The 72,089-nt window shown below is 42.2% G+C and overlaps 2 protein-coding genes across 9 annotated transcripts; one reads left to right on the forward strand and one right to left on the reverse strand.

Moving 5' to 3' along the window:
* Positions 1 to 8,061: 8,061 nt before the first annotated feature.
* Positions 8,062 to 33,586, reverse strand: LOC106599684 (SS18 subunit of BAF chromatin remodeling complex). Of its 8 annotated transcripts, XM_014190978.3 has the most exons (13): positions 32,291 to 32,504; positions 31,515 to 31,591; positions 31,280 to 31,364; positions 29,064 to 29,102; positions 27,540 to 27,699; positions 17,077 to 17,313; positions 16,735 to 16,905; positions 16,274 to 16,351; positions 14,577 to 14,624; positions 14,160 to 14,282; positions 12,733 to 12,869; positions 12,187 to 12,249; positions 8,062 to 11,390 (listed from the first exon to the last, which is right to left on the reverse strand). In XM_014190978.3, the coding sequence occupies exons 1-12, from the start codon at positions 32,357 to 32,359 to the stop codon at positions 12,232 to 12,234; spliced, it is 1,242 nt and encodes a 413-aa protein (XP_014046453.1). In that variant the 5' UTR covers positions 32,360 to 32,504; the 3' UTR covers positions 8,062 to 11,390; positions 12,187 to 12,231. The 8 variants fall into 8 exon arrangements, with proteins under 8 accessions (XP_014046453.1, XP_014046457.1, XP_014046452.1 ...); XM_014190982.3 differs by lacking the exons at positions 12,187 to 12,249; positions 32,291 to 32,504 and adding an exon at positions 33,485 to 33,586; XM_014190977.3 differs by lacking the exon at positions 12,187 to 12,249 and having other exon boundaries at positions 29,064 to 29,099; positions 32,291 to 32,505.
* LOC106599691 (proteasome subunit alpha type-7) lies at positions 33,046 to 46,671 on the forward strand. The gene is made up of 7 exons (XM_014190989.3): positions 33,046 to 33,269; positions 33,516 to 33,642; positions 35,522 to 35,646; positions 45,385 to 45,507; positions 45,743 to 45,862; positions 46,049 to 46,111; positions 46,221 to 46,671. The coding sequence occupies exons 1-7, from the start codon at positions 33,168 to 33,170 to the stop codon at positions 46,314 to 46,316; spliced, it is 756 nt and encodes a 251-aa protein (XP_014046464.1). The 5' UTR covers positions 33,046 to 33,167; the 3' UTR covers positions 46,317 to 46,671.
* Positions 46,672 to 72,089: the final 25,418 nt, after the last annotated feature.

The following is a 72,089-nucleotide window of genomic DNA, read 5'->3' on the forward strand; positions in this document are numbered from 1 at the left end:
GACACATTGGGGATGCAACTGTGTGTGTCCTTATCCAATTCAGAGGCGCAAGATATTGGAAGAACTGTCCACATTTACTTTTGTCAGCCAACATGTAGGCCTAACGAACAGCAAAAGCACTAGCCTATGTCAATCTACTATCCCCCATAGTACAAAGTTGACCAAATGTATTCTGTGTGATAAAGAAATACTCCAAACATAGTCTAGGACAGTTGTGGGATGCGATAAATCGCAAATTAATACAACCACTAGCATAAAAAAAACAGTTTTAAGCAATGAGCCTGACGCAACAGATGAGAACGTTTAGCTTAAAATGTTGATAAACTATTAGGATATTTCTTCACATTATAAGCTCAGCAATGTACACACGGCAGTAGGCTATAGGCATGTATGTTCTATTAGCAGGAAAACACCATTCTCAAAAGTTGCCATAAATGCGATTATGCACATAATGCTTTCATTATAAAGCTGCATTTTTATTGTGAAAATTATCTTCCCCAAAACTTGAAAGTCACGCGCTTCATATGTATGCCAGTTAGGCTCTACACACGATGTAAAGCGGATTAAAGTGCTTAATTTTAAGAAGTTATTTGGCCACTTTAGTTGTGAAACATAAAGGCCTATGGGCTACATGAGGTGTGCAACTATGATTTGAAAAGGTCACACAAAGAAAAGGCATGCACTGTTTGGCTTAAACTGGGCATCATTCACAAGTGCTAGGCTAATATTCACCCATCACACTATTCTTCATTTAATCTTGTCTTTACAAATACTAAATAATGTATGTGTGAAATGTGTTTTGATTTAGAATAGACCATCATCATGCACCTGTCTCGAAACAGGGGCAACGGAAAAAAATATGTCATCTATGCACTTAAATGGAGGACGCTTTTCAGTGTTTAATTTTCAGGCCAGCCAGGTAAGCTGTTGTAAAGAGAAGCAATGTGCTTAATATTAGGAAAGTTGAGAAATAAATATAGTAGGCCTAGCCTATAGAAAGCTGATGGGATCCTCCTCTTTTTAATAGAGGTCATCACTCTGTTTTCTAAAGCAAGTGCATAGCCTATAGAAATGTTGCACAACAATAGCTCATGGGCACCCATGAAGTGTTTGATATATTTGCATTGATGTCAGAGTGATTAGAGGGACAATAGAGTGCTGGCTACCAGGCATTTAGCAAGTTTGGTAGACTACTAATGACCATCAGCAGCATCCCGCCAATATCCAGAAACTTTGCACAGACATTAAAGAGGAGTGGGACAACATTCCAGAGAACACAATCAACAGTCTGATCAACTCTATGCGAAGGAGATGTGTCTAGCTGCATCAGGCAAATGGTGGTCACACCAGATACTGACTGGTTTTCTGATCCATGCCCCTACTTTTGTTTTAAGGTATATGTGACAAACAGATGCATATCTGCATTCCCTGTCATGTGCAATCCATAGAGTAGGGCCTAATGAAAGTATTTCAGTTGATTTATTTCCTTAATTGAACTGTAACTCAGTAAAATTCTTTGAAATTGTTGCATGTTGCATTTATATTTTTGGTCAGTAGTATCTGTCCTCATTTATACCTCTTGCCTTATAGTCCATGGATGAAAAGGTACTGAATTAACATTTATGATTAATCAAATGATATCTTTACTTCATGCCAACAACAAGCGTGCTACTGCTAATTAGTGCTAAATGTAAGGGGCACTCTTGCCATACATCATTTACATATATGGATTACCAACTGGACTCTTAGAATAAAGGGTTCCAAAATGTTTCGTTGGCTGTCCCCAACGGAGAACCCTTTTAGGTTCCAGTTAGAACTATTTTGGGTTCCATGTAGGACCCTCTTGGGAAATGGATCTACATGGAACCCAATCGGGTTCTACCTGGAACCAAAAGGGTTCTATCTGGAACAAAAAAGGGTTTCTCAAACTGTTAGCCTATGGTGACAGCTGAAGAACCCCTTTAGGTGCTAGATAATATCTTATTTTTTAAGTGTGGGGTCATTTTGACCCCAAGAAGAAACTGTTAGAAAAATCAACAATCATAGCATAACAGAAACGTAATGCTAATGAAAACATCATTAGGCATGGAAATAATGTCATCTGACATTTTTTTTTAAAGAAGCAAAACAGACTGTTATTTTTAGCAACATTTCAAATAATTTGCATATTCTGTCAAAAGAAAATATATGCTACATTTTTCCCTTATACACTGCTCAAAAAAATAAAGGGAACACTTAAACAACACAATGTAACTCCAAGTCAATCACACTTCAGTGAAATCAAACTGTCCACTTAGGAAGCAACACTGATTGAGAATACATTTCACATGCTGTTGTGCAAATGGAATAGACAACAGGTGGAAATTATAAGCAATTAGCAAGACACCCCCAATAAAGGAGTGGTTCTGCAGGTGGGGACCACAGACCACTTCTCAGTTCCTATGGTTCCTGGCTGATGTTTAGGTCACTTTTGAATGCTGGTGGTGCTTTCACTCTAGTGGTAGCATGAGACGGAGTCTACAACCCACACAAGTGGCTCAGGTAGTGCAGCTCATCCAGGATGGCACATCAATGCAAGCTGTGGCAAGAAGGTTTGCTGTGTCTGTCAGCATAGTGTCCAGAGCATGGAGGCGCTACCAGGAGACAGGCCAGTACATCAGGAGACGTGAAGGAGGCCGTAGGAGGGCAACAACCCAGCAGCAGGACCGCTACCTCCACCTTTGTGAAAGAAGGAGCAGGAGAAGCACTGCCAGAGCCCTGCAAAATGACCTCCAGCAGGCCACAAATGTGCATGTGTCTGCTCAAACGGTCAGAAACAGACTCCATGAGGGTGGTATGAGGGCCCGACGTCCACAGGTGGGGGTTGTGCTTACAGCCCATCACCGTGCAGGACGTTTGGCATTTGCCAGAGAACACCAAGATTGGCAAAATCGCCACTGGCGCCCTGTGCTCTTCACAGATGAAAGCAGGTTGACACTGAGCACTTGACAGACGTGACAGAGTCTGGAGACGCCGTGGAGAACGTTCTGCTGCCTGCAACATCCTTCAGCATGACCGGTTTGGCGGTGGGTCAGTCATGGTGTGGGGTGGCATTTCTTTGGGGGGCCGCACAGCCCTCCATGTGCTCGCCAGAGGTAGCCTGACTGCCATTAGGTACCGAGATGAGATCCTCAGACCCCTTGTGAGACCATATGCTGGTGCGGTTGGCCCTGGGTTCCTCCTAATGCAAGACAAAGCTAGACCTCATGTGGCTGGAGTGTGTCAGCAGTTCCTGCAAGAGGAAGGCATTGATGCTATGGACTGGCCCGCCCGTTCCCCAGACCGGAATCCAATTGAGCACATCTGGGACATCATGTCTCGCTCCACCCACCAACGCCACGTTGCACCACAGACTGTCCAGGAGTTGACGGATGCTTTAGTCCAGGTCTGGGAGGAGATCCCTCAGGAGACCATCCGCCACCTCATCAGGAGCATGCCCAGGCGTTGTAGGGAGGTCATACAGGCACGTGGAGGCCACACACACTGCTGAGCCTCATTTTGACTTGTTTTAAGGACATTACATCAAAGTTGGATCAGCCTGTAGTGTGGTTTTCCACTTTAATTTTTTGTGTGACTCCAAATCCAGACCTCCATGGGTTGATAAATTGGATTTCCATTGATTATTTTTGTGTGATTTTGTTGTCAGCACATTCAACTATGTAAAGAAAAAAGTATTTAATAAGATGATTTCTTTCATTTAGATCTAGGATGTGTTGTTTAAGTGTTCCCTTTATTGTTTTGAGCAGTATATAATGTGCAGCTTTTTTCCAAAGGACAATCCCCATTAGTAACAAAAAGCAGATTTACTACAATTTGATTGTAGTATCATTTAGTATTTTTTTCTTCATATTTATGCAGTAAAAGCGACTACCATTTAAAGAGCCAGTTCACCAAAATTTTAAATACACAGTTGAAGTCGGAAGTTTACATACACTTAGGTTGGAGTCATTAAAACTCGTTTTTCAACCACTCCACAAATGTATTGTTAACAAACTATAATTTTGGCAAGTCGGTTAGGACATCTACTTTGTGCATGACACAAGTAATTTTTCCAACAATTGTTAACAGACAGATTATTTCACTTATAATTCACTGTATCACAATTCCAGTGGGTCAGAAGTTTACATACACTAAGTTGACTGTGCCTTTAAACAGCTTGGAAAATTCCAGAAAATTATGTCATGGCTTTAGAAGCTTCTGATAGGCCAATTGACATCATTTGAGTCAATTGGAGGTGTACCTGTGGATGTATTTCAAGGCCTACCTTCAAACTCAGTGCCTCGTTGCTTGACATCATGGGAAAATCAGAAGAAATCCGCCAAGACCTCAGAAAAAAAATTGTGGGACTCCACAAGTCTGGTTCATCCTTGGGAGCAATTTCCAAACGCCTTAAGGTACCACGTTCATCTGTACAAACAATAGAATGCAAGTATAAACACCATGGGAACATGCAGCCGTCATACCGCTCAGGAAGGAGATGCATTTTGTCTCCTAGAGATGAACGTACTTTGGCGCGAAAAGTGCAAATCAATCCCAGAACAACAGCAAAGGAACTTGTGAAGATGCTGGAGGAAACAGGTACCAAAGTATTTATATCCACAGTAAAACTAGTCCTATATCGGCATAACCTGAAAGGCCGCTCAACAAGGAAGAAGCCACTGCTCCAAAACCGCCATAAAAAAGCCAGACTACAGTTTGCAACTGCACATGGGGAAAAAGATCATACTTTTTGGAGAAATGTCCTCTGGTCTGATGAAAAAATAATAATACTGTTTGGCCATAATGACCATTGTTATGTTTGGAGGAAAAAGGGGGAGGCTTGCAAGCCGAAGAACGCCATCCCAACCGTGAAGCACGGGGGTGGCAGCATCATGTTGTGGGGGTGCTTTGCTGCAGGAGGGACTGGTGCACTTCACAAAATAGATGGCATCATGAGGTAGGAAAAATTATGTGGATATATTGAAGCAACATCTCAAGACAGTCAGGAAGCTAATGGGTCTTCCAAATGGACAATGACCTCAAGCATACTTCCAAAGATGTGGCAAAATGGCTTAAGGACAACAAAGTCAAGGTATTGGAGTGGCCATCACAAAGCCCTGACCTCAATCCTATAGAACATTTGTGGGCAGAACTGAAAAAGCATGTGTGAGCAAGGAGGCCTACAATCCTGACCAGCTCTGTCAGGAGGAATGGGCCAAAATTCACCCAACTTATTGTGGGAATCTTGTGGAAGGCTACCCGAAACGTTTGACCCAAGTTAAACAATTTTAGGGCAATGCTACCAAATACTAATTGAGTGTATGTAAACTTCTGACCCACTGGGAATGTGATGAAAGAAATAAAAGCTGAAAGAAATCATTCTCTCTATTATTCTGTCATTTCACATTCTTAAAATAAAGTGATTATCCTAACTGACCTAAGACAGGGAATGTTTAATAGGATTAAATGTCAGGAATTGTGAAAAACTGAGTTTAAATGTATTTGGCTGAGGTGTATGTAAGCTTCCGACTTCAACTGTACTTAATTGTATTGCCAAAAAGTGATTAATCCATGAATCCTGAGAGACATTGACCAAAAATCCACTCTCAGGATATGTTTAACTAAATATTTTGTCTCCAGAGCAACCTTGACTCAAATAAATACTTTTCTAGATTTGCTCTAGAATAACAAATACATCTCTCTGTGTATTTAGATCATATTTGAGTTTTGTATCGCAGTTCTGTCAAGTATGTCTACCATTGTCAATTTTTTTATATACACAAACAATGTATTTTTTGTTTTGTGCAGTCCTACGATACGGGGTATAGAAAAGTACAATCACTGGGAGCTATGTCTCTGCATATGATCTGTCTATCTGTTCCAAACTGCTGATACAGATCTCCATACACCCTCTGGTGGTATGGATAAATAGGTTATACACCAAGTGTCTGAACATTAGGACTAAATTCCTAATATTAAGTTGCACCCCCTTTTGCCCTCAAAACTGCCTCAATTTGTCTGGAAATGGACTCTACAAGGTGTCGAAAGCGTTCCACAGGGATGCTGGCCCATGTTGACTACAATGCTTCACAGTTGTGTCAAGTTGGCTGGATACCCTTTGGGTGGTGGACCATTTTTGATACACACGGGAAACTGTTGGTGGTGAAAAACCCAACAGCATTGCAGTTCTTGACACACTCAAATCGGTGCGCCTGGCACCTACTACCATACCCAATTCAAAGGCACTTAAATATTTTGTCTTGCCCATTCACCCTCTGAATGGCACACATACACAATCCATGTCTCAATTGTCTCAAAGCTTAAAAATCCTCCCCTCCTCCCCTCCATCTACACTAATTGAAGTGGATTTAACAGGTGACATCAATAAGGGATCATAGCTTTCACCTGGATTCAGCTGGTCAGTCTATATCATGGAAAGAGCAGGTGTTCTTAATGTTTTGTACACTTAGTGTATGTCTCCAAAGAAACCAAGATTCAAATAAAGTCCCTATCAAATTACTGTAGTCGGAATTAGGCGTTTCTGGCTGGGGTCAAAATGACCATATTGATACAAAAACACTCAATAATGATTTAGTTGTATTAAGAACAAGTTGAGTGACAAAGTCATGAGAAATTGGAAGAATTGCTTGAACCACCTCTGGACTATGATCAAAAATATGCCCCTGGGGTCAAAATGACCCATCGGTAGTTTGAGTCGTTGTTTCTTTCAAATTTGGACTAGAACCACTATCACCACTCGCTCCTGTCTGCCCTGCACGTGGCAGCCTTCTCATGGTTGTGAAATCTGCAGAATGATTTCAAACACAGGGACTTTTATAGACAGCTCCATTGATATCGCCCTCAATTCCAATTCCCTACACCTGGTGCTGAAAAAGAGGCCGCATTCAAAACAACCAACAATCCCACCCTGTTACATAAAGATTCACGGGGTCATACTCATCAAAAACACTATGTAAATCAAATGTGGACTAGTAAGGGGTTGCTTTCTCCCACTATCCTATTACGCTCAACAATTAGCACAGTGACGTCTCCATCTTGCTGAATTGATGAGTGCCCAAAAGAGATCCCACAGTACAGGAGTATAAGGGAAGAGTCTTCCTCCAACCACATAATCCTCCTCCTCCCATCCCTTCACCCCCTCATCCCTGTGCACCCCGTGGCACCAGACACAGTCACAGGAGGAGTGACTTTGTCCGACCCCATTCCCGTCTGCGAGGGTGGCAGCTGCCAGGGAGGGCTGGTGGGGGAGCGCCCAAAACGTTGTGTCTGCCAAGCCAAGGGGCCAGGGGGAGCCCCAGTGGCAGCTGGGAAGGGTGGGGCAGCCAGCTGTGGAGCAGCAGGATGGGGCTGGGGTGACTGGGAGATGCCACCAGACCCTGAGCACTGCACATACATAAAGACACATAGGCTACATGCAGATCATTATAAAGGAGTGCAAACTAACACAAACAGGATTTCTCTATTTCTCTTAGTTTTTGAAACATCCATAAACATATTTACATTTTAGTAGACACTCATCCAAAACGACTTACAGGAGCACATAGGGTTAAGTGCATTGCTCAAGGGCACATAGGTGGATTTTTCACCTAGTCAGCTTGGTGATTCGAACCAGAGACCTTTCAGTTACTGGCCCAACGCTCTTAACCGCTAGCTTATCTAACACACAAACACATTATCATCAGCAACAGCAGGGCAAGGAAGGGCCACCATCTCCACACTCTGGTCACGTGTTCTGGCCACACATCTGGTGCACCATCTGTATCTCTCCCCCCTATGTGAGCTGAGAGGGAGAAAAAGGGGGAGAGAGGGGAGGTCATTTTGGGTGTAAATGTGCCCTGGACTTTTCCAGATACATCTGGACCAGACAGACTGAGTATGCAGGGTGTGGTGGGAGCATATATACTGCCAATACAGTAAATACACCGATATTCAGAACAAGGAACTCACAAAGCAATCTTACAATATTATCTGGCTATATCCATACATTTGGATTAGAGACATTTGAAAGAAAGACACTGTATAAAAATTCTAGCAATTTATTGTTGCAGTTTTTCCAGAGTGACATACTGTACCATTTAACATCACAATGACACTTACAGTAACGACCCCATCATATTGGCTACAGGGTGCTGAATGAAAAACAAAACATTACAAGATATGTACTACAGTATACCAAGGTTAGTATTTTTGAGGCTGACTGGAAATCAATGATATACTTCTCTTCTCTGTAACATGTGCATGGTGTGTCCATGTAGTAATAGTCTATCAAGCCCAAGGTTTAATAGAATAACACAACTAAAGTCTGTACAAGCATAAGATGTTGCATGACATTAATGGAAATGTATCTCAAACCTCACAAGACACTCCCTCTGAGTGTTTTATGTAATATTGTACCTAACTCACATTCGGTTGGTGGTAACATACATGACACTTTGAATTACAAGTTTATTCTGGGGGGAAAATGGCTTACGTCATTGTAAAGAAGACTCCAGACTGAAAGAAGCTTATGTGGGACTGATTATACTGAATGTACAACTGAGTCTGATTGGACAGTCTGTGGTCAAAGCACTCCCTCAGACCCATAATGGGAATATTCAGTATGGACATAATGTTCATAAAGTTGCAAATAAAAAATGTTATGTATCGAGCAGACACTATTCTCCATCACATGGAACAGAGATCTGTGTCGGATGTACATTAAGACATATGTTTGGAATATCCCCCAACTAAATAAAGCTCTTAACCAGCTGTCCAAAAACAGAGCACACTGAAGCGCCAAGGCCATATTCTGACAACAGATACTGTAGATGCTACTAACTTAAACCTTTAGGAGAAGCAGGGGGCATTGGAAGCATTCAGGTGCCCTATTCATAAAGCGTCTCAGAGTAGGAGTGCTGATCTAGGGTCCATGTAGTCCTTCACATTGTGATTGCCAAAGAAAAACTGATCCCAATTCAGCTCTCCTAAATCAGACACTTTTGGAGTATGGGCTCAGCGCGGTTTTATACACATACAGTGCACTCGGAAAGTATTTACACACCTTCACTTTTTCCATAATTTGTAACGTTACAGCCTTATTCTAAAATTGATTAAATAAAAAAAATCCTCAATCTACACACAATACCCCATATTTAAAAAGTGAAAACAGGTTTTTAGAAATGTTTTCAAATTGATATTTTTTTTTTACAGAAATACCTTATTTACATAACTACTCAGACCCTTTGCTATGAGACTCGCAATTGAGCTCAGGTGCATCCTGTTTCCATTGATCATCCTTGAGATGTTTCTGCAACTTGATTGGAGTCCAGCTGTGGTAAATTCAATTGATTGGACATGATTTGGAAAGGCACACACCTGTCTATATAAGGTCCCACAGTTGACAATGCATGTCAGAGCACAAACCAAGCCATAAGATAGAAGGAATTGTCCATAGAGCTCTGAGACAGGATTGTGTCAAAGCACAGATCTGAGGAAGGGTACCAAAACATTTCTGTAGCATTGAAGGTCCCCAAGAACACAGTGGCCTCCATTCTTAAATGGAAGTTTGGAACCACCAAGACTCTTCCTAGAGCTGAGCAATCGGGAGAGAAGGGCCTTGGTCAGGGAGGTGACCAAGAACCCAATGGTCATTCTGACAGAGCTCCAGAGTTCCTCTGTGGAGATGGGAGAATGTTCCAGGAGGACAGCCATCTCTGCAGCTCTCCACCGAGCAGGCCTTTAAGGTAGTGGTCAGAAGGAAGCCACTCCTCAGTAAAAGGCGCGACAGCCCACTTGGAGATGCCAAAAGGCACCTATAGGATTCAAGATTCTCTGGTCTGATGAAACCAAGATTGAACTCATTGGCCTGAATGCCAAGCTGGAGGAAACCTGGCAGCATCATGTAGGGATGTTTTTCACCAGCAGGGACTGGTAGACTAATCAGGATTGAGGGAAAGATGAAGGGGGGAAAGATGAATGGAGCAAAGTACAGAGAGATCCTTGATGAAAACCTGCTCCAGAGCGATCAGGACCTCAATACTGGAGCAAAGGTTCACCTTCCAACAGGACAACAACCCTAAGCACAAGGACAAGACAACACAGGAGTGGATTCTGGACAAGTCTCTGAAAGCCTGGAGTTGAACCCGATCGAACATCTCTGGAGACCTGAAAATAGCTATGCAGCGACGCTCCCCATCCAACCTGACAGAGCTTGAGGATATGCAGAGAAGAATCGGATAAACTCCCCAAATACATACCCAAGAAGACTCAAGGCCGTAATCACTGCCAAAGATGCTTCAACAAAGTACTGAGTAAAGGTTCTGAATACTTATGTTAATGTGATATTTCCATTGTGTAGATTGAGGGGGAAAAAACAATTTTATACGTTTTAGAATAAGGCTGTAAAGTAACAAGATGTGGAAAAAGTCAGGGGTCTGAAAACTTTCCTGAATGCACTGTATCTCTCAAGTCAGAATTCAGCCCCACTCACAGGTCATGTTCTGGTTCTGCTGTCCAAAGAAATAATGTTTCAGCACTGATGCTTCAGATGGGTGTTTGTTTGAGGGCTTTCTATGTACAATCCATTCATAAAACCAAGGCATCCAATTTGTTCACCCCAAGCACATATTCTTTGTACAAGTCACTGAAGAAGCAAAGAGAATTCAGGGGGAACAAATAACAAAAGAACAAACAAAATGGGGGATGAATACAATGTCATCACGACAACAAAAAAAGACATCAATAGACAGTTTAAAAAAAAATATTTAACGATACTAGTCTCCAAATTCTTATACAAAGTTAGCTTAATCTAAAAAGCATAAAATAGATTTTTACATCATCACACACGTTGACATGTACCATGGCCTAACAGAATTTTGTTTCAGATGCAAGATCTCCTCACGCCACCTCTGTCCCACCCCTCCCATTGGCATTATTGCTTTTTATGAACGGGGGGGCTATTGGATGGAGAAACATTGCACTACATGAGTGTGAAGTTCAGTTCTGTACAATTCTGTCCTGTTATATCCCAAAAATGAATGTAACTTGTTATTTTTGCCCATTTCACAATCTGCAGGGCTCTGTATAAGGCAGCTCTGTTTCGTTTTAAGGCATCACTGCTTTGAGACTAACACAGACCAGAAGCGAAGTGATGGAAGTGGACAAAATCATCTCATTATCGACATTAACAAAAATTACACTTTTCACATAAGGACCACAAAGTGTGTGTGTGTGTGTGTGTGTGTGTGTGTGTGTGTGAGAGAAAGAGAGGGTGTCTCAGTGAGCTGCAGCCGAGTTTAGAGGTTAGAGGTCAGAGCAGGGCTCTTGTTGACTGCCATGACCATCTCTCATTGCTGGTAATTTCCATATTGACCCTGTGGAGGAAGGAAGAAAGTACTGTAAATGGACACATCTGAATGACTTCTCATTCTGAACAAACAGACATTTACTTGAGAAAAGCTCATATTTATATATCTAAATAGGATGCAAACAAGCACATCTGTGGTAGCTTTCAACCTTATGTTACAGATGCAGACTATTCCTGTTTGGCTGCATTGGCTGGATTTAACCAGCAGGTGGCAGCATGGCCTCAGAAAAGCTAATGAAAGGAGGGACGCAACTTCTTATTAGTATACTGTAGCATTAGGCAAAATGCTGCTCTGTGACTTGTGCATTTAATATGATAGGAGGGATATGTTTTTGTTGGTATTTTAAAGGTTCATTTCTAAACAGGGGTCGAAAGTGGCTGCTCTTTAGGAATACAATTGTCATTAGTTACATATTTCAGATTTTCAGTTTCAATTTGACTATTACTTTGATCAAATACTATTTCTACACAGTGCATAATTATTAATAAATGACACAAAACATTTAAATGCAGGTAATTGCATGAAAAAAATATGGATATTAGCCAAAGTACAGTGAGCTGTATTTTTGATTGATTTTGTCAATTCCAAACCATCTACATTTTCTCAAGTTCCCCTACAGATTGTGCTTGATATATTTGAAGACCTCAAGCATAAAGTTCGACCCCTGGTTACAAAAAGACGTAAAGAAATCAGATGTTTAAACAGAAGACAGGAGGAGAAACATAAATGCAGATCAAGGCTAGGCGAACAGGTCAAACGTCCAGATTTGACGTTGAGGTGACGTCTTCACAGCAACCATTACCTTTGCTTCTTACAGAGCTAGTCAGGGGTTCAAATCCCCGGGTCTTTATTTCCTCATGTGTCCCTGAATATTCAAAGATAAAGAATCAAAGTGTAGCTGTGGCCTCCGCAAAGGACCACAGAAAATACAGGGCAACACGTAGCTCTCCCCTCCCTGTCAACACTCCCAAAGGTCTATGTTATATTTAGGGAGGAGAGATTCTACATTACCCTGCTCTGCTCTGACTTGCTGTATTATTCAAGGCAATATATTATAAACTCTTTTCCACTCACAACTCAACTGTGAAGGCAGGTTTCTCCTAACAGAGGAGAACCATACTAAGCTGTAAGCTGGCTAAACACATCAAACCGTTTAAGGAATTATATATTAAACTCCCCATACAACGTCAGCATGCACAAGACACCCACTCCTCCCTGGTCTCTTGCTTATGGACACTCCCTGAACCCTGGATAAACTAAATGTTATATCTCATCTTTAACTTCTATCCATCTTTAGCCAACATACAAGGACACAGTAAGACCTGCCTACTCATGGGCTCATGCTCACCTGGTCGTAGCCTGGGTATGGGCGTTGTTGCTGGGCCTGAGGGGGGCCGGGCTGGGGGCCCCGGTAGGCCCCGTACTGCTGCCCCTGGCCCTGGGGGTAACCCTGGGGGTACTGGCCTGGAGCTCCCTGGGACGGACCTGGTGGACACACAGAGATCAAAGGTTATGGACGTCTGACTGAAATATTACATGAAGATACTGTTCTTCACACCAAATAGGTACACAACAACATTATTATAGACATTGTCTGTTCAATAACGTACAGTGTCTGGGAGCGTAACAGCATGCTAGATTCCCAGATTTTGCTGATCGATGTCAATCATTATGACACGTCGTATTCTTGCACAATTGAGCGCTTCAGGGGAACTCACTTAGAGTCAATCCACCTCTATCTACCCATGAACACAGATCCACTGACAGGCAGACCGACAGAGGCATGGCAGAGAGAGAGACTAGTGGGTAGTATAAGTTGGGCCCTGGGCCATTCGTTGAAGTTTGGCTCCACACTAACACTGGCCTACTCTTCTCTGTAATGAGAGAGTCAGAGAGTCTGACTAACTGCAGCCGGAGCTGTAGCCAGCACCAGGGACGGGGCTGGGTGTTAAGTCGTCTAATGCAAGGAGACATCAAGGAGATTCCGTGGGCCTTCATTAGAGAAGCGGAGCCTCATTAAAAACCACTTCATCGGACAGCCTCTGAATACTACCGTTGCACTGGTGTTACCGTACCGCCGCATAGCGCCGTGCTATCAGGCATTCCAACGGCTGATCAGTGATAGGATGCCTGACTGACTGGGGCCAAGTCAAAAGAGAGCCACGCAACATCGTTAGGGCGCTCGTAATGCCAACGCCGCAAAGCTTAACTTAGAGGGGGCCCGCCTGCGAGAGTGAACGAGCGTGTGGCAGATGAAGCCTACCTCACAGCCTCTGCCTCTCCACCAGCTCATTACTGACATGAGAGAAATGCCTCTGGCTGAGAGAGCGAGAGCTGACAGGATTTTAAAAACGAAGGGGCGAAGGCCCACTCGCACACACTGCCAAGGGCGATTACCCATAAGCCTGACCTTTCCTTTCTCTTTCACTCATTCTCTCGCACTCCATCTCTTACTTTCTATAACACAGTGACTAGGCCTGTACAGTGACCCACCGTAGTACTAGAGGGTCACCTAACACAGCACATTATCTGCCAGCTCCCTCTTCTGATCAACGTGCCAGTGTCTGTAGCCTTGACTGTGCTGCTGCGACATTGAAAGTGCACAATGTCAATTAGGAAAACAGTGGCGTGGTACAGCAAACATACGGGAGGCTCTGGGTTGGTGCCATTTGGAATCAAGGACTGATGTTTCAAGACAACTAAATCGAAAGCAAATGGTGCCTCCTACTGACAGAGAAAGAGAAAGTCAAAGGGAGACTGAGTATTTCCACCCACCATAACCCTGTTGCTGTCCAGGATAGCCCTGCTGTCCGGGGTACTGCTGCTGTGGGGGGTAGCCCTGCTGTTGAGGAGGACCTTGCTGGTAGGCCTCCTGCTGCTGGCCATACTGGGCGTTTCCTACGGGGGGGGGGGGGGGCAACAGAGACATTACAGTACCTGTGACATTACAGTATCTGAACCAGGCTCGACGACATAACAGCAGACAGCACAGCAGTGCTTAGTGTGGCCAGAATCAGGGTTGGGGTCCATTCCATTTCGATTCAGTCAACTCCGGAGGTAAACAGAAATTCCAAATCAAAACGTTATGATTGGAATTTCAGTTTACTTCCTGAATTGACTAAACTGAACAGGAAATTGACCCCAACCCTGATCCGAATGTTTTGAAAACACTGATTTAGGCTGTTAACAAACCATGATCTTTTTCATAGGGGGACTGTTGGTTGGCTGCTGGGTCTCGCTCTGGCAGACAAGACAAGAACCACAGGAGAAAAAGAACCAACACTGTGAGCACGCCCATTGAAACATGAAGGAGTTTTGTTTTTAATATACAGAATTGTTATAGTGACACCTTTTCAGCATCCTTACCTGACACCTGCTATGAGCAGTAAAATAAAAGAAAAAAGCTTGATGAGAAATGAAAAATTTGTGAGTGAGAAATCAAGAATGATTAAAAAAAAGTTTAGGGAGGCAGAAAACAGAGCACAGACTCGGCAAGCTTCAGCCGCTCAACTCAACTCAACCTCCCTTAACCTGAACTGAGCTGGCCAGGGAAGGCTAATTGGGAGAAATAATACTGGTGTAGAAAGTGTATTTTAGGCATGTTAATTGTAAAAAGAAAGCATTCAGGCTACTGCAGTTATTGAACAACATAGCCTTAGCAACAAAAAAGTTGCATAAGTTATATGGCTTTAGTGTAGTTTTCCCTACGTACATTTCTGTGAAACTACATTGATACCTCCGTGGTATTATTGTTCTGAGAAATCAAAGCCTTGATCAGGAAACGGTGGCTAAAGCAAACCGTACTCACCATCACCTATAGCATTACTTCACAGGGAGATAGGAAGACATGTTATTTCATGTCCATTTTAGAGGAGATAGAAGTCAATGGGGGGAAAATTCAGGGGATTAAAATATTGTTATATACCCAAAAACATTTATTGTGCTTCACACAGTGTCTGTGTGTGTAGAAATGTTCAGAAATATAGTTTTGCAAAAGGTTAAACTAATCACGGGAGGAAATAAACGACTTTCTTTTGAGAATATACATATTTTTCCAAAACAATATTTAAAATCCTGTAATTCCCATCAAGAGTACAACCTAGCTATTGGAGACTGGAGAGTGCTGTGTCAACGTTTCAAAGGGAGTAGAAAGTAGCAAAGGTAAAAAGTGATTGACACATGCAAGAGAAAATTATTCATTTGAGAATACTTGTTTATGTTGATGCTATGACACGAAATCACTATGAAGGGGTGGGAAATCACTGGGGAAATCATCCCAGTCCAACTAATCTCATTTTCCGCCAGGAGTCTTTAACACAACATCTGTCAAGTCTGCTAACTCGTGTGTGGGGCTTCTGCTAAAGTAGGACCTCTGCTTCCGCTAAAAGCACGACCGGGGATCAACTTCCAGGCTTGAATCGCTGTACGCATTTGGAGTCCCACCTTGACAAGATCAGGGTTCGACAAAATAACTAGCCAACTAGCTATTTGTTTATCGACGACGCACAGCCCTAATGGGACGGTGGGCGGGCAAACCGAACATCAGAGCTTCCTTCAGGCCAGACTTACAGAGCACAGTGACTAATGTCCAACTGAATAGATAGATGACTTCCATTCTCTACTTCCACAAATGTTCTAGATAACCGCGTAGGAACCGGAATAAACCGTCGTTGCTCTGTATAAGGCTTGGGAGTGAAGTGGTGCTGAACGATCCACTCCCTTAGCTGATGGACAGGGTCACCGTCTGTCACACAATGTTGTTTTGCTTTGTTACGCACTCCATCCTCTGTCCTTCTCCATGCCTCAACACAGCTCCTCTAAGTGAACCTTAGACAGGCAGAGGTTTGGTTGGTTCTACGAGCGAGCAAGCGGTTGGTTGGATCTCCTACCTTCTGAAGCTCCCTGTCCTGCGTGACTGTACTGGTCCCCATAGTAGTCTTCCTGCCCTGGGTACTGCTGAGGGGGTCCTACACACACATACACACACGGCAAACAACACACACACAGGTAGATTCAAGGTGTTGTTGGGGGGTAATTTCGGCGAGGAAGTGAAGTTGTAATTTTGGCCGCATATTTGCTAGAGAGCTCCTGTGTGAGTCTCGTTGGTCACCAAACTACAGTTTAGTAGTGCTGGGACTGACAACCTTCAGGGCGCCTGGGTGAGTGTTCCTTCTATGGTTATGGGGCTACCTGCGTCTGTGAGCAACGACAGTGGAAGTGAAAGATAGCTCCACTTAAAGACGAAGAGGAGAAGGGGTTAGGTACAGGAGAGGAGGTTGCAGCCCTGTGTAAAGTCAAACCAAGCGCCTTGCTCTTGGCCCAGTGGTCCACTCTGTGGAGCGGAGCATACCTTGCTGTGGGGGTCTGTAAGGGGGCATGGGCCTCTGCCCCATGACATGGTTGCCTGGGTTGACCTGACCCATCATGCCCATTGGATTCTGCTGGCCCTGGTAGTGCTGCCCGCCACCCCCAGGGGGCATGTTGTACTGCTGGGAGGGAGGCTGCTGGTGCATCATGGGGCCTGGGGTGGGAACAACACAAATACACACAATATTTCATTACAGAACCCACTTAGAAAAATAATATAATGCTCTATGGGTGGATGTCATCCTCAATAGATGGACAACTGAAGGTCCAGTGTGAGAGGTGATAAGGTCTATTAATTATACTTTTTCCCCCCTCTTTCCTGTACCTTGGTTAGGCTGCATGTTCATGTTGGGCCGGGGTCCGTAGTTGCCCATGGGTCCCTGTCCCTGCGTCATGTTCATCTGGCCCTGGGCAGGTATGCCCTGAGACGAGGGCACAGCGTGGTTGTAGCCGCCCATGGAGCCGTGGCTGCTAGGGGGCATGTTCATGGCACCACTGCCAGGCATGTTGGGAGGCTGGTTGGGGCCAGGCCCGGGGCCCTGCATGGGCATGTGATTGGGCCCTGGGGAAAAAAAGGACAGACCATTTAACCTTCAGGATGATACAGTGCCTTGCAAAAGTATTCACCCCCTTGGCGTTTTTACTATTTTGTTGCATTACAACCTGTAATTTAAATGGATTTTTATTTGGATTTCATGTAATGGACATACAGAAAATAGTCCAAATTGGTGAAGTGAAATGATTTTTTTTTACTTGTTTCAAAACATTCTAAAAAATAAAAAACACAGAAAAGTGATGTGTGCATATGTATTCACCCCCTTTGCTATGAAGCCCCTAAATAAGATCTGGTGCAACCAATTACCTTCAGAAGTCACACAATTAGTTAAAAAAAGTCCACTTGTGTGCAATCTAAGTGTCACATGATCTCTATATATACACACAGTGGGGAGAACAAGTATTTGATACACTGCCGATTTTGCAGGTTTTCCTACTTACAAAGCATGTAGAGGTCTGTAATGTTTATCATAGCTACACTTCAACTGTGAGAGACGGAATCTATAACAAAAATCCAGAAAATCACATTGTATGATTTTTAAGTAATTCATTTGCATTTTATTGCATGACATAAGTATTTGATCACCTACCAACCAGTAAGAATTCCGGCTCTCACAGACCTGTTAGTTTTTCTTTAAGAAGCCCTCCTGTTCTCCACTCATTACCTGTATTAACTGCACCTGTTTGAACTCGTTACCTGTATAAAAGACACCTGTCCACACACTCAATCAAACAGACTCCAACCTCTCCACAATGGCCAAGACCAGAGAGCTGTGTAAGGACATCAGGGATAAAATTGTAGCCCTGCACAAGGCTGGGATGGGCTACAGGACAATAGGCAAGCAGCTTGGTGAGAAGGCAACAACTGTTGGCGCAATTATTAGAAAATGGAAGAAGTTCAAGATGACGGTCAATCACCCTCGGTCTGGGGCTCCATGCAAGATCTCACCTCGTGGGGCATCAATGATCATGAGGAAGGTGAGGGATCAGCCCAGAACTACACGACAGGACCTGGTCAATGACCTGAGGAGAGCTGGGACCAGTCTGAAAGAAAACCATTAGTAACACACTACGCCGTCATGGATTAAAATCCTGCAGCGCACGCAAGGTCCCCCTGCTCAAGCCAGCGCATGTCCAGGCCCGTCTGAAGTTTGCCAATGACCATCTGGATGATCCAGAGGAGGAATGGGAGAAGGTCATGTGGTCTGATGAGACAAAAATAGAGCTTTTTGGTCTAAACTCCACTCGCCGTGTTTGGAGGAAGAAGAAGGATGAGTACAGATTCCCACGGGGGGCCAGCACAGAAAAAAAAATGTATGAAATGTATGCATTCACTACTGTAAGTCGCTCTGGATAAGAACGTCTGCTAAATGACTAAAATGTAAAAATGTAAAATGTACAACCCCAAGAACACCATCCCAACTGTGAAGCATGGAGGTGGAAACATCATTCTTTGGGGATGCTTTTCTGCAAAGGGAACAGGACGACTGCACCGTATTGAGGGGAGGATGGATGGGGCCATGTATCGCGAGATCTTGGCCAACAACCTCCTTCCCTCAGTAAGAGCATTGAAGATGGGTCGTGGCTGGTTCTTCCAGCATGACAACGACCCGAAACACACAGCCAGGGCAACTAAGAAGTGGCTCCTTAAGAAGCATCTCAAGGTCCTGGAGTGGCCTAGCCAGTCTCCAGACCTGAACCCAATAGAAAATCTTTGGAGGGAGCTGAAAGTCCGTATTGCCCAGCGACAGCCCCGAAACCTGAAGGTCTGTATGGAGGAGTGGGCCAAAATCCCTGCTGCAGTGTGTGCAAACCTGGTCAAGAACTACAGGAAACGTATGATCTCTAATTGCAAACAAAGGTTTCTGTACCAAATATTAAGTTCTGCTTTTCTGATGTATCAAATACTTATGTCATGCAATAAAATGCAAATTAATTACTTCGAAATCATACAATGTGATTTTCTGGATTTTTGTCGTCTCTCACAGTTGAAGTGTAGCTATGATAAAAATTACAGACCTCTACATGCTTTGTAAGTAGGAAAACCTGCAAAATCGGCAGTGTATCAAATACTTGTTCTCCCCACTGTGTGTGTATATATATATATAGAGATCATGTGACACTAGGATTGCACACAAGTGGACTTGTGTATGTATGTATGTATGTATGTATGTATACACACACACACGCTCTGAAAGGCCCCAGAGTCTGTAACACCACTAAGCAAGCGGCACCATGAAGACCAAGGAACTCTCCAAACAGGTCAGGGACAAAGTTGTGGAGAAGTACAGATCGGGGCGGCAGGTAGCCTAGTGGTTAGAGCGTTGGACTAGTAACCGAAAGGTTGCAAGATCGAATCCCCAAGCTGACAAGGTAAAAATCTGTTGTTCTGCCCCTGAACCCACTGTTCCTAGGCCGTCATTGAAAATAAGAATTTGTTCTTAACTGACTTGCCTAGTTAAAAGTTTAAATAAAATCAGGGTTGGGTTATAAAAAAAATCTGAAACTTTGAACATCCCACAGAGCACCAAAGAGACCAAAGATAACCGTGAAGGAGCTGCAAAGCTCCACAGTGGAGATTGGAGTATCTGTCCATAGGACCACCTTAAGCCGTACACTACACAGAGCTGGGCTTTACAGAAGAGTGGCCAGAAAAGACATTGCTTAAAGAAAAAAAATAAGCAAACATGTTTGGTGTTCACCAAAAGCATGTGGGAGACTCCCCAAATATATGGAAGAAGGGGGTCTTACACACACATTCAGATGAGACAAAAATGTTGCTTTTTGGCCATCAAGAAAAATGCTATGTCTGGCACAAACCCAACACCTCATCACCCTGAGAAAAACATCCCCACAGTGAAGCAGGGTGGTGGCAGCATAATGCTGTGGGGATGTTTTTCCATCGGCAGAGACTGGGAATCTGGTCAGAATTGAAGGAATGATGGATACAGGGAAATTCTTGAGGGAAACCTGTTAAAGTCTTCCAAAGATTTGAGACTGGGATGGAGGTTCACCTTCCAGCAGGACAATGACCCTAAGCATACTGCTAAAGCAACACTCGAGTGGTTTAAGGGGAAACATTTAAAATGTCTTGGAATGGCCTAGTCAAAGCCAGACCTCAATCCAATTGAGAATCTGTAGTATGACTTAAAGATTGCTGTACACCAGCAGAACCCACCCAACTTGAAAAAGCCGGAGCAGTTTTGCCTTGAAGAATGTGAAAAAACCCCAGTGGCTAGATGTGCCAAGCTTTGAGACTTGCAGCTGTAATTGCTGGAAAAGGTACCTCTACAAAGTACTGACTTTGGGGGGGGGTGAATAGTCTTGAACTGCACTGTTGGTTAATGGCTTGTGAGTAAGCATTTCACGGTAAAGTCTACAGTTGTTGTATTCGGCGCATGTGACAAAGTTTGGTTTGATTTAGTTATGCACAGTCAAGTTCTGTTTTTTTTTGTCTTATTTCTTGTTTCATAATAAAAAATATTTTGTATCTTCAAAGTGGTAGGCATGTTGTGTATATCAAATGATACAAACCCCCAAAATCCGTTTTAATTCCAGGTTGTAAGGCAAGAAAATAAGAAAAATGCCAAGGGGGTGAACATTTTCGCAAGCCACTGTATATTACCATACAGTACAGAGATTAAGATGGAACTGTTAAATTAAAATATTCTATTAAATGTACATTATACAACGGGTGAGTCTAATCCTGAATGCTGATTGGTTAAAACCGCATTCCAGCCGGTGTCTATTCCACAAGTTACCACCGGCTAAATCTATGACGGTGAAATGCCTACTTACTTTGTTCCATCTGACTGCGCAATCCACTGTCTCACCAGCCCAGCCAGGCAATTATAAACTTGATCTCCACTATAAAAAGCATCTCGACATTATCTCCCATTTCTTTTAGACTAGCATTTGATTTGTATAAACCTTGCTGTCTCTCCGACCTTTTCAATTTTGTTTCAATATGGAATTGCGATCTCCATCGTCCCATATAAAGTGAACGTGTCCGAATGAGCAAGACAGCAAATTGAGTTAGTTGTCATAGCAACATCCAGTTGACTGGCTAAATCGATACTTTGTTGCCAAAACTAAAATGGATGAGTGGAACATTTCTTTTGATTTTTTTCGGCGGCATGACTATGGATGAATGGGAAAAACAGATGGCAATAATACCCAGGCATGCAGATTTGGAGGATACGGCATTGAATGACCTAGAGAAAAGCAGCGACGAAACAAAACAGTTAAGAATACAAACTGGGCTGTGCGTTGCTTTGTGGGCTGGCTAGCAGAGAAGAAGAAAGTTTTGACTTCAAAATTGTCACTAAGAGTTTAACATCCTTCACCGATAGTTTTATGGAGATGTACAAAATGGGAAGGGGGAGCAGTACAGCATTAGTAGATACCTGGCACTCCGGGGTGGGCTCAACCGGTTCCTAAAGGACCCACTCATCGGTCGCATCTGGTGCCTTATGAAGGACACCGAATTTACCACCTCGAATCATGTATTTCTGGGAAACATTAAACATCTAAAGCAGCAAGGAAAATATATCACAGACACCCTCCCATCACCGATAAGGACATGGCCCAGCTCCAAAACTCCCAGGCTCTGAATCCCGGTACACCAAGGGTTCTGGTCCAGAAAGTGTGGTTCAACCTCCAGTTACATCTGGGTCGAAGAGGAAAAGAGAGGGACAGACAACTAAAGCCCAACTTATTCCTCGTAAAAACAGACGAGAACGGTCTAAGGTATGTTGTGCATAGCCTGTTTGTGTTATTTAAGTTGCACTCGTAATTAGGCTATTGGAAAACAATATTATAACAACGCATTCCCTCTCAGATATGCCACTCTCGCATATAACGAGGCAACAAAGAATCCTCTGGACCCAAGGGAGAGGGGCAGGGAGTCCAAGAGGGGATTCATATTCGAGCAGCCAGGGAACCCACTATGCCCGGTGGCATCACTGGAAAAATATCTATCAAAATGCCCAGAGAAAGCCCTTTAATTTTATCTCCACCTAAGGAGAGGAGTGTGTATCGGGGACTCGATCTGGTACCCATCAGAGCCGATGGGCATGAACTATCTGGCAGCACTTCTACCTAAGATCTGCAGGGCAGCGGGAACAACTACATACACAAATCACAGCATCAGGACCGCGACAGTCCAGAAACTGGCCAATGCCGGTTTAGAAGCGAGGGAGATTATGTCAGTGAGTGGGCATCAGTGCAAATATATCTACAACACAGAATCCATATCTACGTGTGTGTATAGTTCGTATGTTATGTGTGATGTGCCTGTGTTGCTTCCCAGTCCCCACTGTTCCATAAGGTGTATTTTTATCTATATATTTTTAAAAAAATCTGATTCTAATGCTTGCATCAGTTACCTGATGTGGAATAGAGGTCCATGTAGTCATGGCTCTATGTAGCACTGTGCGCCTCCCATAGTCTGTTCTGGACTTGGGGACTGTGAAGAGACCTCTGGTGGCATGTCTTGTGGGGTATGCATGGGTGTCTAAGCTGTGTGCTAGTCGTTTAAACAGACAGCTCAGTGCTTAGTTTCAACATGTCAATACCTCTTACAAATACAAGTAGTGATGAAGTCAATCTCTCCTCCACTTTGAGCCAGGAGAGATTGACATGCATAGTATTAATGTTTGCTCTCTGTGTACATCCAAGGGCCAGCCGTGCTGCCCTGTTCTGAGCCAATTGCAATTTTCCCTCTGTGTGGCAACTGTTAAGGTTGAGCAGTGCTTTATTATGGACAGACTTCTCCCCATCTTAGCTACTGTTGTATCAATATGTTTTGACCATGACAGTTTACAATCCAGGGTTACTCCAAGTGGTTTAGTCACCTCAACTTGCTCAATTTCCACATTATTAATTACAAGGTTTAGTGAATGATTTGTCCCAAATACAATGCTTTCCCCCTACTGAAATACTTAGGATCAATTTATTCCATGCCACCTATTCTAAAACTAACTGCATTTCAGTTGCTTGGTAGCTGACGTGTATAGTCATCCACATACATAGACACACTGGCTTTACTCAAAGCCAGTGGCATGTCGTTAGGAAAGACTGAAAAAAGTAAGGGGAATATCCTTCCCTATAAGCGTGCCAAAAAGTCTGTTGTCAATTTATTTAAATGTAAAATAGCATTGTATATAGGTGGGCTATTTGAGTCAGTAAAGGGGGCTTTACTATTCTTAGGTAGCAGAATGACTTTTGTTTCCCTTCAGGCCTGAGGGCACACACCTTCTAGTAGGCTTAAATTGAAGATGTGGCAAATAGGAGTGGCAATATCGTCCACTATTATCCTCAGTAATTTTCCATCCAAGTTGTCAGACCCCAGTGGCTTGTCATAGTTAATAGACAATCATTTTTCACCTCTTCCAGACTTACTTTACAATTCTTGCCTTTCATAATTTGGTCAGATATACTTGGATGTGGTGTCAGTGTTTCTTGCTGGCATCTCATGCCTAAGTTTGCTAATCTTGCCAATGAAAAAGTAATTAAAGTTGTTGCCAATTTCAGTTGTTTTGGAATGAATGATGGAGCTGAGTTTGCCTTTTTCCCCAACATTTAATTGAAGGTGCTCCAAAGCTTTTTACTATCATTATTCATTACCCTTCAATCTAGAAGGGTGAGTGACTAACTGTGTATTGTTTTGGCAGAGTGAAAGTACAAGTGCTTCCCACGTTCGAACACACACCCCCACATCAAAGCACGCCTCCAAGACCCAAATTTCGTTCTGTTGAATTTCCTAATAAGGAGAATTAAAACCGAGGCTAAATCAAGTCCAGCCCCGCTTTAATGATGCTATTATTTTCTCCTTCATGGCATGCAGAGTGCGAAAGATCATAAACTAGAGAGAGCTTCTACGATAAGATTGAATTGGCTTCTTTCTCTCGTTGATACGTTTCACACCTTTCCAATCCAGAACCAAGCACACATGAGTTAAACACACATGAGGAATTCATTTTCATAATGGTGGATGTGATGGGTATATAGTCTTCTCTATTCGCTACAGAAAATTGTAAAGAAATAATGTTAGGAAACGAGAAATCTAAACCTACAGCTGTCAAATGATTTGGCATAAACAGAAGCAATCAGCAACAGCTTGATAAAAAGTGTAAAACATGCGACTGATAATTACACAATGTAAATGGGACAATGTTTTCATGTTGTAAACCAACTAATAATTGCACTTTTAGTTGTCTCATTAAATGTTCAAAATATCTGTTTATGAATTTCTACAATTTATATTTGGTTTGAGGTTAAGTAGTTGAAATTTGGAGCTATTAACATTTTAAAAGATTGTCCTATGTACATTGTGTAATTTACTGATGGTCCGTAACTATTCCTGTAGGGATATGGAATGTCAAACCAAATTGACCATGGGCATTACGATCGGGTGGCGTGCAGCTGCGCTCCGAAATTGCTGCCAGCTGTGGGCATGATTGAATTAAACCCAAGGAAAACTGTTACAGTATCTTTCATCCCGTGACATACTATTTTTTCCTAATTAACTCACAAATCTCAGATTTGGACGAGACTGACTTTATGACCAAAAGTATCATATTTACACTTTGTAGTCAATTTTAACACTAGAATAAATATTTGACTAACATCAATGCCACATAGGATGTTTTCTACCAGTTGCTCTTTAAACTTTGATTGAATTAAACTATAGCAGTGCATTTGAATCATGACAGTTATATGATGGAAAGGCGGAAAACAATTCCGATTCACGTTTATTGACCTAAGAGGGAATCTTAGCACAGCTCACAAAACATATAGAAACAAACAAGAAAAAGTCAGACAAATACCTTACCAACCTTTCTATTCCACACCTGCCCATATGGGGAGTTGTTCAGAATAGTAAGGCCCTACAAAATATGCGTTGTGGAGAACGCAGACAGAATCACTGAATCCAGACATTAAAACAGAATTCAACAACATTCCCCCAAAAATGTGTACTTAGTAGGGAATTAACTTAGAAAATAATTTAAACAAATGCCCATGTGTGTGCCGTGCGTTTACACTTTGTGTAGCCATTAGCAATGATGCTAAACGATAACGGTCTTCTGGTAGAGATGGAAACGATTTCCCAAAAACCTTCTCAATTCACCCTTAATCGTTTTAAAATGATCACACCATGATCATTTAGCTATTAGATGTATTGACTCAGGGGTGTTGTCAATAAATTGGCAAAAAAAATCTAAAAACATGTTTTCACTTTGAAGGCCAACTCATTCGGACGCTACAGACGTTTGTGAGAAGACCGATTTTCGGGATGTCTCATGGTCTGACAAACAACTTGTAACTTGGACACCTTCCACCGCAGATGCAGTGGTAGATGCGGTGGATTCAGACGCAGCACATGCAAACATATCTCTAGCTTAAGACAGATTGATTTTTTTTATGTCGACTGTAAGGGGTTAAACATTAACTACAAAGTTAGCCTATGCCTACCTGGCAGAATGATATCATGATTATTTGCATCAATCCAGTGGCCATTTGTTTTGCAAACTCATCAGATGACCTGGCCTCCAAAATCACCAGACCTCAACCCAATTGAGAGGGTTTGGGATGAGTGGGACCGTAGAGTGAAGGAAAAACAGCCAACAAGTGCTCAGCATATGTGGGAACTACTTCAAGAGTGTTGGAAAAGCATTCCTCATGAAGCTGGTTGAGAGTGTGCAAAGCTGTCATCAAGGCAAAGGGTGGCTACTTTGAAGAATCTCAAATATAAAATATATTTATATTCGTTTTTTGATTACTACATGATTCCATGTGTTATTTCATAGTTTTGATGTCTTCACTATTATTCTACAATGTAGAAAATAGTAAAAATAAAGAAAAACCCTGGAATGAGTAGGTGTCCAAACTTTTGACTGGTATTGTATATATATTTTTTTACACATATTTAACCCTTTTTAGGGTAGGCACAAAACTACATTCGTACTTTCATAATAAAAAAATGAAAACGGTACAGGTTAACTTCAGACGAGTTCCGTGACACTTGTGGGGCCCCATTAGTTTGCAGCCCAAATGGTTCAGAAGCTACAAACAGAAGTTTGTACATCGACGGTACATACTTCAGACGAGTTCTCTGACACTTGTGGGGGGGTTGTAAAGCAAATTAGAGACCATCATCCTGTTCATGAGTCTCCCCTTTCCATAGAGTGTTCATAATAGTTTTGGGATGTCTCATGGTCTGACAAACACCGCTCTAGCTCTGCTACCTTTCGCCACAGATGAGGGAGTGCGACATCGGCGCATGCGATGGATTGAGACGCATCCGATGCAAAAAAAAAAACATCTCTAGCTTAAACTGACGGATTTTGATGGGGATTTTATTATGTTACGCACCGGTGCGTCAATCGACTGTAGGGGGTGATTTGCCTGATTTCTTCAACCTGATGGGAGACCAAAGCAGTGGAGTGGTCTGGGCTGTAGATCAGGTGGCAGGTTATGCTCTGGATAGCGCGCTAGTTCAGAAGGGAGAGTTTTAGAGAGGGGGATCCAATCACTATAGTAGGCCTATAGGCTATTCCAACACTTTATTTTTATACAAACCTTCAGAACACACAGTGCGAAACTTGTCGTTCTCACAGTCAAGCAAAATTATCCAATGTATCACTTGTACACCAGTGAGAGCTGAAGAGTAAATAACGATACAATGTAGCCGAACAACCTCGCTGGCAAACAGCAGAGATGTGAGATTTATTTCACTCTAGAAGTACTGAACAAAATATTTAGGGGCATATGACGGTCTGCTCTGCCCTTCCTCTCAGTTACACCAGGGCTGCAAAGCATATAGGGTTGCTATATGATTGAACCGGGAAAATAATGTAACAGTGAAAAAAAAATACATGAAATAGCTCCCCAATACTGTCTGATGTTAATATTTGATGTATTACATGAATGATGACCACAGGCCTTCCAAAAATACATTTAAATCGTGTTTTAATAAGATACTTTTTCACCCTGCTCCATTGTTTTCATAATTGAGTTTCAAATTTGGCTCCCAGTGTGGCTAGTTCCGGAGGAATCATGACACATCTGACTGCTCCTTCTCTTAGAAGACCACCAGAGCTCACAGACCGACGAGTGACATCATCGTTTAGCAGAGCACCATCCCCTCCCATCCCAGATCTGTGGTGTTGCTAGGCAACCCTCGTGAGTGAGAAAGGGACAGAGGGAGGTGGTGACGGAGAGGTCACTTACCAGGCATCTGTCCGTTCATCTGGTTCTGCATGTGTGGGGCAGTGGGGCCGCCGCTGACCATGCCCTCCGAGGGCATGTTGTGTCCGTGGGGGGGCTGGGGGCCAGGTGCTCCACTCTGGTTCATCCCACCAGGGCCCATGGGCATGTTCTGAGTGGGTGGCTAGACAGACAAAACAGAGACACAGGGAGAGAAACACCATCTGTGTTAAGGTACATATCTGAGCCATGTATGAGAAAGAAAGCAAATGATGAAGGTACAGAATTAAAAGACTCAGGCTTCATCTAACGGTGGACATATAATCATCTCTGGCTATAGAGAGCATTCGTAAAGTGTTCAGACCCCTTCACCTTCTCAACATTTTGTTACGTTACAGCCTTATTTTAAAATCAATTACGTTATTTTTTTTCCACTCATCAATCTACACACAATACCCCATAATGACAAAGCAAGATCCAGTTTAATTTTTTTTTTTTTTTTTATGTTTGCAAATGTATTAAAAACAAAAAACAGAAATACCATATTTACATAAGTATTCAAACACCTTGCTATGAGACTCGAAATTGAGCTCCGGTGCATCCTATTTCCATTGACCATCCTTGAGATGTTTCTACAACTTGGAGTCCACCTGTGGTAAATTCAATTGACTGGACATGATTTGGAAAGGCACACACTTGTCTATATAAGGTCCCACAGTTGACAGTGCATGTCAGAGCAAAAACCAAGCCATGAGGTCAAAGGAATTGACCATAGAGCTCCGAGACAGGATTGTGTCGAGGCACAAATCGGGGAAAGGGTATCAAAAAATGTTTGCAGCATTGAAAATCCAAGAACACAGTGGCCTCCATCATCCTTAAATGGAAGACGTTTGGAACCACCAAGACTCTTCCTAGGAGAATGGGCGAAACTCCCCAAATACAGGCGTGCAAAGCTTGCAGCGTAATACCCAAGAAGACTCAAGGATGTAATCACTGCGAAAGGTGCTTCAACAAAGTATTAAGTAAAGGGTCCGAATACTTATATAAATGTTATATTTCAGTTTATTTTTTATAAATGCGCAAACATTTCTAAAAATCTGTTTTTGCTTTGTCATTGTGGAGTATTGTGTGTAGAATCATGATGAAAAATTACAATTTAATCAAATTCAGAATAAGGCTGTAACGTAACAAAATTTGGAATATTGAAGGGGTCTGAATACTTTCCGAATGCACTGTATAATCTCTGGATATATGTTATTCTATCCTCTATTTCACAGTACCAGATTGAAGCAACAAGCAAGTTTATATAATAAAGGATGGCCTATCAACAGAGTATACCATTAGATTACACTATCTCATACTATTGTAAAGGCCATCAATTGGCCTATCACCAGCAGTGTGTCTCAGAGGTGTGACGTGTCACAATAAAATACCCTGTTTGAATATCTATGGGAAATAGCCTGCAATACACAGAATGAATATTGTGTGAACCAAGACACCTTAGACACCCTATCATAATTCAAACACCACTTCTCCATCCATACTCACTTCAAGCTTTACCTCTGGAGGAGTAGGGGAGTCACACTTCTGAAATCAAGTACAGAGCATCTAGGTGAACATTATACACCTCCCCTTTGTCCAACAACAGGGGAGACCGGGCAAGCTTGCATTTGGGTGGCATATGAGGCATATCAAATGATTGCTTTCAATCTCACATGCACCACAAAATCTATTGTCAGAGCTTGACAGCGGTAGATATACAAGCAAAAGGGAAGGGGTAACACGTATTATGGCCTCATTTCCTGTACTTGACGAATATAGTGGAATTTCTGACTAGTAGTGTAATGTACAGTACCAGTCAAACGTTTGGACACACCTACTCATTCAAGGGTTTTTCTTCCTTTTTACTATTTTCTACATTGTAGAATAATAGTGATAATAACACATATGGAATCATGTAGTAACCAAAAAAGGGTGTTTAACAAGACAAAATATTTTTCCAACAGTCTTGATGGAGTCCCCAACTTGGTTGCTTTTCCTTCACTCTGCAGTCCAAATCATCCCAAGCCATCTCAATTGGGTTGAGGTCAGGTGATTGTGGAGGCCAGGTCATCTGATGCAGCACTACATCACTCTCCTTCTTGGTCAAATAGCCCTTACACAGCCTGTAGGTATGTTGGGTCATTGTCCTGTTGAAAAACAAATGATAGTCCCACTAAGCGCAAACCAGATGGGATGGCGTATCGCTGCAGAATGCTGTGGTAGCCATGGTGTTGAAGTGTGCCTTGAATTCTAAATAAATCACCAACAGTGTCACCATCACACCTCCTCCTCCATGCTTCACGGTGGGAAACACACATGCAGAGATCATGCGTTCACCTACTCTGTGTCTCAAAGACACAGCGGTTAAACCAAAAAAAAAAGTAAAATAAAAACAAATTGGGACTCATCAGACCAAAGGACAGATTACCACCAGTCTAAGGTCCATTGCTCATGTTTCTTGGCCCAAGCATTCTTCTTATTGGTGTCCTTGGGTAGTGGTTTCTTTGCAGCAATCCGACCATGAAGGCCTGATTCACGCAGTCTCCTCTGAACAGTTGATGTTGAGATGTGTGTTACTTGAACTCTGTGAAGCATTTTTTGGCTGCAATTTCTGAGGCTGGTATATCTAATGAACTTATTCCCTGCAGCAGAGGTAACTCTGGGTCTTCCTTTCCTGTGGTGGTCCTCATGAGACAGTTTCATCACAGAGCTTGATGGATTTTGTGACTGCACTTGAAGTCCTTGAAATTTCCCAGATTGACTGACCTTCATGTCTTAAAGTAATGATGGACTGTCGTTTCTCTTTGCTTATTTGAGCTGTTCTTGCCATAATATGAACTTGGCCTTTTACCAAATAGGGCCATCTTCTGTATACCACCCCTACCTTGTCACAACACAACTGATTGACTCAAACCCATTAAGGGAAGAAATTCCACAAATTAACTTTTAAGAAGGCACACCAGTTAATTTAAATACATTATAGGTGACTACCTCATGAAGCTGGTTGAGAGAATGCCAAGAGTGTACAAAGCTGTCACTGCTACTTTGAATTCTCAAATATAAAATATATTTTGATTTGCTTAACACTTGTTGTCTTACTACATGATTCCATATGTGTTATTTCATAGTTTTAATGTCTTCACTATTATTCTACAACGTAGAAAATAGTAAAAAATAAAGAAAATTCCATACTTTTGACTGGTACTGTATATGTAGAGGGTATTCTTTAGTTGCATAATAGCTCTGTGGTTGCTTGTCTATGCCCTTATATTTGGGGCGGCAGGTAGCCTAGTGGTTAGAGCATTTGGCCAGTAACCGAAAGGTTGCTAGATCGAATCCCCGAGCCGACAAGGTAAAAATCTGTCTTCTACCCCTGAACAAGGCAGTTAACCCACTGTTCCTAGGCCTTCATTGTAAATAAGAATTTGTTCTTAACTGACTTGCCTAGTTAAATAAAATAAAAAGTCAAGTTGTGATCTAGGCCTATATATTATATCAGTTGGTGAAGGGAACATTATGGAGAGGGTATTTTTTTTATTCCCATGTTTGGGGCAATAAAATAAATACTAGGCTACTAGCCAAGAACAACACGTTATTTGAAATTGTACAATATCTGTAAAACTTCATGAATTCTAGTACGCTTCATGTTTTCTCTCTGGCAGAAATGTGTCAGAGTGAATCAGCACCTACGTCACTGCCCTTCGCCCTGGACCAATACTCACAGCAGGGAGCAGAGACTGCATGTTCTGATTGGAGTCTGCTATCGTGGCCAGGTAAACCAAATTTCTGTGGAGCATTTGTTGGTACCTTTTGACAGAACATAAAACACATTTTAACATTTAAAAAGACAGGGAGACGGGCCATCAATACACTGCAAAAACTTAGATGCATGACAGTGTGCAACCTGAAAGCACATCAGGTATGGAGCTTTTGTATAGTACATAAATGATAACTTACTGTGAACATTCTGCGGTCTTTCCTTTGCTCTGGAAATCCATTATACATTGAATCAGCTGATTGTTCTCATCCAGTAACTGAAACATGGCAGAGCAAAACGGTAAGAAAACTGAATTTTTTTTGGATAGGCCTATAGAAGACAACTAACTGCTTCTTCCTATCCAGTAATGTTTGCATTCTGACCTGTTACATATGAGAGAATACAGTAGCCTAAATACAACTTTAAGGGGATTGGAAACATTCATGAAAACAATGTGGCTTGTATTGACTGGTTGAACTTCAGCTAGACAAACGGCTGTCCCATTCCAATGCAGACTACTCATGAAATCATATGGTCTTTGAGAGTACAGTAGTACATGACGTTGATGGCAACATAGTAGTTAGCCGGTCAACCGGCCTTTTGCCTTTTTCTCCAACGTTAGCTAGCTATAATCAATGTCATAATACTAGTAGTCCTGTTCTGTGCGTGCCTGGCTAACAAAAGACGCTAACAATCCAACTAGCTAAGAAAACCTTAGCCTATCCTTCCATTTATATCAGAAACAAATTCAATGTTAGTCCATCGAATCGACTAAACATGTTAGTTATTTTTAGATTATTTGCCCACTACCGCGAAGTTCATATTGACCGCGCTTTACCCTAGCAACATTGTTACCATCTATTTCCCTCTTTACATTTCGACCTGGCCGCTGGCTAGGCTAGTTAGCTAGCAACAGCAGCTGGTGCTGTATCCGCCTCCATTCTGTTGCGGTGCGTGATAAAAATGAATTAGCTACCTTTTGAATTCCAGCGGGTGTTATATCACCCTTTCCACGTTGTCTGTGAGGTGCAAACGCCACCGACATGGTGTTTTCATATAAAGCTAAATAAACTTAAACATACAACTAAACAGCTAACAAATCTGTAGAACTCAAAGCAGGCAGTTTAGAATAGCAACATCTGATGTTATTCTGTGATGTAGTCCATGGCCGTGTTCGAGAGGATCAAATCCGCAATGTATCATGGGTAAATTGTGACTGACTGACTGATCTACAAATAACAATGTGTCATTCTTTATGATCCACCGTGATTTGTAGATCAGTAAGTCGGCAGTGGCATGCAGTCGTTTTGATGCTCTCGAACACGGCCAACTAAAGGGCTGAACGATAATGCCCTTGAGATGTAATATATCTTTGTGAGAGATATATATATATCGAAATTATAAAAACATGTCAATGCATTGTATTGTTGTTTTGTGGGGTACAATTAAGACTTTTATAAAAACAAAACAATGTTTTCAACCCCTGTCCAAAGGTGGAATAATCCAAACTCAACCCAAAGACCACAGGGGAATGGAAAATAGTATCCCCCGGAAACTGTCCAAACAGCGCTAAACCGTCTGTATTAAACTCTTATTATAGTCCTGGAACCAACTATGATAACAATGAAATGCTGTTGAGTTAATAAAGAGTAAAATAAAATGTTGCAGAGGCATCTGTGAATTTGTGAACATTTTCCCTGTGAAATGCTCAAAATTGAACGAGTTATTGAAATAGTTCAAGCGCATGCGCCCTGTGATTACACTCTCACTAAACACTAGCTAGCAAACATTCGCTAGCGGAGTAGCTAGCTACACTTTTTAAACATTTCAGTACATCTGTTTCGAGAAACATAATGGCAGCAAGATATGACAGGGCAATCACTGTGTTTTCTCCCGACGGTCATCTTTTTCAGGTGGAATATGCACAAGAGGCTGTGAAGAAAGGCTCCACTGCTGTAAGTTTATGAAGCTAAGCTAACGTAAGCTGTGTCATTTAGCTACTATGTAGCTAATGTATGATAAGATAGCTAGCGTAACATTGCGATGCTGTTGGAGAAAATTGCTAGTTAACTCAATTTACTAACGTTAGTTAGCTATCATGTTCTGTTGTTGAATGCAATATGTACTTGAATTTCTGTGTTATTATTTAGCTAGTGTCGAACTACTTAACTGTTTCATTTCCCCATTCATTCCTAATTTAGGTTGGCATCAGGGGCAAAGACATTGTTGTCCTTGGAGTTGAGAAGAAGTCTGTCGCCAAACTACAGGAGGAAAGAACAGTCCGCAAGATCTGCGCCCTAGACGACCATGTTTGCATGGCATTCGCAGGTATTTAACTAGCTAACTACATATTCAATAATTTGCATGTTATCTTGATCATCAGACCACATACCAAAGTATGTACAGTTGAAGTTGGAAGTTTACATACACCTTAGTCAAATACATTTAAACTCAGTTTCACAATTCCTGACATTTAATCCTAGTAAAAATGCACTGTTTTAGGTCAGTTATGATCACTACTTTATTTTAAGAATCTGAAATGTCAGAATAGAGTGATTTCAGCTTTTATTTCTTTCATCACATTCCCAGTGGGTCCGAAGTTTACATACACTCAATTAGTATTTGGTAGCATTGCCCTTGAATTGTTTAACTTGGGTCAAACTTTTCAGGTAGCCTTCCACAAGCTTCCCACAATAAGTTGGGTGAATTTTGTCCCATTTCTCCTGACAGAGCTGGTGTAACTGAGTCAGGTCTGTAGGCCTCCTTGCTCACACATGCTTTTCAGTTCTGCCCACAAATTTTCTATAGGATTGAGGTCAGGGCTTTGTGATGGCCACTCCAATACCTTGACTTTGTTGTCCTTAAGCCATTTTGCCACAACTTTGGAAGTATGCTTGGGGTCATTGTCCATTTGGAAGACCCATTTGCGACGACCAAGCTTTAACTTCCTGACTGATGTCTTGAGATGTTGCTTCAATATATCCACATAATTTTCTATCCTCATGATGCCATCTATTTTGTGCTGTGCACTAGTCCCTCCTGCAGCAAAGCACCCCCACAACATGATGCTGCCACCCCCGTGCTTCACGGTTGGGGTGGTCTTTGGCTTGCAAGCCTCCCCCTTTTCCTCCAAACATAACGATGGTCATTATGGCCAAACAGTTCTATTTTTGTTTCATCAGACCAGAGGACATTTCTCCAAAAAGTACGATCTTTGTCCCCATGTGCACTTGCAAACCGTAGTCTGGCTTTTTTATGGCGTTTTTGGAGCAGTGGCTTCCTTGCTGAGCGGCCTTTCAGGTTATCTCGATATAGGACTCGTTTTACTGTGGATAGATACTTTTGTACCTGTTTCCTCCAGCATCTTCACAAGGTCCTTTGCTTTTGTTCTGGGATTGATTTGCACTTTCCACACCAAAGTACATTCATCTCTAGGAGACAGAACGTGTCTCCTTCCTGAGCGATATGACGGCTGCGTACTCCCATGGTGTTTATACTTGCGCACTATTGTTTGTACAGATGAACGTGCTACCTTCAGGCATTTGGAAATTGCTCCCAAGGATGAACCAGACTTGTGGAGGTCTACAATTTTTCTTCTGAGTTCTTGGCTGATTTCTTTTAATTTTCTCATGATGTCAAGCAAAGAGGCATTGAGTTTGAAGGTAGGCCTTGAAATACATCCACAGGCACACTGCCAATTGACTCAAAGGATGTCAATTAGCCTATCAGAAGCTTCTAAAGCCATGAGATCATTTTCTGGAATTTTTCAAGCTGTTTAAAGGCACAGTCAACTTAGTGTATGTGAACTTCTGACCCACTGGAATTATGATACAGTGAATAATAAGTGAAATAATGTCTGTAAACAATTGTTGGAAAAATTACTTGTCATGCACAAAGTAGATGTCCTAACTGACTTGCCAAAACTATAGTTTGTTAACAAGAAATTTGTGGAGTGGTTGAAAAACAAACACGTTTTAATGACTCCAACCTAAGTGTATGTGAACTTCCGACTTCAACTGTAGCTAACATTGCCTAGCGAGAACAATTTGCGTAATGGCTGTTTCCAGAGGTAAAGCTTTGTCTAGGGAGTTTCTTTCTGCCATTTGTCTGGTTGCAATATTGTTTGGTTTGCTGTGGCTCATAGCCCAACCAGCTGAACGTTTCGCTCTTAGTGTCTCTTATTTAACCAGTTGTCTGCCTCTGTCAGGTCTGACAGCAGATGCCCGCATTGTGATCAACAGAGCTCGGGTGGAGTGCCAGAGTCACAGGCTCACTGTGGAGGACCCAGTCACCGTTGAGTACATCACACGACACATCGCCACCCTGAAACAGGTACAATACACACCACCTCTAACTAACAACAGCCCCTAACGACTTGCTATTGCCATCCGTGACAGACGCCACTCAACAATTACAGACTTCACTAACACAGGAAGTCACAGCCCTTCAATAGTCTCTCTCATATGTGCACAAGCAAGAGATGGCTTGTGTAAGACTTATTTTAATGTGATAATGTGAAGGGAAGAAATTTGTCAGGCACCTGCAGCAGACCCACGTTTAAAAAGTCTGTTTAATAAGACTTACCTGTGGATATTTTGTCAACGTCATAAAGACCAACCACCTGGACAACTGGCAGAGTAAGTTCAAGTTTATTCAACATTAGTGACACAGAGGGAACTTTCTGTGTTGGGTCAACGTGACGATGTTGTCCAAGAGTGACAGCATCGTCGCATGCAACCAGGGATGGGTAGGTTACATTCTGAATGTAATCCTTTACAGTTACTATTGTTACCTTCTAATTCTCAGAGTAAAAAAAACTCTACGGACACTATGAAAGCTCAACCAAGTTTAATTCTTCCCAGAGGATCAATACAGATCAATACAGGATCAATATAGTTTAGATGCACTCCTCCTTCTCTCCAACCCTTACATCTGTTATGGTTCGACAGGAAGGCGAAGTGATGGGGTAATAAACCGTTCCTTCTCCCTTAAGGTGACCTGACCTCAACCCCCTTGATGCCTAATCCAAAGCTCTCCACCTGTATCACCTATAGCAATCATGTGACTGCCTCCCCTCTACCCAGCACATTCCAAAGCCATCTGGCTCCTACAGATAACCATTAACCTCTGATGTAAAAACCAGTCTCTATCACTCCTCAGATACTATAGTATTACTTCTGATGTATCATGTCTCTAGTATAATACTGTTCCAAGTTTAACCCAGAATCTAACAGTCCCCTGTTTTGAACATTTAACTCCGTACTGTTCAACATTACATACACTTGGAAATTACTTATAAATGGACAAACAATCATTAGTAAAACATGAACAAAAAATAAACAGAATTAACATTCACAGTGAGGTTTACAAACTCAGAGACTTATGGCCTCTGTGTATGGTGTGATCATAGAACAATCTTATTTCCATTCCTCATAGAACACTGATTATAACGTGTCCCCTGGGTCTGTTGACTTCTCCCAGTTCAACATTCTCCTTCTGGTTCCTAAGAGAGTGATGGCACAAAACTTGCAAAGCAACGAGAAACACTAAACATAACAGTATTAGCAATGTGGTAAACTATGCATCATTTTATATGCATGAAAACCAAAGTCTGAGACCATGACAATTCCCACTCTCTCTTCACCTGACTCTATGCCTCCAGGATACTTTTCTGCTGGATTCCACAAAAATGAAAGCCCTAAAAGCCTCCTCATGCTTTCGCCCAGTCTTCCCCTTACCAGCCCCAGGTTCTGAGAGGTGTTCCCAAGCCATGTCATTTTCACTTTGTTCCCAATCTCCTCCATTGCCACCTGATAGGCAAGTGCGTATCCCTAATCAACGCTACATCTTCTTGAGGTAACTCGGCACTGTATAGACTCTCACATCAATGCCTCCAAAATGTTGTTTAGAGTACAATTACCCCAACATCTATCCTTTTATGATGCATTAACCAATAAAGCAGCTAACCCAACTATGTTTAAAGTAGCTCCCAGACCCAACCAATCTGCTTGTCTACGGTGGAATCTAGTCTCTCTCTCTTTCTTTAGCTCCGCTTCCTCTGTCGTGGCGTCTTCAAGCTCACCCATTATGCAGCTGGACCTTCACTTCCCGTGAGAACTATGCACCCACCGAGGAGAGACATGACGATCTTTACCGCTGCAGGTGCTGTAAGGAGTACTGTGTGTAGACCAGACCAACACTGTCCCAACACCCCGCCTGGTGTATCTTGATGTACACTCAATCTCCAGAATTCAGCCCATGCCTCGGTTATCTCCTGCTCCTCATGTGCTGCTTTCACCTGAGGATATACACACTGCAACGCATGACAACATAGACTCCCCCTTATGGCAAGATCACTAATTTGTGGCATTTGAATAACAGGCCCCGGTACTCCCATCAGTCTCCCAGTTACCCAGCTATTTGGCATGAGTCCTCATAAACTGATAACCCAACAATGCTACTAAAGTAACCCCTGTTACTCCTAACATGGCCCATGACTATAGCCTCCTTCAATTACTGTCCCTACAAATCAAATCAGACTTTATTTGCGACATGCACCGAATACAACAAGTGTAGACTTTACCGTGAAATGCTTACTTACAAGCCCTTAACCAACAGTGCAGTTTAAGAAGAAGAAAGTATTTACCAAGTAGGCTAAAATAAAAAGTAATAATAAAAAGTAACACAATAAGAAAAGCAATAACAAGGCTATATACAGGGCACTGGTACCGAGTCAGTGTGCAGGGATACAGGCGACTGCCGTGAGAATAACTACTGCATGTAATCTGTCAAGTGTTTTCCGGCTGTTAGAAATTGGGAACGAGATTAATAAATTGGAAGAATATCCAACCTAACACCATGATCTGGGTTTGTGTAATGTTCAATTTAACTTCATAATAGTCCCTATATTGTGCACAGTTAGCGGTCCTCCCTCTCCTACGAGCTGTCTCCTGTAACAATATACATAGTCTCTGGGAATGATACCCCTCTATCACCACAACCTTAATTTATGAGCCCCCACAGATCTCCCCCGCAGTCACATTCCATCCCACTGTCTCAAACACAGGCCTCGTGTACTTCACCTCCTGCTGCAGATACATTTGCAAATATCATTCCATCTAACCCATAAAACACTAGTTACTACTCCTAATGCACTTCTACAGTTATAAACATACTAAAACATTCTCAAATCAATTAGTCAATATACATCAGTCCCTCCTCTGGAACAATGATCACTCTTATGTTCCATGAAACCTAAAAATGTATTGACTTGAAAAGGAAAGAGGAAAAAAAGTACATGTTTAGTAACTTCACACCACCCTTGATGCGACTAAAACTGTGGAAAGAACTGTCCATCCGTTACCTTCTATACCCATATGATGCTGGTCTCCATGCCCTCTCCTTCATGTTCACCCTTGGGTGTTATCGCAAAACACAGACTATGAGCCTTGTATGCAATTAATTGTACCGTATCTTCCAGCAATCTATATGTATTGTGATTTAACATTACAATTCTGATGACGTGGTTAAAAAAAAAAAAGCCTTCATGGTTGACCCAAGCTATCGTCCAGTGAGTTCTCTAACAACCTCCCTGTCGGAGGATACATAGAGATAAGATTTCTAGAGCCTCCCTAGGCCTAATACATTTTTGCAGTGCCCCCACCCCTCACAGTTTTAGAGCACCCCTCTCTCTCTCTATCCGAATCATAACTAAAACATTTTATCAATTATCCAACCCAAATTCAGAATTACAGTCCTTAGTGCTTACTTTGAGTCTATGACTCAAACTCAAGTCTCTCAACCTAGCACACATCATCCCTGTTAGAATGTACGTTTAATAACTGAACCTTTTTATTGCCGGTAATAGCTCTTCTCATTACAGCCCCCATTTGTCCCTGTTTTCCTGTCGCAAGTGGCCTGGTAATGAAAGAGCGATATCTGAATGCATACTTAGTCTAAATTGTTCGCAGTGTCCCGGCACTTATCGTTCTAGCGTGTCTTCTTCAGATAGCGTTACAGTTCATCTTCCCAACGGCACATGTAACTCTTGCCTGTCACATTTGATGGCCCTTGATCATGTCCCGATTTTCAATATCCAAATAGATGCATCCGTTTCTCCCACGTACACGAGTCTCTCACCTGAGCCGTTATCTCTCTCCACACACGCGGTCTCAGCACTCTGCCGCCCGTACCCAGGTTTGGCTCGGACTCAGAAGTGTTAAAAGTCGCTGTCGCATTGAACGCCTTTGTCAGTCTTTCTTCAGCCGGTTAGGGAGGGTTTTGAGGTTCACACACACACTGTTTGTGGTCATATTATTCCTACCATGCCTTAAGACACGATGTGATGTCACCTTCCATGATAACCTCAAGAGAGGAAAGAGCATAATAACATACTGTTACTGTTGACACCATTTTCAAAATTAGTTCATACTCCCGCATTTGACTGGCGACCTCTCGGAAGAGTTACCAAATCAGGAAGTTAGCACCCTAACCCATCGAAGAATCCCACACTCCATTAGGCCCAATCTGGTGAAATCAGCAATACACATCACAGTCCATTTGGAGTAACTGTCATCCCTTATTGACATTTTTCCTTCTATATGCAGACTGAACAAAATACATTTGTATATATACCCAAGGACCAGGACCTCAGGGAACTGGTCATTTTCCCTTCGAACACATGATTCACATTGAATGAAAAACAAAATGTTAAATCAAAAATAAACAAATTCGATCAACCAATCAACTTAGAATTACAACTCTTGATAACTCCATAAGGAAATAATAGTATCTCATAAAGCAATGGTAGAATAGACATTGGTGTTTCTCATTCATTTTATAATTAAATCTGACTCCTACAGATAACCATTAACTTCTGGTGTAAAAATCAGTCTATCACTCCTCAGATACTATAGTATTACTTCTAATGTATCATGTCTCTAGTATAATACTGTTCTGATTTTAACCCAGAATCTAACACTATACTGAACAAAAATATAAATGCAACAATTTAAAATATTTTACTGAGTCACAGTTCATGTAAGGAAATCAGTCAATTGAAATAGGCCCTAATCTATGGATATCACATGACTGGGAATACAGGTACCTTAAAAAAATGTAGGGGCGTGGATCAGAAAACCAGTCAGTATCTCGTGTGACCACCATTTGCCTCATGCAGCGTGACACTTATCCTTCGCATAGTGTTGATCAGACTGTTGATTGTGACCTTTGAAATGTTGTCCTACTCCTCTATAACGGCTGTGCGAAGTTGCTTGATATCGGAGGGATCTGGAACACGATGCCGTACATGTCATTCCAGAGTATCCCAAATATGCTCAATGGGTGACATGTCTGGTTCGTATGCAGGCCATGGAAGAACTGTGACATTTTCAGCTTTCAGGAATTGTATACAGATCTTTGCGACATGGGGCTGTGCATTACCATGCTGAAACATAAGGTGAGGGCAGCGGATTAATGGCATGACAATGGGCCTCAGGATCTCGTCATGGTAACTCTGTGCATTCAAATTGCCATCGATAAAATGTGTTCGTTGTCCGTAGCTAATGCCTGACAAAACCATAACCCCACCGCCACCATGGGGCACTCTGTTCACAAAGTTGACATCTGCACACCGCTCGCCCACACGACACCATACACGTGGTTTGCGGTTGTGAGGCCGGTTGGACGTACTGCCAAATTCTCTAAAACAACGTTGGAGGTGGCTTATGGTAGTGAAATTATCATTAAATTACATAGCAACAACTCTGGTGGACATCCCTACAGTCAGCATGCTAATTGCCCCCTCCCTCAACCTGAGACATCTGTGGTGTTGTGACAAAACTGCACATTTTAGTGGCCTTTCGTCCCCAGCACGAGTTGCACCTGTGTAATGATCATACTGATTCATCAGCTTCTTGATATGCCACACCTGTCAGGTGGATGGATTATCTTGGCAAAGGAGAAATGCTCACTAACAGGGATGTAAACAAATTTGTGCACAATATTTGAGAGAGAAGCTTTTTGTGCGTGTGGGATATTTAATTTCAGCTCATGAAACATGGCACCAAAACTTTACATTATTATATTACATACATTATATTTCTGTTCAGTGTAGTTACCTGTCCAAAATTGTAATCACAAATGTAACTTTTGGGTTACCCAAACTAAGTATTGTAATCTGATTACATTCCATTTTTTGTTATTTAACTCAGTTAAGAACAAATTCTTATTTACAATGACGGCCTACCCTGGCCAATCCCTCCCCAAACCTGGACGATGCTGGACCAATTGTGTGTCGCCCTATGGGACTCCTGATCACGGCCAGTTGTGATACAGCCCGGAATCGAACCAGGGTCTGTAGTGACGCCTCTAGCACTGAGATGCAGTGCCTTAGACAGTTGTGACACTTGAGAGCCCAATTACTTTCCTCTTAACAGGCGCAGGTTAGTAGCTAGCACAGCCACTAACCTTAACCCTAATGCTTAATCATAACCTTAAATGAAGACCAAAAAGATAATTTATGTTTTCATACATTTTTACAATATAGCCAAGTTTGGCCTATCTTGGGGAAATGGCTCAGTTCTGCCTTAAGGACAAGACTGATCCCAATAAATTCAACCTGCTTAAGAGGCATTAGGAGACAAAATGTATATTACCAATTGAGCGACATCTATTGCAGGATCAATTAATGTTCGAGTTTACATAGCTGGCCATAATTGGATGTTGCATTTTACTTTACTTTATGGGTTGGTTATGTAGGCATCTTCTAACCCATTACTTTCTATTACAGATAATAATACGATTAGGCTATATCTACATCAAACCAACAACAGTCTTTCAGATTTCCAGTCATTCCAATTCATTTAATACCCCTTAATTTTCAAGAATAGGACTTGGAAATATAGATTAGTCAAATAGTTTTACCTGAGCATAACCCAAAAACTAAGGACTAATTATTGCCTGACATGTTTATGATTGTGTTGTCATGGAGGTTTGATTGGGCTCATTGCTTCGAGTTGACAAATAAATTCTGCTTCTAGGAATGGCTTTGAGCACTACCCAAAAGTGCTATTTGCATGTGAAAATCTAGATGGTAATTTTCCATGAAGAAAATCGAACCCCTCACTCGTGTTCTTCTTAAATTCAACTTGTTTTTGACAGTATGGAGCACAATACCATGGGAGAGTTTAAAACTCAAACTTTTATTCCATTGGCTGTTGCAAGTGCACATTTTTCACTTGCTGTCCACTGGGGTGTCTTCATTACTCCGATTGTGTTGCAAAATCTTTCTTAAACAGAAGCAAACGGAGAGAGGCCGTTCTTATTATACCTCCAGTGGGAGGGACCTTCCTGAATTGGTCCAATAGAAGCTTGCGTTTTGCTCTGTTTGCATACGTTTTGGTTCTTAAACGGCTTACATAACGAATATATTTTAATTTTATTTAACCTATATTTAACTAGGCAAGTCAGTTAAGAACAAATTCTTATTTACAATGACGGCCTAGGAACAGTGGGTTAACTGCCTTGTTTAGGGGCAGAACGACACATTTTTACCTTGTCAGCTTGGGGATTCGATCTAGCAACCTTTCACTTACTGGCCCAACGCTCTAACCACTAGGCTAACTGCCTCCTGTATGTTGATGCATTGGCCGGGAATATAACCCAGGTCGCAAAAACAATGATTGATAAACAGCTTAAACTTCTTAATTTCAACCATTATTGGGTTAAAATACAATACTGGTCATAAGTTTTAGAACACTTACTCATTCAAGGGTTTTTCTTTATTGTTACTATTTTCTACATTGTAGAATAATAGTGACGATATCAAAACTATGAAATAATACACATGGAATCACGTAGTAACCAAAAATTCTTAAATAAAATATATTTAAAATGTAAGATTCTTCAAATAGCCACCCTTTGCCTTGATGACAGCTTTGCACACTTGGCATTCTCTCAACCAGTTTCACCTGGAATACTTTTCTAACCGTCTTGAAGGAGTTCCCACATATGCTTAGCACTTGTTGGCTGCTTTTTCTTCACTCTGCGGTCCAACTCACCCCAATCCATCTCAATTGGGTTGAGGTTGGGTGATTGTGGAGGCCAGGTCATCTGATGCATCACTCTCCTTCTTCATCAAATAGCCCTTACACAGGCTGGAGGTGTGTTGGGTCATTGTCCTGTTGTAAAACAAATGATAGCCCCACTAAGCCCAAACCAGATGGGATGGCGTGTCGCTGCAGAATGCTGTGGTAGCCATGCTGGTTAAGTGTGCCTTGAATTCTAAATAAATCAGTGTCACCAGCAATGCACCCCCACACCATCACACCTCTTCCTCCATGCTTTACGGTGGGAAATACACATGCGGAGATCATCCGTTCACCCACACTGCGTCTCACAAAGACACAGTGGTTGGAACCAAAAATCCAATGTCCATTGATCGTGTTTCTTGGCCCGAGCAAGTCTCTTATTCTTATTGGTATTGTTAGTAGTGGTTTCTTTGCAGCAATTCGACCATGAAGGCCTGATTCACACAGTCTCCTCTGAACAGTTGATGTGTCTTTTACTTGAACTCTGTGAAGCATTTATTTGGGCTGCAATTTCTGAGACTGGTAACTCTAATGAACTTATCCTCTGCAGCAGTGGTAACTCTGGGTCTTCCATTCCTGTGGCGGCCCTCATGAGAGCCAGTTTCATCATAGCGCTTAATGGTTTTTGCGACTGCACTTGAAGAAACTTTCAAAGTTCTTAATTTTCCGTATTGACTAACCTTCATGTCTTAAAGTAATGATGGACTGACGTTTCTCTTTGCTTATTTGAGCTGTTCGACCAAATAGGGCTGTCTTCTGTATACCCCCCTACCATGTCACAACACAACTGATTGGCTCAAAGGCATTAAAGAGGAAATAAACTCCACAAATTAACTTTAAAGAAGGCACACCTGTAAATTGAAATGCATTCCCGGTGACTACCTCATGAAGCTGGTTGAGAGAATGCCAAGAATGTGCAAAGCTGTCAAGGCAAAGGGTGGCTATTTGAAGAATCTCATATAAAATATTTTTTGATTTAACACTTTTTTCTTTGGTTACTTCATGCACAAAGTAGATGTCCTAACCGACTTGCCAAAACTATAGTTTGTTAACAAGAAAGTTGTGCAAGTGTATGTAAACTTCCGACTTCAACTGTATACATTAGTGAACTGGGATCAGACCACCAGCCATCCGCAACAACTACAATCCGTAAGGCGCAAATAAATGAGCAGCAGTGTGATTCACATCAGTGGGCTATGTAGCCTAGATATCAATAATAAGTGTAGTGCTATGTGCCACTGCTGCCGTCCTTACATGCAAGCATTTATTCTAGTTGGATAATCTTTGAATGCCGACAGCAGTCGCACCATTGGAAGACATACAGTAACTTGGACTGTAGCCTACAAAAAGCCTATTCCTGCTCTTTTCCCACGATTGTTATAGATATAATATATTTTCTTTTACCTTTATTTACCTAGGCAAGTCAGTTAAGAACAAATTCTTATTTACAATGACAGTCTACCCTGGCCAAACCCGGACGATGCTAGGCCAATTGTGCGCCGCCCTATGGGACTCCCAATCACGACCGGTTGTGATACAGCGTGGAATTTAATCAGGGTCTGTTGTGATGCCTCTAGCACTGAGATGCAGTGCCTTAGACCGCTGCGCCACTCGGGAGCCCAACTATCCATCAAACACATTTGGTGTGTCATCATATTAGTCTCTGATTTGTGGTCAGACTCTTTCAGACATAAGACTTAAACGTGCGCCTTTTTTCAATGTTGATTCGAATATCATTAGGAAAATAAATGTACAAAAAAAACGGAATTTAAAAGTAACCCTAGTTTTTCAAAAGTATATCTAATCTGACTACAATATTTTTTGCTGGTCATGGATTACAGTTAGTTTTGTAATCTGTTACTCCCCAAACCTGCATGCAAGGCTACCTTGTACCCAGTTTGGTAGAGTAAACTAGAGTCCATATGATACTTGACTGTTTGTTTATTTTCATAGAAAGCCAGCTTTTTATCTTTTTCTGTAGCGTTACACTCAGAGTAATGGACGAAGACCGTTTGGCATCTCGGCGTTGATCGTGGGTTTTGACTACGATGGGACCCCCAGGCTCTATCAGACTGACCCCTCAGGAACATACCATGCATGGAAGGTCAGCCAATCCACAAAAATACCTCACCTTTCTCCACAGATAAATATGTTTATCGTTTTTCATAGCCATGATGATTCTCTGAAGTGTATCGTTGCAAAAATGAGATTCTGTCTTAATTGTGCGGTCTGTTTTTTAAATAGACGTTAGCTATTGAGCTGTATTTAAACCACACTATTGGTATTTTATTGTTTTAAAAATACTCAGTTACTGATTTGTTACCCATCTCTTTGTTCAGGCAAATGCAATTGGCCGCAGTGCTAAAACAGTGAGGGAATTCCTGGAGAAGAACTACACAGAGGAAGCCATCGCCACTGACAACGAGGCGATTAAGCTGGCAATCAAAGCCTTGCTTGAGGTGAGATCAACCACTGTCATTTTTATGCTAAACTCCAAACCGACCCTTACCGCCTACTTCCTGCTCCCCTAGGCACTTCTGTAGGTCTGAGACAGTTATATTTGTGTATTCAATATGGCTAAAAATTCAGCTGTTAGCATATTAAATCCATTGTGTACATTTGACCTTTTGAACTATGTTTTACAGGTGGTTCAGTCTGGTGGGAAGAACATTGATCTCGCTGTGATCAGAAGAAACCAGCCACTGAAGGTAACCTCACCATAGAGTTTGGTGGTCTGATCCCAGTATTTGCTGCTTTAAACATGTCTTTGTCTATGGGTTAATTGCTTCTTTTTTTTTTTTTTTTTGCTCCATGTAGTTATTGGAGTCCAAAGAAATTGAGACCCTGGTGGCTGAGATCGAGAAAGAGAAAGAAGATGAGGCAGAGAAGAAAAAACAGAAGAAATCTACTTGAAGTTGTTACTCAACCACTTGCTTTCATTTAGCACTTGGGTAAAGGCAGCGTATTTGGTCGGTAAATATAGAAAAGTGTCAAGGTTTATAGGCCCAAATATAGCTTTCATGTCACACACTAAGGTTCGTATGTTGAATTTTCACATAAATAGCCCACCGGCATTGCCATCAATGCATGGTTTATGTGGAAGTTGAGTTGTGTGGATCTCAAGTTAGGATTCAGAACTTGGAGATCTCACCTCTGCCCTCTTTTAAGAACAGTATGTTATTTTAAGAACAGTTATTTTTTTCATTGAACTTATTTGAAGTGAATGTTAATAGATCGACATACTTAATAAAGTCAACTTGTTTATGTACCTTTGTTTTTATTCATTCATCATGTTATAGGAAGAGTGTTTATTTTCTTTAGATTCAAGTTTTATCTTTGTTGTATGCGTTAAAATGCTAAAATGTCTGTAGTGAAGTCGAGCACCCAATCCCAGGTAATAATTAAAAAAAATACTGTAGTAAAATGGAATCAGAACAGCATTATACCAACTATGTCAAGAATCATCAACGCAACAGTAAATATCACCCCCATGAATGGTTCAGCCCCCCCCTGGACCTATTGAGATATTCCGTGTGACTAACACATTTCAGTTAATTACTATAGCTTAAGCCTTGGTCCGATCAGTGTAATTTTGTACATGCTGGATCTCTGTGGCAGGACGCATCATTCACCCAAGTTTGGTCAATCGGGCTACTGCTGTCTGAGATGTCATGTGACCAATGGATGGACAGGGACAGATCCACAGTCCCCTCCCTGATTTCATCGTGGGGGATAATGAAGGCTTAGTTTGACATATCAGTGGGTCAATATGAAGAAATTACAATGTAATTTTATCTTCACTTCAGTATCCTACCCAGCAGTATACAAAAAGATCACTGTTATTCCTCACTCCGCCAGAGGCAGTAGTAGACTCAACATCCATAACGGCAATGTTTCCATTTACCAGCGTTCTTTACAAATATCACTTGTACAGCGACTGAAGAGTAGCCAAGGCCCCAGACAGACTGCTTTATGAAGCGCTCATCTCTCACATAGTCATTTAAAGGGCAGTGCAGTTACAGTTGAAGTCGGAAGTTTACATACACTTAGGTTTACATAAACGAGTCATTACAACTCGTTTTTCAACCACTCCAAAAAATTCTTGAAGACAAACTATAGTTTTGGCAAGTCGGTTAGGACATCTACTTTGTGCATGACACAAGTCATTTTTCCAACAATTGTTTACAGACAGATTATTTCACTTCTAATTAATTGTATCACAATTCCAGTGGGTCAGAAGTTTACATACACTAAGTTGACTGTGCCTTTAAACAGCTTGGAAAATTCCAGAAAATTATGTCATGGCTTTAGAAGCTTCTGATAGGCTAATTGACATCATTTGAGTCATTTGGCAGTGTACCTGTGGATGTATTTCAAGGACTACCTTCAAACTCAATGCCTCTTTGCTTGACATCATGGGAGACCTCCACAAGTCTGGTTCATCCTTGGGAGCAATTTCCAAACGCCTGAAGGTAGCACGTTCATCTGTACAAACAATAGTACGCAAGTATAAACACCATGGGAGCACGTAGCCATCATACTGCTCAGGAAGGAGACGCGTTCTGTCTCCTAGAGATGAACGTACTTTGGTGTGGAAAGTGCAATTCAATCCCAGAACAGCAGCAAAGGACCTTGTGAAGATGCTGGAGGAAACAGGTACAAAAGTATCTATCCACAGTAAAACGAGTCTTATATCAACATAACCTGAAAGGCCGCTCAGCAAGGAAGAAGCCACTGCTCCAAAAACGCCATAAAAAAGCCAGACTACGGTTTGGAACTGCACATGGGGACAAAGATCGTACTTTTTGGAAAAATGTCCTCTGGTCTGATGAAACAAAAATAGAACTGTTTGGCCATAATGACCATCGTTATGTTTGGAGGAAAAAGGGGGAGGCTTGCAAGCCGAAGAACACCATCCCAACCGTGAAGCACGGGGGGTGGCAGCATCATGTTGTGGGGGTGCTTTGCTGCAGGAGGGACTAGTGCACTTCACAAAGTAGATGGCATCATGAGGATAGAAAATTATGTGGATATATTGAAGCAATATCTCAAGACATCAGTCAGGAAGTTAAAGCTTGGTCGTCGCAAATGGGTCCAAATGGACAATGACCCCAAGCATACTTCCAAAGTTGTGACAAAATGGCTTAAGGACAACAAAGTCAAGGTATTGGAGTGGCCATCACAAAGACCTGACCTCAATCCTATAGAAAATTTGTGTGCAGAACTGAAAAAGCATGTGTGAGCAAGGAGGCCTACAGACCTGACTCAGTTACACCAGCTCTGTCAGGAGGAATGGGCCAAAATTCACCCAACTTATTGTGGGAAGCTTGTGGAAGGCTACCTGAAATATTTGTCCCATGTTAAACAATTTAAAGGCAATGCTACCAAATACTAATTGAGTGTTTGTAAACTTCTGACCCACTGCGAATATGATGAAAGAAATAAAAGCTGAAATCACTCTCAACTATTATTCTGACATTTCACATTCTTAAAATAAAGTGGTGATCCTAACTGACCTAAGACAGGGCATTTTTACTAGGATTAAATGTCAGGAATTGTGAAAAACTACGTTTAAATGTATTTGGCTAAGGTGTATGTAAACTTCCCACTTCAACTGTATATGTTATTTTCCTGCTATGATGTCAAAATAGTCCCAGTCTGTATTGGAACGTTGTGCCTAGAACAAGACCAACAGCACAAACAAACGGGCTATACAGCTACAAGTAGTGAGTGGAGTTACAAATGGATTAAAGTAACAAGTTAAATGTCTTACCTGTGATAAATATTTTCCACCAATATAGCTAGCTAGATGTAGCCTACTTGGAGCCCAGGTTGACACATTTCCCACTCCAAATAGCCTGAAGCCACAGGGCTGTTCTCGCAGTCTCTATTTCCCTACATGGGAGCATGTACATCGAACAACACAGCAGCTTTTCAGCTTTTTTTTTATTTCTGTATAACAAAAATTCTACAACTTTCCATTGTCAGTGGGAAAGAATAAATGTTTGTTTTCCACAATTTGTGGGTGTGGTTGAGGAGAATTCCTTTTTATGACGTAAATATCGACTCGGAGTATAACACTGAAATTGTGAAAAGTTATGATAATGCCCTTTTTGTGTAAGAGCTGTTTGAAAGACATGCCTGGAATTTCAGCCTGTTCAGGTGGGATGGAACTTTTAGCCCACATCATGGTGTCACAATGTAATCTAATTATAATAGACAGATAACTTTTCATCTGGGCAAGGGGGTGGATTCTAGACCATCCTATCAGCCAATCAGGCTGTGTATGTAAATATATTCACATTTGTTTCCTAACACCCACAAGATCAAGACAGCATTTCAAGGGTCAAAGGAGGCTCAGGGAAATAAATACATGTTTTTATTTTGGAGTTATTTTAAATTAGATAAACACACACATTGGTTTATTAGACACACTGATTTTAAAATAAAATTACAACGACTGCATGAGGGCTTTACAACAAATTAGTGATGGACCAAGGGAAGTGTCCGTATGCCTCTTCCCTCCTTTCTTGCCTCACCCCCTTCTTTTATTTCACCCTAAATTTGCTTATCAAGCAACCGCTGCTCTGAATTCTCAAAGACACAATTATGGCCGCCGGTGTAGTAGGCCTGCTTAATGGGATCCTGGCCTCAGACCCCAGTGGGAAACTTCAGTGACTTTAATCTGGAGCCCTTTGAAAAGTTGTGCTGCCGAGCGTTGCTGAGGAGCCCCGGGGGGTCCCTGTGACTCTCACCAAAGACATAATGGTGAATGGTAAAGTCCTTCATTTAGAGTCATCTCCCCCAGACAGGATTTCCTGAGTGGGTGCCATGACTGCCGTGGCAAGAGAAACTGCTATTTGTCTGCAATTTGTCTTGTTTGTGTGGGTTATAGATGTGTGGGTATGAATCCGTTAATTTCAGGAGAATCCTTTATAACCCTACTATAAATGTATAGGTTGTTCAATTATTTATCAAACTCACTTCTTCAATGTTTTAAGGACAATGGTGGTGCAGATGTGTGCTAATCAAGAATGAGCTTTCCATTTTTTTTATCGAAACACCACACACATTTTGTATTTCAATCCGTTGTATGTTGAAGCTCAGCTCTCAGTATGTCAGAAGCGCTTGCAAAATTCTTATTCTGACAGAAACAGACAACAGACAAACACTCCTTTTCTGATTCTTGCAGTAGTGGTTGAAAGTGAAGACAAATTATAAAGGAGCAACAAAATAAGCTACTTCCTTAACTTTTTCCAAGTTCACTAAGGGTAATCCCTTCAGTCACAGAGGTTATCTAGATCCATCTTGTCAATAGACCGAGAACAGCTTATGTTTCTAATGCCAAAGCTGGCTGCTGCTCCTAGTTCTGTTTGAACTGCTTGTGGGAAGAGTTTCTCTTTGTTTTTCGCTGCCTGCTGTTGTTGTTGCCCATAATCAGAACAAGCTACTTTGCCTGGGGACAAAGCCCATCACTGGCTGGCTGCTGTTCGTCATTAATGCAGAAAATAATGGCTCCACCAGAGGTCATCGACGGAGGAACAAGGCCCGGGGACATGTGCTCTCCAAGCAAGAATGCACAGTGCCCAAGGCTGTAGACTGAGTGCATTACAGTGTACACACACACACACACACACTCTTAATGTACCTCACAAACCAATTGTGCAAACATATTGCGTTTTTTAGACTACTGACAACACAGTAGCCTAAACAGTATGAGATGTACACACACACACCTCACAAACCAATAGCATTCTTATATTGTGGACTACACTTAGAAGACATTGCAACCTAAATAAAAATGTACATCAACACACACACACACACACACACACACACACACACAGGCCACAGAACTCAACACACATACTCTCAACACAGTGTATTTATGCGTTTGAATTAATAGACTTTTATGTTACTTGAATGCATACAAAATAGATGGAAACTGCCTGTAGTATGAGTCTGCTGCACTTTTGCCTAATAATAACAAAATCAATGTAGCTTCCTGTCATGTTGATTTCAATTCATATACAGTGCACATTGCAGGCAGCGCAGGTTGGGGATCTACATTTTGTCATTCTAATGTGTTACCCCCTTGGCTGTATTTCAAAGCAGGCCTTTCTTGGGATGTTTGAAATTATCAGTGTGGAATGTCCCCAGGTCCAGATAAGATAACTGCTTCCAGGGCAAAACACACACACAGACAGAGAGACACACACACAGACACACAACCCCTGGGAGCTAAGGTTATATCAGTCCTCCTCTCTTACAGAGTGCTTCTGTTCCGCTGAAATCAATGGAGCCAGTACCACTCTTCACCAGCCGGGTGCAGTGTTGCATAAAAGCAGTATGTTCATATCAGTTACACCTTCATCTCACTTTTGTCATTAAGGCTTACAGTATGAGTCTAGCTATCAGCTAGCTGAATATACTGGCTTCTGACATGTTTTTGTCGCTCTGCGCTTTAACATAGAGCCTCAAAGGCTCTAAGAACAATTGAATCCATAGAGAGAGAGAGAGAGGGAGATATATATATATATATAGAGGGAGAGTTGTGTGTGCTTAAAACTGTCAGAAGAAAAAACAACAAGGCTAATGTCCTGGAGCCATGGCCAAGCTGTCATAGTGTGTTGGGTCATGAAAGGCTACACTCTCAACACTGTCCCTTTTCTGCTTGTCACTTGTTGACAGATATATACACCATTATCCGTGAAGGCTAGCGATCTGAACCGCTAGCCTTCACTCATTCCCTACAGGGTTATGGTTATACCACAAAATAAAGGATGGACAAATTGGAAGTATGTGTGTAGTCCTAAGACATATGTGTAATCACATATGTGATCCCCTATTACAGATCCGGGGATATTGACTAGAGTCATTTCCACATATTTCTCTCACATCATTCATTCATAGGTCTGCAAAGTATCTATCTTCGCCTCGTGAACACACCCTCTATCAATGTCACCACAGTTGCGAACATACACAGTGGCGCAAATGATACAACAAGCTGCATTGATAGCCTTGGCCTTTGTGTGTGTTGAATGGGTTTTGGAACACTAACAGTTCAGTGTTAACAGAATAAAGGGCTGGTTTACTGTTACCCCTCAAGAGTCAACATACAATGATTTTGTCTCACTGGAGAAGAATACGAGTACATCCTCTTCTAATTGAAAGATGATACAATCAGATACACAGGGAGGGAGAACGAGAGAGGGAGGGAGGGAGAGAGAAGGCACGGACAACTAGAGAGAGGGGGTAAAAAATAAAGGAAGGAGAGATTGGCAAAAAGGAGCAGACAGGGCTAAGTAAACAATTCCCATGATGCCGTGGGGCAGGAAGCAGTAGCCCGGGGGTGCTTGGCCTCTCAGGGCCGTGGCAGAAGTCAGTTACACACATCACATAGAATTACACGGAATGAGGTTACAGCAAAATGTCAGCCAACGCATAAGGAGGAACCATCGACCCATAGGATAATTCGATGGCCTGAGGGGGGTGCAATCTCACATTCCCACGAATCCTCTCTTTCCACCCACACACCCTCTTTTCATTGTATTTTTAAATCAATTTTATCTCTCTCTCTCTGCTCCATTATTTAATGTTTTCAATTGTACTGTGCACTCTAGTAGCCAAGCATACTCATGAATGTAACATGGTAAATGTGTGGCTAGTGTATTTCCATGAGAATTGACTGCAGTATCCTCTACCGCCTGTCACCATTCCCCATGGAAATGTTTAGGGCTATTGGTTTAAAGGATCCACTGACCTGACTGTTGGATGGCTTGATTCAGGACCTGCTGCTTTCTGTTCATGCTCTCCCTTTGTCTCACTCTCATATTATCTTCACCACACAAAATGCCTGTCATTCTATTACTTGTCGGACATATTCTTTCCCTCCCAGTCATGATGTGAGACACTTGAGGCCTTTAATAAAAATGAATTGAATTGGACAGTTGAAATAAGTACATTTTGTGTTTTTAACTGTCATGTTCTTTTTGGGAGGTCTATCATTACGGTATCATATGGAAATGTAAATAATATTGTTTGTCAGAGTGTGTGTGTGTGTGTTATTGTGTGTGTGTGTGCGTGTGCAGATAGCTGAGTGCCTCTGACAGGGAGGACAAGCCTGAAGGCAGGTCTCAGCCCTTCAGCACCAAAAATGACACATGACCCTCCCCCAACCCCCACACACATGCTGTATACTGCTTAGATTACATTATATTTGTCCTCTGGACATGCACCCTCCTTGCTGGATGACATTTGGGCTTGTGCAGCACTGAGGTTACCTTTATGCACCCCGAAGTTAAACATGCCTGTCTTCAGTATGCAATCAGAAAAGAAAATGTGATGAGAGAAAGATTTCTAAAAGCACTTTGATCAGAGGCATCCACAGCAACTTGTTAAGCAGTATGTAAATTTAGGCTGATACTGAATAAAGTTGCCAGAATGGCATGAATCCATTGTGCTGCGATGATCAAAATAAAAGAGGGCTTCATGTGCTGGAGGGCAAGAAAGTCACAGACATTAGTTATTTTTTTCGGCTTCCTCCTTTTTTTCTCACAAAGAGAGAGGGCTGATGGGAGGCAGAGAGGAGAGGGTAGGGAGGAAAGGAGGGAGGGAAATGAAAGATGGGGGAAGCCTGGAAGGATCTCAATCTAAATTAGCCGAATGGAGGGAAAGAATCTGCTGAGTGAGATGTATAATTCAAATCAGGGTTATACTGCTGTGCTGTGATGAAAACATCAGCATTCATTCATTATCTGACTGAGTGAATTCTCCAATTACAACTGGGACCTTCTATAGACGATTCAAAGCCAAAGGTATAAGCTTGAACTATTGAATAGATTGTGGCAATGCCCCTAGAATGGATTTCAATGAACAATCTCACCTATGGTATCTCTTTCTCACCCTCTCTCTGACTCTGTGAGATGAATAGGAGTTGTCACGGAGACTCTTGTAGCCTGTCAGCTTTTAAACAAACAGTCACTGAAAGCATCACTTTCACAGGAGACCTGAGAGTCTGAGTCTGTGGTAAGATCATTAGCTTGCCTCAGTCACAACCCCTCAACTCACACCTGTCTATGTGGGAAGATGTATCCTGCCAATGAAGGAGAAAGATACACATATGGCCTCACAAGTACAATGAGCATATCTCCTGTCTTCAGCAATGTTATCACAGGAATCTGATTGCCTTCAGTATCAGTATTAATGCCAAACCAAAATAGCTAATTGTATGATCTTGTTCATTCAGTGTCCATAATAATTTTTAACTACACTTACCGTGTCTGAATACCCGTACTTGTGTTCTACATAGTAGACATTTTGGGTATGCGAAAATAGAACATTTTATAGTATGTGACATTTAAAAATGTTGTATGTATAACGAGTGGGAAAGCAAGTACAGGGTGTGAGTGTTTCAATAAAGAAACAAACCAAGAAACACAAAACATGCACTGACATGAAACAGAGTCAATAACACCTGAGGAAAGAACCAAGGGGAGTGACAGATATAGGGAAGATAATCAAGGAGGTGATGGAGTCCAGGTGAGTGTCATGAGGCGCTGGTGCACTTGCCGATGGTGACAGGTGTGCGGGATAATTGGCAGCCTGATGACCTAGAGGCCGGAGAGGGAGTATACGTGACAGTATGCTTTAAATTCCAGGATGTCGTACTCATTCCTGCTTTTCGTCTAGTGCAATTCGTTGCGTGCTGTTGAGGAAGAGAATCGTCTTTCGAGACCCACGTGTGTTTGACCTCAGTTAATAATCACATAAGATGATCTACTGTACCAAAATTATGAATGGCTGGAATAAAAGCAATTCTGCATTTGTTGATACATTGTCAGTATGGATGAGCCTAGTATGTTGATATTTGTTGCTTACTGCATTCTTTTTTACTAAACACAGCCCCTGTCTACTTATTCTTACATATATACTGAACAAAAATATAAACGCAACATGCAACAATTTCAATGATTTTACTGAGTTACAGTTCATATAAGGAAATCAGTTTGAATTTTTTTAAATTCATTAGGCCCTAATCTATGGATTACTGGGAGCCAGGCTCAGACAATCAGAAGTAGTTTTTACCTATAAAAAGGCTTTATTACAGGCAGTTTCAGTTTCATCAGCTGTCCGGGTGGCTGGTCTCAGACCATCCCGCAGGTGAAGAAGCCGGATGTGGAGGTCCTGGGCTGGCGTGGTTACACGTGCTCTGCAGTTGTGAGGCCGGTTGGACGTACTGCCAAATTCTCTACAACAACGTTGGAGGCGGGTTATGGTAGAGAAATGAATATTAAATTCTCTTGCAACAGCTCTGGTGGACATTCGTGCAGTCAGCATGCCAATTGCGTGCTCCCTCAAAACTTGAGACATCTGTGGCATTATATTGTGTGACAAAACTGCACATTTTAGATTGGCACTTTATTGTCCCTAGCACAAGGTGCACCGGTGTAATGATATGTACACCTGTCAGGTGGATGGATTATCTTGGAAAAGGAGAAATGCTCACTAACAGGGATGTATACAGATTTGTGTCCAAAATAATAGAAATAAGCTTTTTGTGCGTATGGAACATTTCTGGGATCTTTTATTTCAGCTCATGAAACATGGGACCAACACTTTACATTTTAGTTCAGTATTGTTCCACTTGATTTCAGTGATCTGACAGATTTGTATAGGGTTCAAATGAGATTTTCATCGTGATGCTTTCACCTATCAAATGAGATCAGATCTGTAATCATGTTGAGCAAAGGTCCGACAGACAAAAAAAGTAAATAAAAGAAAGAATAACCCCCAGATGCTCTCTCTCTCCACCAGCACAGATCTAGTCTCCCATGTCCTACGTGTGTCTCTCCACACAATGGAGAAAAGTGCGTAGCCCCTGGCGCCTTTCCCCAGCTGAGAGCCACCTCTCTCCAGAGGACACGGGCAGGCAGGAGGAGAAACTGGCAGGGCTAAGAACTGATCCTGGCAGATAAAGAAGGAGATAGGAGGAGAGGAAAGGAAGTGATAACTCAGCCAAAAGGCAACCTCCTCTGCCTTCTGTCTTCAACGGTGCTATGACTGCCCCTGGTAATAATACTACTGATGCTAGTAATAATAATGATACACATGTAAATAGCAAGTATCAACGTTTCAGTAAAAGTGACGGTTTTCGCCAGCCGTCTAATTTTCAACCGCAGTCCCTGGGCAGGTTAATAAAAACAATTACAATACAGACAATCAATGAGCAGTGAGCACACACAGAGCAACATAGGACAAGCAAGACATAGCATGCAAACAGAGCAACATAGGACAAGCAAGATGTAGCATACAGACAGAGCAACATAAAACAAAAAGCAACAAGACAAAATCCATAAAAGCAACAAAGTGTTTCCACACCTCACAAGCTACAGACAACAGACAACATGGAAAGCGGCAATACACAGCTAGGGATTATGTTCTCAAATCTGATTGACCTTTAGCCATGTCTTCATGCATTTTGTGAAAGTGTGATATGTGGTGCAGTTATGTGTGTCTGATGGCAGTGTATTCCGGACATGGGAAGCTCTCACAGACAAAGCGGATTTACTAAAGGTGCTTTTCCTTAAGGGAACTATACAGTCACCTCTCATGGCAGACCTTGTGGATCTGCTGCCATATGTTTGGGTTTTCTGTTTAACAAAAATACTGAGTGGAGGGGGAGCCAGGCCATTTAGGACCTTGAATACAAGACATGCATCGGTGTATTGCACAAGATTTTCCCAACTCAGGAGCTCATGCTTTCTGAGGATGTAACAGTGATGATGGCTATTGGGCTTCCTATCAAGCACTTTGAGAGCCTGTTTGTAGACAGACTGAATAGGTTTTAATGTTGTACAGCAAGCTTGGGCCCAACTAGTCAAGCAGTATGTTAAGTGGGGGAGTATCATAGATTTGAAGTACAGTTTTGCTACCTCTGTAGTCAAACAATTTCGTATAAATCGGAAATTAGCTAGGTTGAATTTGGTTATTTGAATTACCTTTTCCACATGCTTTTTAAAAGAGAGGTTGGAATCAAGTATGATGCCAAGGTACTTAAAATCAGATACCACCTGGAGCTTCTCCCCTGACACATAGACATCTGGCTCAGTAGCATCTGTTGCCCTCTTTGTGAAGAACATGCAAACAGTTTTTTTCACATTGAGATGCAAACACGAGTCACTGAGCCACTTTGTAATCTGGACCATTACAGTAGTGAGTTCTTGTGCAGCTTGTTGTTTACTCTTTGCATGCACATATATCACTGTATCATCTGCATACATTTGAACTTCAGACCCAGTACAGACAGAAGGCAGATCATTAATGTACAGGCTGAACAGGAGGGGCCCCAGTATTGACCCTTGGGGCACACCCACATCATAGCTAAGAGTGGGCGACAGCTCATTGCTCACTCTGACACACTGAGTTCTGCCTTCAAGGTATGATTTCATCCATCTCAAGGCATCGGGGGAAAAGTTGAACTTGGACAATTTTGTGATGAGAATCTCATGGTTAACAGTATCAAAAGCCTTCCTTAGGTCCAGAAACACAGCCCCAACAACGCCCCCTTTGTCCATCTTGGATCTCACATTTTCCAGAAGAAAGCAGTTGGCCGTTTCTGTGGAGTGTTTCGCTCTGAAGCCAAACTGCATGGAGTGTAATGTGAAGGGGCTGTTGTTGAGGTGGGCAATCAGTTGTTCTGCTACACACTTTTCAACAACCTTCGAAACCACAGGTAGTATACTAATGGGCCTGTAGTTACTCACGTCAGCAGGGTCGCCCAATTTAAAGATGGCCGTTATTATGGCCGACTTCCATACCCTTGGAAACACCCCCAGACCAATAGATGTGTTGGTGACCTTAGTAATGGGGAAAATGAGTGACTCTTTGTAGTTTTTAAGAAAGGTAGAGTCCAGCCCAATATGCTCTGAAGTATCTTGTAACACAGCTATTCCCAAACTGGGGTACGCGTACCCCCAGGGGTACACACAATGCCGTGGGCGGTTACGCCCCCCAAAAATGTGATTCACATTTTCAAACAGTCCATTTCGATTTTCCAACGGGGCTATAAATGTGGGTGTTTATTTCTTACCTGAGTAGCCTTGTTTCACTTCCAAAAATAAAATCAAACCATCTAGTGTTCAGCAAAATAACAACACAATGTCAAATACAGGTAGCATAGTCAAATAATTAACATCCAATCAAATTAACTGTTACTCTGTCGCAGGAATCCCACTAACAGTCCGTATGTAGCCAAATGTAGCTGCTGCTCATTCCGTTTGCTTGAAAATGGATAAATTGTTAAAACAATTAAGGTCCGCATCCATAGAGACACATACCAGCTCTACTGGTAGTACTGCTACTGCCAGCAAGTTCTACTGCCCCCTAAACCGGGAAAGCACCGAACAACAGATAGGGATGTTGAACCATTGAAGAGGCGCAAATATGATGAGAACTACATTGATTTGGGTTTCACTTATATTGGAAGTAGTGCCTTTCCTCAGCCACAGAGTGTTATATGTGCAGAAGTACTATCTCACAACTCGATGAAACTTTCACTCTTGCGCAGACATTTAGAAATGAAACATACAAATTTGGAAAAAAATAAGCCACAGGAGTTTTTGGAGCGAGAATTAAGATTACTTTTGAGTAGTAAGACATGTATAAAAGCAACAGATACCATTAATAAGAAGGGGCTAGAAGCGTCTTATATGATGAGCTACCGAGTGGCTAGGACAGGCAAGCTCCATACTATTATGGAGGACTTAATTCTTCCTGCTGCCGCAGATATGGCTGGGACAATGCTGGGGGGAAAAGGCCAAAAGAACTATACAGACAATGTCTTCATTAAACAACACTGTGACATGGCAGGAGATGTTTTGAAACAATTACTGCTTCTTATACAAGCCAATGAATTCTATGCGTTACAGCTGGATGAGTCAACAGCTCCTGGTTTAAGTCCGTTACGTTTATGGGGGATCAATTAAGGAAGACATCCTCTTCTGCAAACCACTAGAAACCAGGACAACAGGAGAGGATATTTTTTAAGTACTGGACAGCTTTGTGACATCAAATGGACTTTGGAGGTCAAGATGTGTTGGTATCTGTACTGATGGCGCAAAAGCCATGACAGGGAGACATAGTGGAGTGGTAACGTGCGTGCAAGCAGTTGCTCCCGACGCCACTTGGGTACAATGCAGCATCCACCGAGAGCCTCTTGCTACCAAGGTAATGCCTGACAGCTTGAAAGATGTTTTGGACACTACAGTGAAAATGGTTAACTTTGTTAAAGCAAGGCCCCTGAACTCTCGTGTATTTTCTGCACTATGCAATGATATGGGCAGCGACCATGTAGCACTTTTACAACATACAGAAGTGCGCTGGTTAACAAGGGGCAAAGTATTGACATGTTTTTTTTAAATTGAGAGACGAGCTTAAAGTTTCCTTTACTGACCATAATTTTCACTTGTCTGACCTCTTGCATGATGATGAGTTTATCACACGACTGGCCTATCTGGGTGATGTTTTTTCTCACCTGAATGATCTGAATCTAGGATTACAGGGACTCTACGCAACTATATTCAATATGCGGGACAAAATTGAGGCTATGATTAAGAAGTTGGAGCTCTTCTCTGTCTGCATTAACGAGGAAAACACACGTCTTTCCATCATTGTATGATTTTTTGTGTGCAAATGAACTCAAGCTTACGGACAATGTCAAATGTGATATAGCGAAGCACCTGAGTGAGCTGGGTGCGCAATTACGCAGGTACTTTCCCGAAACGGATGAGACAAACAACTGGATTCATTATCCCTTTCATGCACTGCCTCCAGTCCACTTACTGATATCTGAACAAGAGAGCCTCATCGAAATTGGAACAAGCGGTTCTGTGAAAATTGAATCGAATCAGAAGCCACTGCCAGATTTCTGGATAGGGCTGCGCTCAGAGTATCTTGCCTTGGGAAATCGCGCGGTTAAGACACTCTGATGCCCTTTGCAACCACATACCTATGTGAGAGTGGATTCTCGGCCCTCACTAGCGTGAAAACTTAATATAGGCACAGAATGTGTGTTGAAAATGATTTAAGACAGACTCTCTCCAATACAACCCAACATTGCAGCGTTATGTGTATCCTTTCAAGCACACCCTTCTCGAACCTGAGTTATTCACAATTTTTGATGAACAAATAAGGTTTTATATGTAAGATGGCTAAATAAAGAGCAACATTATTGATTATTATTATATTATTATTTGTGCCCTGGTCTTATAAGAGCTCATTGCCATTTCCCCTACGAACCGGGTTGTGACAAAAACTCACACTCATTCTTAGGTGCTAGAGGGGGTACGCAGCTGGAGGTTGAATGTTTGAAGGGGTACGGGACTTAAACATTTTTGGGTACCACTGTTCTAACAGAATCAAAATAGGTCATCACCAATCTCCCTATTATGTAAACCCTGAATTGCGTCCACAGCCAAAGAGCCCAAAGTCTCTATACTATAGTGCAGGGTTGTGTTTGAGACCACCTAAAGTGAGTCAGAGTCAAGACCAAGACCGAAGTCAATATTGAGACCGGGAGGGGGACAAGGGATCCGACACTGAGTTAAGACCGAGACCAAAAAATGCAAGTCCAATTCAAGACCATGATTGTAATTTTATCAAATCACCACTATAATAAGAGTTCAAAATATCCAGTATTTCTGTGTTCATATTTCAGAACAACACATGGATTCTTTAGACATTCAGATAGAATAAATGCAGGCTGAGGGAAAATAGAGCCACTCTACAAATTATTACTAACCCAAATACAGTGGGGAACAATGGGCCTTCTACGCCTTCAGAGAAGGGTTTAATGATTATAATAAAATAATAATGAAAATTATATTATTCTTTTTAATGATGTTCTCATTTAATCTCTTCAGTTTTTGTTGGAATGAAAGGATTAACACTGAAGGAAAAAAAATACTATCAGGATTTTTCTTTGCTGGTCTCTGGGGAGATAAATCTAGCTAGTCAGCCATTGGCTAGGCCATCAGAAGCTAGATAAAGGCATGTGCCATTCAACTGTATTAAGTCACATTTTGACTAAATGAGTGGGACCGTTTTCCCCAAAATTTACAGCATGGAAACGTCTGCCTTCTTGAATGCCAACAGGTCACTGCGCAGTAGTAGTTTTTCCCACGGTCTAGCTAGCTAGCAAAAATGTGTTGTTGGCTAGTTTGCAGCAGCCACAGCAGGTGTTATCAAAGAGGATGTTGTTGCTAATTTGTTAGCTTCTCCCTTTTCAAGAATAACTTTCAACAAGAAGTTAAGTTTCACATGATCATAATCTGGTGAGTGTAATTGTGTTTTTTTTTTACAGCACGCTTGCTTTTGTTCGCCATCTCTTTGAAAATAATTTATGTGTGTGAAACATTGTCGCGTTTAAAGTGGAACTGACAGCATTTTAGCAACATTAAGTCTTATTCAAATCTGTTCATGTACACACCCAGGAAGAATATGACACTTAAAAAAAATATATGACAAGAGACCATTTAGATATGGTCATTTTCACATTTTCATCAATTCTTAGAATGTTTGGGAATTACTTATACTAAGGCATTTGTGAAAATTCTATAGCAATATAGAGTGGGAAAGTGGCAGTGCATTTGGACAATTAATAGACACTGCCATAAATAAAACCGAATAAAACCATCTGTCTTGTTCAGGACCGGCGTCTACACAGACCGGTGTGCTATAGCCAATCAGAGCTACAGTAGACCTTTATACAAACAAGCCATTTGCCACACGGGCATACCATCATTCACTTTGAACTGGACTGTGTGTTTATAGGCAGTTGCAACAGCTCAATTTTAGATCATTAGAACGCATTCGCCAAAAGCCACAAAATACACCTGAATGGGTTCTTCAAATATGAAAAAAAACACCACGGGACGTAGGCTCTCCCGTGGTTATGCACATCAACAAGATCAACAACTAATGCTAGCCAGAGCATGATGAGCTAAAATCTAACGAAGGAACATTAGATAAACCCTCTCTAACTGTTTCAGTTGGTTGGCTGTCCAAATAGAACTGATAAACAATGGGGAATTGTATCTTCCTTGTCATTGTGCAGCTTGCCTGCCAATGCATGCTTGTCCCAACAAAGCACCCAAGCTAACTGGCTAAAGTTGGCTAGATTGCTAGCTAGCTACTTCCAGACACAAATGAAAGAACATCTCACTCTGACCATTTTACTCGCCGTAGCAGATCTGGTTAGGCTGTTATCTAGTTCTTTACTTACTATTACTTTTTTTGCCTACGTTTACGGACACCAGTCAACACCAGTAGGTGTTGCGCGTTTGTCAATTCATCAGTTGTTCTGCGCTCTGGCACGCTCAGACGAGAGTGCTCTGAAATCAGAGTAGTTAGCCAGAGTGAATTTGCTAATGCAAGAGATATGCTAACTGTATAACTGTCCTTCAAGTTTTTGCTAGCTAACCAAATGACACCTGCATCTCTAGCTGTGTATAGCCACCGAAAAATGATATGAGGGGAAAATGTCATTACTCACTCACTCCTCCAATGACATCCTCCTTGCAGCTAGCTAGCTAGCTATCTAGTTAACGTTAGGCTCCGTGTTTTTAGCTTGCTACATAAATGGATACACTAGCCTATTAGCCAAGTTATGACTGACTTGTGATCATTGCCCTTGCTAGTTTGATTGTATTGACATTCCAAGCCTTAGTTACATTTGTGCGTTTTTATCCTGAATATTGATCCATTGAAACTGAAACAGTGCATCCCGAATGGAGGCAGCAAACAATGTACCAGGCCAGCTGTGATTTACAACCTGATAGCAATATTTTTTGGACTACCAAGAAATGTATTGGTGAATTAATGCCTTAGTGTACGTTATGGAATGTTAAGTAAAAATAAACTTTTTAAAACCGATTCTAAAATTGGTTTTGTAGCATAAACTGGGAATTTTATATTTTTTACTGATATTATGATTGTCTGTTTGTTTCATATCTGCAAAGTAGTTAAAACGCTGTCAGTTCCACTTTAAACTTTAGGTCACCGGTTACTTTGTGCGCTAAACATCAACGTTTTTTTTCAATGGGAAGTAATAGTTGTACATTTTGATTGGGAAATGCTTAATGGTTTGAGTTTGAGTTCTTTTTTAAAATTTTTACAGGGACAGTGCACATTAATCAACGTTTCAGTAAAAGTGCTGGTTTTATTAAAAACAAATTCCAACAACAATACAGACAAACAATGAGCAGGGAGCACATACAGAGCAACATAGGACAAGCAACACGTAGCATGCAGACAGAGCAATAGCACAAAAGCAACATAACAAAATACATAAAAGCAATGAAGTGTTTCCACACGTCACAAGCTACAGACAACATGTTCACAAGTCTGATTGGCCTTTAGCCATGTGTTCATGTTTTTTGTGAAGGTGTGATAGGTGGTGCAGTTGTGTGTGTGTCTGATAGCAGTGTGTTCTAGGCATGGGAAGCTCTCACAGAAAAAGCAATTTGACTAAAGGTGCTTTTCCCTAAGGGAACTATACAGTCACCTCTCACGGCAGACCTTGTGGATCTGCTGCCATGTGTTTGCGTTTTCTGTTTAACAAAAGTACTAAGTGGGAGGGGGGGCATGCCATTAAGGATCTTGAATACAAGACATGTATTAGAGCTACTTGGAACTTACTAGAGCTACTTGGAACCCTAACTACTAATCCACGACTGGTCTATCGACGTCACTGCACGAAGAGGCAAAAACAGACTTACCCCCATCGTGACGTCCCCCAAAGGCCCTTCTGCTAACTTGCTAGCCCCGGTCTGCTAACTGCTAGCTTGCTTGACCCGGTCTGCTAACTGTTAGCTTGCTTGCCCCGGTCTGCTAACTGCTAGCTTGCTTGTCCCGGTCTGCTAACTGCTAGCTTGTTTAGCCCCGGCCTACTAGCTGTTAGCTTGTTAGCATCGGCCTGCTAACTCTCTGAATCGCCGTGTCGCCAGTCAGCCCAACCACTCACTGGAAACATATGTTCACTTGGCTACGCATGCTTCTCTCTAATATCAATATGCCTCGTCCATTACTGTCCTGGTTAGTGATTACTGTCTTACTTCACTGTAGAGCCTCTAGCCCTGCTCAATATGCCTTAACCAACCATGTTGTTCCACCTCCTAGATATGCGATGACATCACCTGGTTTAAACGTCTCTAGAGACTTTATCTCTCTCATTATTACTCAATGCCTAGGTTTACCTCCAATGTACTCACATCCTACCTTACCTTTGTCTGTACACTATGCCTTGAATCGATGCTATTGGGCCCGGAAACCTGCTCCTTTTACTCTCTGTTCAGAACATGCTAGACGGCCAGTTCGTATAGCCTTTAGCTGTACCCTTATCCTACTACTTCTCTGTTCCTCTTGTGATGTAGAGGTTAATACAGGTCCTGCAGTGCCGAGCTCCACTCCCACTCCCCAGGTGCTCTCATTTGATGACTTCTGTAACCGTAAAAGCCTTGGTGTCATGCATGTTAACATTAGAAGCCTAATCCCTAAGTTTGTTTTACTCACTGCTTTAGCACACTCTGCCAACCTGGATGTCTTAGCCGTGTCTGAATCCTGGCTTAGGAAAACCACCAAAAACCCTGAAATCTCCATCCCTAACTTTAACGTTTTCCGCCAAGATAGAACTGCCAAAGGGTGCGGTGTTGCAATCTACTGCAAAGATAGCCTGCAGAGTTCAGTATTACTATCCAAGTCTGTACCCAAACAATTCGTGCTTCTACGTCTAAAAAATCACCTTTCCAGAAACAAGTCTCTCACTGTTGTCGCCTGCTATAGACCACCCTCTGCCCCCAGCTGCGCCCTCGACACCATATGTGAATTGATTGCCCCCCATCTATCTTCTGAGCTCGTGCTGCTAGGTGACCTAAACTGGGACATGCTTAACACCCCGGCCATCCTACAATCTAAGCTTGATGCCCTCAATCTCACACAAATTATCAATGAACCTACCAGGTACAACCCCAAATCCGTAAACACGGGCACCCTCATAGATATCATCCTAACTAACTCGCAATCCACATACACCTCTGCTGTTTTCAACCAAGATCTCAGCGATCACTGCCTCATTGCCTGCATCCGTAATGGGTCTGCGACCAAACGACCAACCCTCATCACTGTCAAACTCTCCCTAAAATACTTCATTGAGCAGGCCTTTCTAATCAACCTGGCCGGGGTATCCTGGAATGACATGGACCTCACCTCAGTAGATGATGCCTGGCTATTCTTTAAAAGTGCCTTCCTCACCATCTTAAATAAGCATGCCCCATTCAAAAAATGTAGAACTAGGAATAGATATAGTCCATGGGTCCCATGTGGCTCAGTTGGTAGAGCATGGTGTTTGCAACGCCAGGGTTGTGGGTTTGATTCCCACGGGGGAACAGTACTGTATGAAATGTATGCATTCGCTTTGGATAAGAGCGTCTGCTAAATTACTAAAATGTAAATGTTCACTCCAGACCTGTCTGCCCTCGACCAGCACAAAAACATCCTGTGGTGTTCTGCATTAGCATCGAATAGCCCCTGTGATATGCAACTTTTCAGGGAAGTTAGGAACTCAAAAAAGTTCTGGGACACTGTAAAGTCCATGGAGAATAAGAGCACCTCCTCCCAGCTGCCCACTGCTCTGAGGCTAGGAAACACTGTTACCACCAATAAATCCACTATAATTGAGAATTTCAATAAGCATTTCTCTACGGCTGGCCATGCTTTCCACCTGGCTACCCCTACCCCGGTCAACTGCCCGGCACCCTCCACAACAACCCGCCAAAGCCCCCACCATTTCTCCTTCACCCAAATCCAGATAGCTGATAGCTGACGTTCTGAAAGAGCTGCAAAATCTGGACCCCTCCAATTCCGCCGGGCTAGACAATCTGGACCCTCTCTTTCTAAAATGATCCGCCGAAATTGTTGCCACCCCTATTACTAGCCTGTTGAACTTCTCTTTCGTGTCGTCTGAGATTCCCAAAGATTGGAAAGCTGCCGCGGTCATCCCCCTCTTAAAAGGGGGTGACACTCTAGACCCAAACTGCTACAGACCTATATCTATCCTACCCTGTCTTTCTAAGGTCTTTGAAAGCCAAGTTAACAAACAGATTACCGACCATTTCGAATCCCACCATACCTTCTCCGCTATGCAATCTGATTTCAGAGCTGGTCATGGGTGCACCTCAGCCACGCTCAAGGTCCTAAACGACATTATAACCGCCATCAATAAGAGACATTACTGTGCAGCCGTATTCATCGACCTGGCCAAGGCTTTCGACTCTGTCAATCACCACATTCTTATCGGCAGACTCGACAGCCTTGGTTCCTCAAATGATTGCCTCACCTGGTTTACCAACTACTTCTCTGATAGAGTTCAGTGTGTCAAATCGGAGGGCCTGTTGTCCGGACCTCTTGCAGTCTCTATGGGTGTGCCACAGGGTTCAATTCTCGGGCCGACTCTCTTCTCTGTATACATCAATGATGTTGCTCTTGCTGCTGGTGATTCTCTGATCCACCTCTACGCAGACGACACCATTCTGTATACTTCTGGCCCCTCTTTGGACACTGTGTTAACTAACCTCCAGATGAGCTTCAATGCCATACAACTCTCCTTCTGTGGCCTCCAACTGTTCTTAAACGCAGGTAAAACTAAATGCATGCTATTCAATCGATCACTGCCCGCACCTGCTCGCCCGTCCAGCATCACTACTCTGGACGGCTCTGACTTAGAATACCTGGACAACTACCTGGGTGTCTGGTTAGACTGAAAACTCTCCTTCCAGACTCACATTAAGCATCTCCAATCCAAAATGAAATCTACAATCGGCTTCCTATATCGCAACAAAGCATCCTTCACTCATGCTGCCAAACATACCCTCGTAAAACTGACCATCCTACCAATCCTCGACTTCGGTGATGTCATCTATAAAATAGCCTCCAACACTCTACTCAACAAATTGGATGCAGTCTATCACAGTGTCATCCGTTTCGTCACCAAAGCCCCATACATTACCCACCACTGCGACCTGTACGCTCTCGTTGGTTGGCCCTCACTTCATACTTGTCGCCAAACCCACTGGCTACAGGTTATCTACAAGTCTCTGCTAGGTAAAACCCCGCCTTATCTCAGCTCACTGGTCACCATAGCTGCACCCACTTGTAGCACGCTCTCCAGCAGGTCACCCCAAAGACAATTCCTCCTTTGGTCGTCTTTCCTTCCAGTTCTCTGCTGCCAATGACTGGAACGAACTGCAAAAATCTCTGAAGCTGGAGACTCACATCTCCGTCACTAGCTTTAAGCACCAGCTGTCAGAGCAGCTTACAGATCACTGCACCTGTACATAGCCCATCTGTAAACAGCCCAACTATCTACCTACCCCATCCCCATACTGTATTTATTTATTTATCTTGCTCCTTTACACCCCAGTATCTCTACTTGCACATTCATCTTCTGCACATCTACCATTCCAGTGTTTAATTGCTATTTTGTAATTACTTCGCCACCATGGCCTATTTATTGCTTTAACTCCTTTATCTTACCTCATTTGCACTCACTGTATATAGACTTTTTGTTTTCTTTTGTTCTACTGTATTATTGAGTGTATGTTTTGTTTATTCCATGTGTAACTCTGTGTTGTTGTATGTGTCGAATTGCTATATTTTATCTTGGCCAGGTCGCAGTTGCAAATGAGAACTTTTTGTCAACTAGCCTACCTGGTTAAATAAAGGTGAAATACATTTTCTTTTATAAGTGTGTCGGTGTATTGCACAAGATTTTTCCAATTCAAGAGCTCATACTTTCTGAGGATGTAACAGTGATGATGGCTATTGGGCTTCCTATCAAGCACTTTGAGAGCCTGTTTGTAGACAGACTGAATAGGTTTTAATGTTGTACAGCAAGCTTGGGCCCAACTAGTCAAGCAGTATGTTAAGTGGGGGAGTATCATAGATTTGAAGTACAGTTTTGCTACCTCTGTAGTCAAACAATTTCATATAAATCGGAAATTAGCTAGGTTGAATTTGGTTATTTGAATTACCTTTTCCACATGCTTTTTAAAAGAGAGGTTGGAATCAAGTATGATGCCAAGGTACTTAAAATCAGATACCACCTGGGCCCAACTAGTCAAGCAGTATGTTAAGTGGGGGAGTATCATAGATTTGAAGTACATTTTTGCTTCCTCTGTAGTCAAACAATTTCGTATGAATCGGAAATTAGCTAACTTGAATTTGGTTATTTGAGTTACCTTTTTTACCTGCTTGTTAAAAGAGAGGTTGGAATCAAGTAGGATTGGGACCTACTGGCTTATTATGTCCGAGTTTATGGACTGCTTATCCTATAACATAATGCTGTGTGTGACTGCTGTCTTTCTATCAGCCCTATGCAGCAGTGTAGCGGTACCTGGATAAGTGGCCATACTCTAATTTTGCAGAATAGTTCCCAAACTGCCCGCCCAATGAAGGAAAGGCACCCTGTGTGAAAAATCAGATGTTTTCCTATGTTTTTTAAAATTTGTTTTCCTATAGATTTTTCAGATGTTCTCTTTCAAAATCACCCCTTTCTTAATGACCTTTTTTTATGTGATGGTCTAAGTCCACAACAATACTTACACCACATCAGTCTGAGTGGGTGGGCCTCCATCCACCCAGGCCCATGCCCCTGATGGAAACAGCACATGAGGACAGTTGGCGTCACAAATAGCCTACTAACCAAAATTCGGACTAAGCTTTTTCAGTACCTGGTTTGCATACCCATTGGTGCCTTAGTTAGCATTTGCTGGTAGAAGTCATAAGTTGAAATGTCTTTCCTACCCTACCTGCTACTAATGTCATTCTTCTGTGAGGTTCTCCATGCCAAAACCAGCTGAGAGCTGCAAACTCTTTCTGCCTGCTGATGATATACGGCTGAAACCAGGCTGTGTGCGGCGCACATGTGAATATATTTCACGTGCTTTGTGATTGTGTAGGCTACTTTGTGCATGTGTCACGTCCTGACCATAGTAAGAGGTTATTTTCTATGGTAGAGTAGGTCAGGGCGTGACGGGGTGTTTTGTGTTTTTCGATGTTTTGTATTTCTATGTTTAAGTTCTAGTTTTTCTATTTCTATGTTGTTTTTTTGGGTTGATCTCCAATTGGAGGCAGCTGGTCCTCGTTGTCTCTAATTGGAGATCATATTTAAGTAGGGGTTTTTCTTCCTGGGTTTTGTGGGTTATTATATTTTGAGTAGTGTTTGTTTCTCTCTGCGTCACAGTTTGTTGTTGTGTTAATTCAGTTATTTATGTATTACAAAGTTTCACGGATTTAATAAAATGTGGAACTACAACCACACTGCACTTTGGTCCGCTCCTTTCGACAGCCGTGACAGCATGATTTCTATATTGTACTACATAATGGATAAGTCGTATACCTGCATCACACTGCTTTGATACGCATCAGTAGGGATTAAAAAGTGAATATAAGCAATGCCCACTGATAAAAAATTGGGTATATTGCTTACCTGCATACCCTCCATTACACCTTTGTGTTTTACAAAAAGTGCACTCTCCTACATGAGTGCGCTGGTACTACAGTTGCTGTCCTTTCAGAATCACCAACCCGTCACACACTGAAGGCCTATAGGTTTGTCACTGAGCAACCATGTCTATAATACACTGCTCAAAAAAATAAAGGGAACACTTAAACAACACATCCTAGATCTGAATGAAAGAAATAATCTTATTAAATACTTTTTTCTTTACATAGTTGAATGTGCTAACAACAAAATCACACAAAAATAATCAATGGAAATCCAATTTATCAACCCATGGAGGTCTGGATTTGGAGTCACGCTCAAAATTAAAGTGGAAAACCACACTACAGGCTGATCCAACTTTGATGTAATGTCCTTAAAACAAGTCAAAATGAGGCTCAGTAGTGTGTGTGGCCTCCACATGCCTGTATGACCTCCCTACAACGCCTGGGCATGCTCCTGATGAGGTGGCAGATGGTCTCCTGAGGGATCTCCTCCCAGACCTGGACTAAAGCATCCGCCAACTCCTGGACAGTCTGTGGTGCAACGTGGCGTTGGTGGATGGAGCGAGACATGATGTCCCAGATGTGCTCAATTGGATTCAGGTCTGGGGAACGGGCGGGCCAGTCCATAGCATCAATGCCTTCCTCTTGCAAGAACTGCTGACACACTCCAGCCACATGAGGTCTAGCATTGTCTTGCATTAGGAGGAACCCAGGGCCAACCGCACCAGCATATGGTCTCACAAGGGGTCTGAGGATCTCATCTCGGTACCTAATGGCAGTCAGGCTACCTCTGGCGAGCACATGGAGGGCTGTGCGACCCCCCAAAGAAATTCCACCCCACACCATGACTGACCCACCGCCAAACCGGTCATGCTGGAGGATGTTGCAGGCAGCAGAACGTTCTCCACGGCGTCTCCAGACTCTGTCACGTCTGTCACATGTGCTCAGTGTGAACCTGCTTTCATCTGTGAAGAACACAGGGCGCCAGTGGCGAATTTGCCAATCTTGGTGTTCTCTGGCAAATGCCAAATGTCCTGCACGGTGTTGGGCTGTAAGCCCCCCCACCTGTGGACGTCGGGCCCTCATACCACCCTCATGGAGTCTGTTTCTGACCGTTTGAGCAGACACATGCACATTTGTGGCCTGCTGGAGGTCATTTTGCAGGGCTCTGGCAGTGCACAAAGGCGGAGGTAGCGGTCCTGCTGCTGGGTTGTTGCCCTCCTACGGCCTCCTCCACGTCTCCTGATGTACTGGCCTGTCTCCTGGTAGCGCCTCCATGCTCTGGACACTACGCTGACAGACACAGCAAACCTTCTTGCCACAGCTCGCATTGATGTGCCATCCTGGATGAGCTGCACTACCTGAGCCACTTGTGTGGGTTGTAGACTCCGTCTCATGCTACCACTAGAGTGAAAGCACCGCCAGCATTCAAAAGTGACCAAAACATCAGCCAGGAAGCATAGGAACTGAGAAGTGGTCTGTGGTCTCCACCTGCAGAACCACTCCTTAATTGGGGTGTCTTGCTAATTGCCTATAATTTCCACCTGTTGTCTATTCCATTTGCACAACAGCATATGAAATTTATTGTCAATCAGTGTTGCTTCCTAAGTGGACAGTTTGATTTCACAGAAGTGTGATTGACTTGGAGTTACATTGTGTTGTTTAAGTGTTCCCTTTATTTTTTTGAGCAGTATATATATACAGGCTGTTAAGATATGCATTTTTCCAGAAAGGAGTGTATATATTTGGCCTGACGAAGCAACTTTATGCACTGAGTGAATGGATGCTGATAATTCATTTTTTTTACTCCGCTGGTCTCAGCTGGTGAGTCCTCACTGTCCGACCGAGTGAAGACCGACTACAAATGTCTCTGACACCAGACAGTACCGAGATACTCAATATGTAGTCGTACTACAACACCGCTTTAGTGTGTACAATCAATCAAATCAAATGGACCACAAACTTGTGTTTGTTTAGGTTTGTTTAGTATGATGTTTTGTACCAGTGAGGAGGAGGAATACTAGGCTGAGCCACCCATGTCAGGCCCCTGCTCCATGCTCCCAGGGCAGCAGAGTGGAACAGCAGTTAGGGGGGAGATGGATGACCCTCAGCCCTGGTGGGTCAACC

The sequence above is a fragment of the Salmo salar genome, chromosome 03, assembly GCF_965601325.2.
Source record: "Salmo salar chromosome 03, fSalSal1, whole genome shotgun sequence".
Taxonomy (NCBI): Eukaryota; Metazoa; Chordata; class Actinopteri; order Salmoniformes; family Salmonidae; genus Salmo; species Salmo salar.

Excerpts from the sequence above, each read along its gene's own strand:
- LOC106599684 (XM_014190975.3), bottom strand. The coding sequence starts at position 32,359 with ATGTCGGTGGCGTTTGCACCTCACAGACAACGTGGAAAGGGTGATATA. Across the intron at positions 31,365-31,514 it reads AAGACCGCAGAATGTTCACA|GTACCAACAAATGCTCCACA; the intron begins GTAAGTTATCAT and ends TTCTGTCAAAAG. Across the intron at positions 14,625-16,273 it reads AGGACAGGGAGCTTCAGAAG|AGCGAGACCCAGCAGCCAAC; the intron begins GTAGGAGATCCA and ends CTTGTCTGCCAG.
- LOC106599691 (XM_014190989.3), top strand. The coding sequence starts at position 33,168 with ATGGCAGCAAGATATGACAGGGCAATCACTGTGTTTTCTCCCGACGGT. Across the intron at positions 45,508-45,742 it reads GAACATACCATGCATGGAAG|GCAAATGCAATTGGCCGCAG; the intron begins GTCAGCCAATCC and ends CTCTTTGTTCAG. Across the intron at positions 45,863-46,048 it reads CAATCAAAGCCTTGCTTGAG|GTGGTTCAGTCTGGTGGGAA; the intron begins GTGAGATCAACC and ends TATGTTTTACAG.